Here is a 56,560-nt window from a genome sequence, read left to right on the forward strand (position 1 = left end):
GATATGGAACTTTAATAAGTTGTACTTATGCACAATCTACTTGCAAACTTGAATTTTAAGTAATATGCATTAATAAACAATACTTTACACATAAAAAATGGTTTTTAAAAGTTTTTGTCAAATGTTTTATAATATAGTATAGATAAAATAGATTTAGATAAAAGTTTTAAAAAAGATTTAGATAAGCATAATGTATTGTTTAATAATGCATAATTTATTACATTTTAAGTTTACCATAATTATCGTGTTCATAAATTGTTTTTAAATTTTATAAAACTTATTGATAATCAACCGATAAACATATCCAAGATAATCATCAAGCATTCAAATATTTAATCATTATCCTTATATGTAAAAAATAAATAATAACATAATATCGTTAAAACTTAAATAAATTAGGTATATATTTTTAATTTTAAGATATTTATGGGCTGTTTGATAGTTGTTGAATGGTTTGGTACAGAATGGTTAAGTGGTTAKAATGATTAAAAGACTCTAATGATACAGTGCAAAATAAAATATAATTGTTTACAATGAAATTAAAGTGTTGACTGATTAAAAGAGATATATGATACAAAATCAATTAGGGGGTTTTAAAACCGTTAAGCGACAGACTTTTATTTTGTCAAACAAKATTCACCTCTTAATGGAACTATTAAGAGGTAAAAAACAATCCCTTAGTCGATGAAAAATAATTTTCTATTTATTAAATACTGAGTTTTAGAGATTTATCCAAATTTAAAGATTTCTTTCATTTTTCTTCCTCTTCTCAATTTTAACATATCTATACTACATTATAAAACACTTGACAAAAATTCTTAGAAACAATTTCATGCTTTAAGTACTGTTTATTGATGCATATTGCTTAAAATTCAATATATAAGTAAATYGTGCGTATGTACAACTTATTAAAGCTTTTATGTTTGAATTCGTGTAACTAACTGCAGATAAGCATAATCAAATACTAGATCGGTATCTCATTTAAATAAAAAAATATAGAATATATTTAGGATAATTATTGAATTCTAACAAAATACTAATTATCATCTTTATAAAAAAAAATTATTAAACCAAAAATAAATGACTTCGTTATTAATTCTAAATTAAATCATAATAAAAAATTGAATTAAATAGATCTATACTATATTATAAAATATTTGACAAAAACTCTTAAAAATCATTTTTATGCATGAAATACTGTTTATTGATGCATATTATTTAAAATTCAAGATTACAAGTAATTTTGCATAAGTACAACTTATTAAAGCTTCATCTTTAAATTTGTGTAACTAACTGCTGATAAACATAATCAAATATAGGATAAACATCTATTTTAAATATAGAAAATCTAAAATATAATTAAGATAATCATTGAGTTTTAATAGAATGTTTAATTATTATATTTATATAAATTACTTTGTTATTAAACCTAAATTAAATTATAATAAAAATTTGAATTAAAAAAGTTACACAAACAAAAGAACTATTAAATAGTTAATTTGATATTGATATCGATTTTATTTTTTTCAAATTTATATTCATTCAAAAATAAAAACATTATCGTTTTCTCAAGACCATACAAAATAGTATTATATCGATAGAGACAAAGAATAAAAACTAAACATTAAAATGAAGATTTATCTCGCTGCATTGTGCGAGTAACCTTCTAGTTACAAAAAAAATACAAAAACTATTATATATTTAATTTGATACTAAAATTGAATTTTTTTTTCCAACAATTTATTATACCTTCAAATTTATATTTTACTGAAAAAATAAAAACATTATCGTTTTTTCAGTATCACATAAAATCGTATTATAACATCGACGGAGACAGAATAAAACAAAACATTAAAATCGAAATGTATCTCATTGTATTGCGCGAATACCATTATAATATTATATTGTAGACAGGGGCAGATCTAGCCCTTAAGGACCGGGGGGAAAAGTCTCAGTCAAAGACAAAAAACGTTTGTTGACTAGCTTAAATTTTCTGTTTTTATTCTCATCTTACATGGTTTTCCCCCAGTCTCATATGGTCATATGCTTGCCTCCCCAAGTCCCATCCAACGTGTCCCCACCCCATTAATTTCCTGGATCCGCCACTGATTGTAGATATTTGGATAAAACCATCTCTTAAATCATATTCACTAATTAGGCTATTTTAGAAATTTTAGATATTTAATAAAAATTTGCTCCATCAGTTATGCTAAGTTTCAGGGACGCTCCAATATTTGTAGAGACCATGTTACACCTGAATCTTTTGATTAAACTCCAAAATGAGATAATAAAGATATATATATATATATATATATATATATATATATATATATATATACAAAATATACAATTTTGAGAGACACTACAGTGCTCGCTAGTGTTATGTTCATTATGAGATAACCTAAACACTTACCCGGTAAGTGTTTAACAGTAAAATTAAACGCTATCGCTTACTTAGTGGGTAAGATTTTATCCTGCCAAAACAACGTCGTATGTAGCAATCACCCGGTAAGCGATAACTGTGGTAAGAGTTTTCGTCATCACTCAACAGGTATGACTCTCGGTTCTTGCATTCGCTTTTACCAGGTATAATTTTTGGTCATTGTCATATTCATCTAGTAAGGTAACGTGGCTTGGTAAATGCTTAGTCAAATAAGCGTTTGATAAATGACCCTTATTATTGGTTCCAAAATTTTGATGATCCTATTTAAAATCACGCATTTAATTTAAAAGTAGTAAAAAGAAAGATAAAAATGGAAAAAAAATTAATTTTTTTTATGCATGAAGTATTATTAATTGATCCATATTACTTAAAATTTAATATTACATGTAGATTGTTTGTAAGTAAAACTTATTAAAACTTTATTTTTGAATTCGTATAACTAACTGCATATAAACATAATCAAATATAGGATAAACATATTATTTTAAATATAAAAAACTAAAATATAAACAGGATAATCATTAAGTTTTAAATGAATATTTAATTATCATCTTTATAATAATTATATTATTAAACAAAAAATAAATTACTTTATTATCATATATAAATTAAATTATAATAAAAAATTAAATTAAAAAAATTACAGAAAAAATGAGAACTTTGAAGTAGTTAATTTAATATACATTTTTTTTCAAATTTATATTTCGTTCAAAAATAAAATTATTATCGTTTTCTAAAATCACGTAAAACTGTATTATATCGACAGAGAAAATGAATAAAATGAAATATTATCTATACTATAGTATAAAACATTTGACAAAAAATTTTAAAAACCAATTTTTATGCATAAAGTATTGTACATTGTTACATATTACTTAAAATTCAAATTTACAAGTAAATTATGCAAAAGTACAACTCATTAAAGCTTCATATTTGAGTTCGTGTAACTAACTGCGGATAGACATAACTAAATAAATGATAAACATCTTATTTTAAAATATAAAAAATCTAATATATAATTAGGATAATTATCGAATTCTAACAAAATAATTAATTATTATCTTTATCATAAAATTATATTATTAAACAAAATATAAATTATTTTGTTATTGAACCTAAATTAAATTATAATAAAAAAATTTGAATTAAAAAATTACACAAAAAATAAGAATTTTAAATAGTTAATTTGATTCTAATATCGATATTTTTTTGTCAAAATTTTATGATATCTTCAAATTTATATTTTATTCAAAAATAAAAATATTATCGTTTTTTTAAAATCACATAATACCATACTATAACATCGACTGAGATAAAAAATAAAATAAAATATTAAAATCAAGATATATCTTGCTATATTACACAAATACCCTTATAATAAAATCTAAATATATCCCATTACATTGTACGAGTAACCTTCTACTTTTTAATATAAATGTTAGTAGTATTGTATTAAATGAAGTATAGTAATTGTTATCGACATAACACAAGGACAAGAATGTAATTTACTATGATTATGGTCACCCGCGCGATTTCTTGGTACTGAGGGTTATCCTATACTAAATGACCGGTTCCAAGTTCCCAGACCCCAACACTTAAATACGTTTCGTTTTCTTCTCTTATCGATCAAACCCGATCAAACCCTTCTCTTAGGGTTTGAATCTGAATTGAGATACCGCAGGTAACGATTCATACTCTAAAAACCTTCATGTTCACGTTTATGGTTATGTGTTTATGTTTTATTCCACTTATTTTGATCATCTTTCACTAGGGTTTGCAATTTTTCTCCAAAAACACTCGTCAAAGAATCGGAAAGTGATTTTATGGGGTTTTAGTTATGAGTTTTCTTCACAGATTTACTTGAGAATGTGTTTATCGTCTACTACAGTGTCTTTATAAAATTGAGAAGAGCGATCAATGTCTTTCTATGTCGTTTTTTGCGTATGATCAAGTGTTTAGTTGAACTTTTATTTCTATGTCGGTGTTAAGGTGAAGTTTGTTGTTGTTAGGTAAGCCGAATTTATTGATTTGGTTAAATATTGATCATTATTTACCTTTTTAATGGATTGGTATTCATTAAGTCATCATTGTGTAACTTTTATCTTTCAGGTTTTAGTTGGTATTCAAAGATGGGATTCAATTCAGTTTATAGGGTGTTACAGGATATTTTTCAACAGGTATGTCTTTTTTAATTAGTAACTTTGTTATGGATTAATTATAATCTCTATTCTAATTGCACTGTATTTGGCAGCCCTTGTCTGTATTTTCTTCATGCTTTTAAGTAATTGTTGTGTTTTGTGTTAATTGGGATATGGGGATATCTTGTGAAATACTGAGGGTTCATTGTCTGCTTGGGGTCTTAGGCCACAAATTAACATTAATTTTAAAAGTTCTTAATTACCTTGTAGACACATAGTATAAATTTTGTCATATCACTTAGTTGTATTTCGTGACTGGACGGGTGAGAGTGAGGTAGGCGGGTGCAAGAAGAAGATTTTAGGGTTTCAATCTGACACCAAATAGTTTAGTAATTTACCAATCTTGTCCAATCTCCCTTATTTCGTTTCCACCTATTTTTGTGTGATATTCAAGTCATGTCTTGTTTTGGTTTAATGTCACATCAAACATGGGACAAGAAGTTTTTGTGCTGTCATGCTTTGTACCGTGTACAAAATACATTGAGGATGTGTTTAAACTTTTTGAGCAGCTTTATGAGATTGATAAATTGCTATATACTATTTGCCTGCAGGTTGATTCTCGCATACTGAGAGCTGTGGCTATTGAGCACCCTAAGGATGCCGATGTAGCTGTCGAAGTTGTTCTTGCTGAGGTCATCCCTCGTCTGTCTGAACAATCGCGTACCAACAAAGGCAAGAGTTCACTCAGTCTCTCTGAAGGTAACAGGCTTTCATGAACAGATCCACGTGTAGACATTTGCTCAGGTTTTTTGTCTTTGTAGCTCTAAGATTGGTGTAATTGATGTATTTGGTTTGTATTTCTGATTTGATAGTTGTAGATGGTGCCAGAACTGGTCAGTTTGAGGCTACTATGGATTCTGGAGATGTTCTTCCATGTCTTTCTGAGCAATATACTGAAGCTGGTCCTTCCAACATTGGTGGAAGTTTGCCCGTGGCAATTGAAGGTAGTATTTTCAAATTGACTTTTGTTTTTTGATTGGACTTGTTTATATGCCTGTGTTGTTTAACCTTTTCTTAAAACATTAACTCTCTGATTAATGTGTGAGTTATTCTAAATGAACCCCTTATTGCTACATAAACCCCCTACCATTTTCACACTCATACATATCAACATCAACCCTTTTTTACATTTGAAATTAATGCTTTGACCACAAATTGACCAAAAAGGCGGTTCATTTAGCAACACCTTTGTTGTATTTGGTTTGTATCATTTGTAAGTTTGACCTGACATATTGAATTTATTGATCTAGATGCTGATTTGTCTGGTCAACCTAATAGCCCTAAAGTTGTTGAGCCAGTAACCTCGGAACCACTTTGCACATCTTGTTTTTATGATGCAAATGGTGAAATTGACACCGTGTGTTATGGCATACCAATACCTTTGGAGAATCTTGTTAACAATAATATTAATCATGAATGTGTTACACCCGCTTCAATTTCTGAAAATGGTGTGTATGATAATCATGATTATGGGTGTGTGAAAACTGGAGATCAAAATGCTGCAAAAGTGAGCAACTCTATAGCAAGCAGTGTTGGAGTTTCTGGGTCTATTCAAGAGGAAGCTGCCATCAATGACAAATTCACGCATGAAAATGGTGTTTATGATGATCATGATCATGGGTTTGTGAAAACTGGAGATCAAAATGCTGCAAAAATGAGCAACTCTCTAGCAAGTGGTGCTGGAGTTTCTGGGTCTATTCAAGAGGAAGCTGCGATCAATGACAAAATTACACTTCTTGATGTGGATACTGAAATGATTGCTCCATCAAGCAGCCAATTACTAGGCACATGTGAAAAAGATTTAACTGTTACTCAGGAATTGAATTCCAGTAGTTCTTCAAAAACTACGTCTGAAAAAAATTCTTTGGCAATCACAATAGTTGATCCAGAGGATGAGCTCATCATGACCTCTGTGCTTACCAGATCAGACCAAACTTGTAGCACTGAACTTCTCCAAGATATTATTGAAGATGCTAGGAATGACAAGGTAACTTTGTATTCATCTATGTAATCATCTTGCCACCTTCCTGAGTTTTTTATTTTTTATTATTATGTTTTCATGGTTACTTACCAGCAATTGCACTAAAGGGCACATAACAGTTTTGATGGCAGACTTTGCATAAATTGAGAATTATGATTTTGCATGATGAAGTATATTTGTGCATGAAGTGAGAAATTCACACAATTATGTGTAGCTTCTTTTTTTTAGGTTTGTGTTCTAAGTTACAAGAGTTTTCAATAAGATTGGTACTTCTGCTGCAGTTTGCCATTGTTTTTGTGTTATAAACCAGTAAAATCAATATTCTTTCTTGTAATCAATGATCACTTTTGTATTTTTCATGGTAAAGATATATATTAGAGCTAATATTCTTTCTTGAAGCTAAAACCAGACCAAACAAACCCAATATACCTCAAATGGTAGAGCGATGTTTTCCATGAAAACCAATCTTATAATTTTCTTTTAGCATCTGTGAATAATAACCAATATGCTCACAAGTGAATTGTTTTTGGGCGTCATTGGTTTTTTTGGTTCTAGTGATGCTATAGCTTTGGTCTTTGAGACGTTTATTAGCTTGTTTTAAGACTGTTTGTGGTGCAGAAAACTCTTGCGTTGGCTATGGATTCAGTTGTCAACCTAATGAAAGAGGTTGAATTTAAAGAGAGAGCTGCAGAACAGGCAAAAGAGAGAGCTGCCTGTGGTTGCTCAGACATTCTTGCGAAGGTGGATGAACTTAAACAAGCACTTTGGCGTGCAAAAGAAGCAAACGACATGGTTGTTCATCTGTTTTCTGTAATTGATCTCATAAGAGCATCTCCACAGATTCTCTAAAATAGAGAAAATGAAGGTTTTGTTATCTATATTGCTCCACATATTCTCTATAATGTTCTCTAAAATAGAGAAAACATGAAAAAAGAAGTTTAGAGATCTCTCTAAAACTTGATTTTGGGGGAGAGATGATTATTCTATTCAATTCGACCAATGAGATTAAATTATTATTATTTTATAAAGTTTTTTAAAGTGTATTGGGATGTTAAATTAGAGAATATTATAATAATATCATTTATGTTAAAATCTCTAAAATAGAGAAGCTGTTGGAGTTGAATGTAATTCTTTTTAAAGATTTTAACTTTAGGTTCTTTGTTCTAGAAAAATTATAGAGAACCTGTTGGAGATGCTCTAGTTAGTTATTTGTATACTTATAAGTCTGTTTTTTTGCAGCATGCTGGAGAAGTATATGCAGAGAAGGCTATCTTGGCTACTGAGTTGAAGGAGCTTCAGCTTCGTTTGCTGAATTTGTCAGATGAGAGAAGCAGATCGCTTGAAATTCTTGAGGAGGTATTATTTTTCATTCATTTTCAATATCACTACTGCATAGAGCCTTATTGGCCCAATGGGCAATGTCTTCTAGCCCACCAATTGTTTTCAGCCACTTCACAAACTTTTGTGTCTGTATCAAATGGATTTTRATAAACTTTTGGCTGGTATCTCTCCGTCCCAAAATAACTGTCAGCATTTCTATATAAGTTTGTCTGAAAATAAATGTCTTAACTTTCAAACATAAATGCCTACTTTCCAATTCTACTCTTAATTATGAGATGGAATTCGTTACTTCCTCTATTGTTAATGTAAGATTGTTGTTGATTTGATTAAAAAGTGTAATAATCACAGATTTCTGAAACTGTGTGCCTTTTTCATTGTAAACATATATTTTGAGACTGAGGTAGTACTTGCTTTGGTGTTTGTTCATAGGGTTTTTACAGTTCTGGTTGTCCTATTTTCGTCCTAAGAACTTCATTCTTCTTCATGCACGTCTTTCCTTGATTTTAATATATGGGTATTCATTTTTGGAGAGTTTGGTGTTTGATTTTTGTTAATCAAGCTTTATGGTGGCTTTGCCACTTTTACGGTCTATAAGATGGTTGCCTTTATGGGCTCAAGAAATAACAGAAGAGTCCAGCCCATTTTACTTTCCTTTTTGCAAGAGCTGTAGAGGCCATTTTAATAGTTGTGCTATAGTTGTTTATTGGTTTGAGTTTGATTTCTCATGGAGTTATGTATTTTAGTTGCCTATGAATTTGTATTTAGTTTCCTTTTCTTCTTTCCATGTATTTCTTAGGACCTGTTTGTTAGCGGCTTAATGAGCTTAATGGAACTCACAACTTATTTTGGTCAGCTATACATGACTGTTTGGTAGTGTCTTAATAATATAGAAAGTGGCTTTTAAGGGGAAGCTTTATGCAAAAAGCCAAGTTTTCTTTCCTTCCAAACATGCCCTTCCCAATTATAAAGAACACTACTTCCACCTATGGAAAAACCCTCCCGAACAAAAACCTTCACAATCTATTTTGATAGATATTATTCATGCAAACCTTAATGGACAACCAACCAAACAGCCTCTTAGTCGATTTTCTTTTCATATGATGCTTAATTGAACGAGCATTTTATTGTTTAGATGCGTGTGGCTCTAGAGATTAGATTGACTACAGCTTTAAAAGAAATCGAGGCAGCAGAGGAAGAAAAGCTAGAAAAAGAACGATCTGCCAAAGAAGCACTTGCTTACCAAGAAAGCCAAATGGAAATGGTGGTCGAAGAATCCAAGAAACTCAAGATGGAAGCAGAGGAAAATTCCAAGGTACGTAAACATAAAACTGTTTGTTATTTGTTATGCAAAATACCATCATAAAGAGTGATCATAACATTTCCTTTTTTGGCTTTTTAGTTGCAAGAATTCCTCATGGATCGTGGCCGTGCTATCGATATTTTACAGTGAGTTCGGTTTTCTTATGAGCATTGCTACTAGATATATGATATGAGATGAATAATTGTTTCTTTAACACATTGTATGGGACATGATAGTACAAAAATTTGCTGTCCTACGTTTGGTGTGACGTTAGATCGAGACATGTCTTCAGTACGGAAAAAAAGCAGTTTTGTACCACTCTTGACCTGTCCTGTCCCGCTCTAAAGGCGTTGACACAAGAAGTTTTTGTAATGTCATGTTCTGTGTAAAGTACCAAACAAGACTCGGTTCGTTCTGTTTGTTTTTAAATTACAACTTTCGTTGTTGTGGGTGGTTAATAGTTTTGATTTTTGTCCCTGTGATTTAGAAATTGCGATTTTAGTCCCAATGGTTTGTAATTTATTGCTATTTTCGTCCCTGGACTAATTCCAAGTACAAGGAACCAAAACAGTAGAGAATTGTAAATCATAAGGAAGAAAATAGCAATGAATTACGAACCATATGGACGAAAACTGCAATCTTTAAACCACAGAGACAAAAATCTCAATTTTTGACAAACCACAGGGATGAAAATTTAACTTACTGTTGTTTTTATTTTGGGGAAAGCTTCCCCAAATAAAAACAAACAGAACAAAAGGGTCTTGTTTGGTATGTTGTACGGGACATGACGGTACAAAAACTTGCTGTCGCACGTTTGACGCAACATTAGACTGGGAGTGGACATATTCAGAGAATTTTTTTGTCCCACCAAATATGTGGACCGAAAATATAGGAGATGGACATGATTGGTAAATTACTAAAATACCTGTGTCAAATTAAAAATAATAACCTTATGCGATTCTTTCACCTGCCTACCTCACTCTTGATCGCCCTTTCTCGTACTGTTCTGTCCGATCTGCATCCCGAATGCACCCTACTGGAACAACCACCTATATACTTGGTAGAGACAAGGTCTGCCTATATTCTACCCCCCACCCTACTTCTGCGTGAGATCTACTGGTTTTGTGACTTCCCGCTTTACACATAATTTTGCAGAGGAGAGATATACGTCAAATGCCAGGATGTGAAACTGCTGAAAGAGAAGTTCGACAAGCGTATTACACTATCTTCTAGTCAGACATCATCAATTTTAGCTTCTTCAAGTTCATCTTTCAGAACTACCGGAACACCCTCTGAACCAGAACTCGAGACTTACGGAACCCCAAAGACGAATGCAGAATTGGGAGATTCTTACGGATTTCTCGACAAAAGTTCAACATCAAGGTCAGGTTTAGCTCGATCACCCAAATCTCCAACTGAAACCGTACATACCATTAACGATTGTTTTCCATCTGGAGAAGAAAAACACCATGATGATGATCGAAAAATGCTTCTTGATGATGGGTGGGAGTTATTCGACAATGGGGAGGACTTGGTATTTTAGGTATATCGGTTCTTGATCATGAGAGGGGTGGTTTTTTTTATCGTTTTTTATCGTTCGTTTTGGTCTTTAGATTATTTATCGAGGCTTTACTATCAAAACCGGCCGTTTTATGGTAGTATGCAGATAGCGGGTAGGATTCGTTTCGCGTTTAAATGATTGTTGCGCAATGTGACGTTATACGGTTCTTTAGGTGTCYTTTTTTTTCTATAGAAGTTACTATGAAATGTGAATTTTTGTCTATAAGTTGCTATGAAATTTGGTTTATTCTGTTACTTTTGATCATCTTTTTATGTTCTTTTTTGTTGATATATGGTTGTAATTTTTTCATTTTTTATCCTTATGGTTTATAATTTGTCCTTGTTTTGGTGGTTTACATCTTTTTACTGTTTTGGTCCATGTACTTTAAAAGATAAGAATTAATCCAAGCATGAAAATAATAATAAATTATAAACTAATCTACAATTCAAATTAGTAAGATTTACTAATATGCATTAAAGGCTACAATTGAGAATTTTTGGTTGAAATGGTCTGATTCTTACTTGAGGTGAAGCAACAAAATGCATAAAGAAGTCCAGACCCGACTTATATCTTAATTGAGCAGTTCAGCCCGGTCTGAAAAACGTTGGCCGTAGTGAGCTCGAATTTTATATTCATGGTGAAAATTTTGAAGTAGGCCCCACTTAAAAAACCACATTTGAAAAAGCTTATTTTTTTGATTTAGCACGAAAAAGCCCGAAAGGGTGGGTCTTAAAGACCACGATTGTGCCTTTTTTCCACCCCAAGTTTGACCCGACTTGGGATAAAAAAAAACCCGGATTTGGATTTTTTTTAGCTTAGTGAAGTAACATGAGTTCGAAGTGACTTGAGATATTAGTCCCGACCACGATTGAGCCCTTTTCCTGACCCGACCTGGGACAAAAAAACCCCAGATCTTTAGCTTACTGAAGCAAGGGAAGACTGGAATGGGTTCGAAGTGACTTAGAGATATTAGTCTCTTTGTAGTAACACTAACTTTATAGAGTGGAGTTCTTTGAGGTCCATGTGTTGATATAAAAGTATTAGTAAAAATGAAATTAAGCATAAATATTATAGTAAAATCTTATATGTTGCTGTATTTCGTAGGTACATACATCACTGATACCTGCAGTACACCTTCAAGCTAAATGCATCAAATTTACCATTCAACTTATATTCATTCCGTGATTAAAATGTCGTTACATTTAACCGAGGGACTGGGATATTCATAAAAAACAACTCTTATAACCACAAATTTATTGTTTACATTCGATCCATTTATGTTCGTTTACAACTCTAGATTCAATTTTGATCATTAAATTTGTTGTGTGGGCCTTGTGATATTTTGTTGGTGAAAGAAGTGATATACACAAAACACATCTTTAAAGCAACCCGTTTTAAGTGCGAAAAACTCGACATCTTATAACCACAAACCATACACGTCAAACCAACAACCATAAATTCTAGCAACCGAAAGGTGATTCCTACGCTTTTCGTCCCTAGAAAACCCCCTTTCGATCTCCATGATTTCCGCAAGGTTTTGCGTATTTTACATTAAGCGGATTTGATCGATACATCTACTTGAGCAACAAGAACATACAAAAAGCAACATATTTATACTCCTTTAGGACAAAACTGAACACCTCACTAAGCGTTCAACGCTTTTTGAATATCTCCCTGCAATGAGAAACGTAGGCATGTTAATTTTGTTGTTTGTGTAAATATACCATCGCAGAACCAATTGTGCTGCACCCCGGAGGGAAAGAACGTAATTTCTCCAAAATAAAGAAACAAAAGTTAAAATCTCTAAAAAAACTATATTCAACTCCAACAGTTTCTCTATTTTAGAGATTTCAACACTAATTATATTATGAAATATATTTAATATTTTTAGTGTCCCAATAAAATTTCAAATAAACTTCATGTAAAATGATCATACATTCAACCTAATCGGTGTAAGACAATACAAAACATTTCTCTCTTTCAACATTTAATTTTGACCGATTTTTATCAGAGAAATTGACCAAAATAACCCTGTCACTCAACAAAATTCATTTTCTAGCCATTTTTTTTATCAAAGTTTCCAAAATATCATTACTTCTGCAAGTGAGGAGCGACATTCCCCAAGAATTAAAAATTGGGTCAAACTTGAGGAAACAAACGAGCCACTTGCGGAGCCGAACAAACCAATTGCAGAATGACCTCTTTTTGATTTTTTAATTATTTTTAATAAGAAAACGTACATCCCGCAAGTTACGGCTTTATCAATTGCAGAATTGATGATATTTTGGAAACTTTGATGAAATACTGGCTAGAATGAATTGTGTTGAGTATAATGGCTATTTTGGTTAATTTCCCTTTTTATCATCTCTCATTTACTTTCTCTATTTTGGAGAACTTGTCGGAGAAAAAATTAGAATAAACACTCCAAAATTTCCATTTTCTCCATTTTGGAGAATGTGTTGAAGGATTATCTCTGTGAATCAAGTATCCAAGATATTTTGTTGCTTGCTTCGTGATTGAGAAGAAACAAGGAACATATAGAGAGGGTGCACGAATGACGGATTACCTCGATCGATAACGGTGAAGTAGTTGGCCCGTAACGGCCAATGACTCGACCTTCTTTATCCACAAGAAACTTGGTGAAGTTCCACTTGATGCTAGACCCAAGAAACCCCTTTTTCTTAGCTTTAAGAAACTTGTAGACAGGTGCTGCTTTCGGCCCGTTGACACGAATCTTTATGAAAGAAGCAGCTCATTAGATACAATTTGGCCCTTCAAAAAAACTCGTGGTTCAAACATATTGTGGCTAGAGATGCAAAAAGGCAAGGCCTTCCAAGCCCGTTTTTAATTAACCAAAAAAAAGGCTACTTTTTTGGGCCCGGACGGGCTTTGGGGTTGAAACAGGGCAAAATCGGACTTTTTCAGACTATACTCTATCCGGGCACAAAAAAAGTTGGCCCAATCGAGCTTTAAGGCTGTGCTTGGGCCTAGGCTCGGGATGACTAAGCCCGGGTTTGAGCTTTTTCTGGGCTTTGGCCTAGGCTCAGGTTTACCTGATTCAGGCTTGAGCTTTTTTGTGCATCTCTAATAGATAGGTGACGGCGACTCTTTAGGGGCACCCTCGAGTTGCTTTTTTGTGCGAGTTTAGCCAAAGAATGAGGTATTTTGGTTATCTTTAGTGTTACACTGAGTAGCTATATTGTTCTTCTGCGTACGCTTTTTAATGCCCTTACAAGTGTAATTTATTTTTTTCTTGTTGTTTACTACTTGATTTTCATCAACTCCTCTAAACTTCATTTCTTGTTTTAATTCATGGAAATATCCTCTACCAAATAGAGGAAAAGTCTGCTTACATTTTACCCTTCTTGAACCCTAATCTGTGCGAGATTTATTGGGTTCATTTGGTTTTAGACATGAGAATGGATAAATCAAGTATTTGGCATAAAAAGATATGAAAATTCAGTAAATATATATATGTTGGAATGATCACATAGATAACTTACCTTTTGAAAGATGGGATATTGAGCATTAAACCTTGAGCATGCAAATTCCTCCACTTTCTCACTTGATTCAGGTTCTTGCTTCAAGAATTGATTGCATGGAAATGCCAATATCTCAAGACCTGATTTTTATGTAAATCAGATTTCAGATTTTGTTGCTAAACCATAAACAGTAATATAAGGAGCTGTTTGACAGTTGACGAATGATTTGAAACAGAATGGTTAAGTGGTCAGAATGATTAAGAGGGCGGAATGAAAATGGTTGTTTGGTAACTGTTGTTGTTTTAATATGGTTGTTTGGTAAGATAACGATCCTAGCCTCTAGGATGTAGCACAGATGGTTCCGGAATTGTATATTTAGGAAAAATAATGACCTGTTATCCTTTCCCTGTTCCTCTAATTAAATTTTGACATGTGTAAAGGTATGAGGCCAATACGTGTGAAGGGGTAGTTATGTAAATGTAGAGGGGTTACATATATAAATTAAACGGTAGTGGGGGATAGAAAAAGATGACGTATTGACAAAGAAGGGGTAAGATGAGATTCTTCTTTTGTATATTTGTACAAACAGGCGATGGTTCGAGTCAGCCATAGTGTGGGAGCTACAACTCCTTTCAGGGTTGTGCTCCTTCTGGTCTCGTTGTATAGGGACCTGATCTGCGTCTCACATGATGCTCTTGGGGCGGGCTGATGTGGCCGACTCGGGTTTGCGGGTTACAAACGATTTTAATGACTAATTTTTGAGCCATCTTGATTCCTAACACATCATAAGCTTGTTTATCAACAATTGGGATTTATGATTAATATGCATTTAGAGTCTATAAACACTCCATAAACCACAAATTAGGGTCTTTCTGCTAGCAGTTTAATGAGACTCGCAGCTTATTCGGTCAACTATTCATGACTGTTTGGTAATAGCTTAATGATATAGATAGTGGCTTATTCAGTAAGCTTCTAGGGAAAGCTTTGTGCAGAAAGCCAATTTTTCTCTAAACCTATCTCTCCCAATTAAAAAGCACTCTCCTTCCATATATGAAAAAAAACATTCCCAAACAAAAACCTTCTCAATCTTATATAGACAGGTTAATCCATACCGACAACTTTATCCGTACAAGACTTGATGGAAAACCAACCAAACAACCACTTACACAAATATAATAGTTGTGAGTTCTGGGCCAATGAGCGATATGTAATCCTAGGACTAGAACTATGCTTTACTACTTCCATATAGTAATTAGATCTTTTAGATTTTAGGTCTTTTGGCTAGTCTTCATTTCCCTTTCTTCTATTTTCTCAACCACAATTATTGACAAAGAAGTGGAGTGATTTTGCCCAAATACAAGACAGAGTGAACTCAGCGCCCACTAGCCTCAAATGTCTTTGGAGGCGGGTTTAGTGAGAGGCCGGTTGGTCTGTGAGTAATCAACTTTTTACCCAAATACTAACCACAATTGTGAAGGATTGGTGGGTAAAAAAGTAAAACCATACCTTTGTTTCTGTACTTTTCATAAAGCTTAGTCAATTTCGCATAGTTTGAGCTTGTAAATCCACTGGTTCAGACAAAAAAAAAACAAACAGTTAGAAGGCAAACCAAAAAGTTGAAGAAATCTCGAAGGAAGTTAGAGATACAGGGATGTAATTCAACCATTTGGAAGCAACATTAACAACAAGAACAACTTTTCCCTTGTAGATGCTAAGATCCACATCCTTCCCTTTGCTATCCTGCACCGTTTTCTCGAATATTAAATACAAACAAAACCCCACATCCAATAACATAATTCCCATTTAAGTTCGTGTGTGTTTTGGGTACGAAGAATTGAAGAAAACCTTGACAGTAAATTCATGAATCGAATGTTCTGGAACAGATGAAGCACCACCCATTATAGTTTTTCAATCTACAATCTGGTGAAGTGGGTTGTTTGATTGAAATTAAGCTGTGGATTTAGGAAAGATATGAGTAGCGGAGCACCACCGTGACCGTGACCGTGACCGTCTCACCTACACCACCACCACCGCCGCCGTGAATTATGGGGGAAGGAAAAAAATAGAGATTAATTTAGACAGCATGGAATTGGGGGGAAGTTGTTGAAATTCCAGCAAATATCATCTGGACATTGATTGCAATCAATTGACTTTTCTCCTACTTTTTGGACTTGTTCGTTGTTTATGGCAATCAATTACTCCGTCAACAAAACTACATCGTTTTATGCTTAAACAAATACCATCCAATTTATATTTTAAAATTTAAAATATCTAGAAATCGTTGGTTTTAGACAAGCAGCTTATTGAAACGTTATTTAAAGTAATGTTTTGATAATTTATTATTATTATTTTTAATTATAACTCTTATTAATAAAAATAAAAATAAAATATTATTAATATTAACCATTAATATATGTTAATTATAATAAATTTGAAATTAATTCTAATTATACATTATCTTTTAATATTATTTTACAATATTTATTAACCATATTAATTATTTTTATATTATTAATTTTTAATTATTATTCAATATATTTAAATATAACAATTTTAACACTATTTATGTAATATACTATTAAAGTTATATTTATTTTGTTTTATAGATAATAAAAATGAGTTAGATAATTTAAATAAAATATTTGAATTAATTATTAAATATATTTTTTGAAAATTCATTAATTAATTATAATATGTGAGGTAGACTATTTTTATTTTTACTCATATTATATATAATGGTTATTTAAAATCATAATAATAGATTTTTTTTTTTAAATTTGTTTTAACAAATCCAAATATCATAATATGTATAATAATCAATTCGAAATTCTTTTAATCAATATTTTAATTTTTTTTTTATCATTTTGTTTGTATTAGTTAATATATTATATTATTAAATATTTGTTTCAATCATATTTTAAAATATTATAATTGATTAATTTTTCAAAATATGTCATTTTTTTTTATCATTTTACATTCATATCAGCTAGTTGTGCCAGACATGATTTGTTAATCAACTAGTTTATCAGCTACCAGCTAACTTATCAGTTAGTTTGTCGAACATAAACCAATTAATAATCATTTCGTGAACTTGAATTCACAAGTTTTTTTTTGTTGATATTATTAAAAAGATATATTTCATAGAAAAATTAGTTAAAATAACATTTTTTAAACTTTCAATCCATCTCTTAACCATTTTTCTCAACATCTCAACAATGTCACTACCTTTGCAAGTAGCAACTCCTCTTGCAGAGGGGTCAAAGTATAAAAAAGAAGAAGTTTCTGAACTAGGTCCACAAGTGCATGAACAAACTCTGTAAATTAGTCTGAGCACTTCCGCCACTTGCGGACCTTTATCTAATTTACAGATTTGACTACTGCACTACGGACCTGGTTCAAAGTTTTTTTTTTACATTTTGACCCCTCCGTAAATTTTGGAGGTGTCATCTAAGGACCTAGTAATATTTTTGAAATTTTGGAGAGAGATATGACTAAGAGATGAATCCAAAGCCTGAAAATGACTATTTCTATTAATTTTCCTATTTTATATCATCAGTTGCACCAATACAATTCCAWTTATCTTTTAAATGTATCATATCAGCTTTGAAGTTATCTTTTATACCAAAGAGTTTAAAAGGTAATATTTAGCTGTTGCTATAATGGGTAGATTTTTCAAAGTACAATGTTCCAATAGAAAATAGTTTGAAAGTACATGCTATGATAAGAAAAAACAAATATATAATACTATAATAATAAAATTTATGAAAGTAAGTCATTATTACATACATTTAACCTTTTTGTAAAACTGGTCTACTGGCCCATTAATATCTACTTTATAATTTAATAAAAAATTAAATAATTTATTATTTTTATAATAAAAAATATTGTTGTTATAAAACATTTCTTTTCATGTATAATTAATTAGTCAAAATATAGATATTAAAATAATTACTTGCATAAATTAGATTTATTTATTAATTAAAAAATATAATAATTAAATAAAATGATAAGAGCCCACATTTTGTAACCATACATATAAAGAGTTTGACTTTAAAAAGTGTGAACATTTATTTCAAATTATGATTTGTTAGTTGGAAAACAGAAGTTTGTTAAGTTATGTGTGAGATTGTGATTCCTAACCAATGTTTTAAATGATATAAAGAGAAGTTTGTATATTATATATGGAAAAATTGTATGTACAAATAACGTGCTTTAACTTGATTCTTATTTTGGGTAGCGTACTTTCAAAACATCCATTATAAWACCTAAGATGTAAAATTTTAAACATTTAACCCAGGTAACCGGTTATCATGCTGATGTGGCGAATAATGTGGTATCCAACTCAGTATTATTTGCTGACATGAATATCTTAGTCTAACCGGTTAATGCTTCAACCGGTTACTTGGATACTTAAGTGTTTAAAACTTTTTCATGCAATTTGTCTTATTATATATTATATAAAAAAGTTTATTATACTGATACACGATGGTTTTCATTTTAAAAGCTTATAAAATTGTGATAATCTTGAAAATCATTATGCTTTTTCACATGGTTTTTTTTTTATTTATCAAAGTTTGGATTTAATGTATTGATTAACATATATTTATTTCACAATATAAATATTTGTTTGTGAAACAAAATATGCAACTAAAAACTTTCCACATTGAGAAGCGAATACATACGGAATAAATACATGGTGAAAAACAAATATATATTAAATTCCAGACTTAAATGGAAAAAACCATGTAAAACAACACCTTACGATAATAGTTATCATAATACACGGGRTTCTCAAATGATTAACCCACTGTATATAAAATATATTAAACTTCATATTTATATATATAAGACAAGGGTTGGATTCACATGAGACCAGCCTGTTTTCGTGAGACTCGTGAGACAATTTTTTTTTACACTTGAAACTTCACAGCAAAATGCTATGAAGTTCAAAGAAAACCAATTTCATAGCAAAAACACTGTGAAGGTTACTTTCACAGTGCTTTACTGTGAAGTTTCAAGTGTAAAAAACGGTCTTATAAGTCTCACGAAAACATGCTGTTTTCACATGATCTAAGTCTATAAGACAAACTAAAATATAAATTTAGACACTTTTGAGGGAGTAATATTTTGCCTAAGAGGCTGTTTGGCAGTTGTTGAATGGTTTAGTGCAGGATGATTAAGTGGTCGGAATGATTAAAAAGCTCTCATGATATAATGCAAAATAAAATATAATTRTTTGGTAATTGTTTACAATGAAATTAGGGCGCTGAATGATTAAGGGAGACCACTGATACAAAATCATTTACATGGTTTTAGAACCATTAATTGGCAGATTTTTTTTTTGTCAAACAAGATTCACCTCTTAATGATTCAGATACCGCCTTTTAATAAAACTATTAAGAGGTAAACAAACAACCTCTAAGTTTAGCCATCACCAAAAAAAAAAAATGGCAAGTTAAGATTTACAACCATCTGAAGACGTACTTTTTGTTTGTATGTTTTACAAACACAATAAAAAAAAAAAAAAAAAGGTTTCATTGTTGTGAAACAAATACATATAAAACAACATATTGTGACACAAATATATGTTAATTAATACCCAAATCCTAACCTCAGATAAAAAAATTATCATATAAAATAACACATGATGCACAAATACTCTCGTAATTTTATGGGTACTCAGATGATTATCCCCTAAAATTAATAAATAAAAAAAACACTATTAGTGCACATATGAAGCTACCATCTCAGTTTAATGGCAAGATCTAAAAGAGCTTCAACTTGGCGAACCACCTTCTTCTTCTCCTGTTGTTTTAACCTATTTGCAACCGATTCTGGATCGAAAGCTTCGACCATCGATCCTTCGGTTTCTGCAGGTCGAACTTCTTTAAGCAACTCATCGACCTCTCTTATGAAATCGATCCTTAAAAGAAGATCATCTGCTTCCATTGCCGGTCTAACTAGCGGCCCATGGTGCTGAAATCACAGCAAAAAAAAATGGTTGATGCATTTATTTAAAAACCACACCAAACGAGCCCCGTATATCCCATCTGGAGGTGGGATGTATGCAGAGGTGACCTCTATCTCGAAGAGTAAAGCAGTTGTTTCCGATAAGACCCGAGCTTGTGAATGTGAACTGATGCCGATATTTCTATGTGAAATTTTGGATGTACCTTATCAAGATCGAACCCTGCGGGCACCAAGAGACTAAACGGATCTTCTCGTGGGAAGGTTTTGATCATGCATTTTTTACAAGCCTTGAGCCACCCTTCATCATCAAATCCGTCGTGCATGATTAAAAGCTCGTTGAGTAGTCTCATCGCCGGACTAGCTTGCTTCTTCAAGATCTCCGTCTGAAATAAAGGAGACCGTTGAATAGGATGCGTTTGGTATGCAGAACAGTAAAATACAGAACAGGACAAGACAAGACAAGACGATACAAGACAGGATCGTATAGGAGGCCAAGACAATAACCTGTTGTCCCACATTTGGTGCGACAATTAGACTAAGACCGGACAAGACATAGTGGGACAAAAATGCATTTTTTTCCCAATCCCATCAAAATAAGTGGGATGGTCAAGCTTGATAAATTACTAAATTACCCCTGTCAAATTAAAACCCTAAAACCTTCTACAATTCATTCTTTCACCCGTCTGCTTCACTCTCATTTGTCCAGTCCAGTCCTATCCGCATACCAAATGCAGTAACGAATAATTGCCACATCCGACATAAAATCTACACGAGTTAACAACATGAGGAACTTAATATACCTCGACTCGCCTGTATATAAGATCTAAACTTCGAATTGCATCTTTTTCTTCCTGCAAAATCGAGGAAAATGGTATAAATTAGAGCTCTAATTACTAATTCGATCGTAAGTCGTTTGCAAGAATGATCTTATTCACTTTTTAATTAACTAAATGACAATTTTACCCTTAATAATAGATGGAGAAATGATCTTATCCATCTCGTAATTAAGAGTAGAATTGGAAAGCATAATCTTGCTTCTGAAACTCAAGACTTATACTCGTACAAACTAAAATAGAAACGTGTACAGTTATTTTGGGACGGAGGGAGTAAAACGGAAGATATTGATACGGTAGCATACATCACGGCGAGCAAGGTCAAGACGAGTCCAAATGACCATGAGAACAAGTTCATTCAATTCACCTTTCTCGGCAGCTTCCTCGATTTTCTGTAAACAAGAAAACGTGAAAGCTTTATATCGAACTAATTTTTTACTCGAAATCGCAACTCGGGAATATGGAAAACACATAAAAAGAGGCATATGTCTTTTTTACAGGTTTAAATGGTACCATTTTCACGAAAACGCGAGAACACCTGAAACAGGCAACCCTCACATGGTGCTACAAAGACGATGGAGTCTTAGTCGCGGACCAAGTCGCTAGCACACCATTTCATCCCCGTTCAGTATCACATGTGATGGTTGTCTATTTCAAGTGTTCTTGTGTTTTTGTAAAATGATACCGTTCTCGTTTGAACCTGCACCTCGTTATGAACTCGAACGTGGTTAAAAAGTGATATCTTTTAGGATAGTTTTTAAGTCGACCGGTAATTTTAGGACAACGTTAGCTCCATACGTTGTGACTTGTGAGGATACGTGGAACCTAAGCAGATTACTCTCTAAAAGAGCCCTTAAGAGATAAAAGAGGTTCTCCAATGTATATTGGGGATAAATGGTCCAAATCTAGCTGATGTGGGACTCCAACACAATCAGAAGATCATGGATTTAATTAAAATCTCATTTAAAGTTCTATACCTAAATATCTCTAAAGCGGTCTCTCTGGATTAATCTGTCTGAATAGATTGGGTAGGTTTTTGTCTGGGAAGATTTTTTCATAGATGGAAGGCCCTAGTTTTTTAATTGGGATGGATAGGTTTGAAAAAAACTTGGCTTTCTGCATAAAACTCCCCCCTAGAAGCTTACTGAATAAGCCACTTTCTATATCATTAAGCCACTACCAAACAGTGATATTATATATATATATATGATCGAATAAGCTGTGAAACTTATTAAGCTCTTTAACCTGCTAACAAACAGGCCCTAAATATGGGATCGTTTTCGTTCTACTAACTTCAGATCAAATATATTTCTTACATGAACAAAAGAGGAAGCAACCAATTTACCTCTTCAATTTCTTCGGCAGATTTGATAAAACTGGACACCAATTTTTTTGCTTTAAAAACCTCTTCTTGAGGATAACCCTTCAACAGCATAGCAATTTCACGATACTCATCAACTTTTCTATCTTCTTCCTCGTCTTCTTCTTGTCGTAATCGCTCCAGCTCTTTTGTCTTTTCTCGTTGACGCGCTTGCCATTCCTGAAACAACACATCAAAAAGATCAAACCTCCCAAAAAGACCATTTGGAACAATGCTAGCAGCACCCCTGAACCCCGACTGAAATCTGGTGATTACTTTGTTTCTACTTGTTGATTTCACGATTCATTCGTGCTTCCGAATTCAGTTTCTGGTGTTGGGTAATTGATTTCATAATGTGATGGAAAACACTCGAACATGTTAGGGTTTTCTTTCGTATTTGGACTTCCTAATCCTTGGTCCTGACCATGTGTGGATCTCAAATCCACCAAATTTTCTGCCAAATGATGAACTGCAGAACAGAACCCATTAAAGATAAGCTGAAATCTTGATGAATTTGAAGAAATCAGCATACATAAAACCTTCTTGCTATAACCCCAGATGAGAGAAACAAGAAATACAGCTTTTAAAATACCAAAAAGAACCCCATAAAAAATGTGGCAAATTTCAAGAAATCAGCAGACATGAATTCTTCTAGCTTAACCTCAGATGATAGAAAATTAGAGACAAGAAATACACTTTCCTAAATACCAAAAACCCCCATCAAAATATGCTAAAATTGTGGCAAATTTCAAGAAATCAGCAGACATGAAGATAAGCTAAAAATACCAAAAAAAAACCCCATCAAGATAAGCTAAAAATGTAGCGAATTTCAAGAAATCAGCAGACATGAAACCTTCAAATGAGATGAGAGAGCAACAGCACTTCTAAATATACCAAAAAAACCCATCAAAATAAGCTAAAATTGTGGCGAATTTGAAGAAATCAGCATACATGAAACCTTCTCGCCATAACCCCAAATGAGAGAAACAATAATCCCTTTTCGGAACACCAAAAAACCCATAAAAATAAGCTAAAATTGTGGCGAATTTGAAGAAATCAGCAGACATGAAACCTTCTCAGATGAGAGAAACAAGCAATACACTTATAAAAACACCAAAAAACCCATAAAAATAAGCTAAAATTATGGCGAATTTGATCTTACATCATCATGATACTCGATAGGAAGCTCGGATAAGAGTTCATCTTCTGTCTTCTTGCTCCTACACACAACTGGAAGCAAACCTATATATATATATATATACATACATACATATATATACATATACATTCAAGCAAAGGACGATTATATTCAAAAAATCGTATTGAAAATCACTGAAAATATATAGAGAAGTGATGGATGGTTACATGGGTATTTGGGAATACAAAGATTTGATGAAGTTGAGAAGGTTGAGAGGGTGGTGATGGAAGGAAGAACCGGCAGCAGTCCAAACCCAAACACTTGTGCCTGCATTTTTTCAGGGGTACAACTACAAGCTATCAAATGCTTGATTGCGAATTTATAATTTATGTAGTTCCTCTCTTCCAATATTTAATTCTTTTAAATTATTTATTTAAGTTTGTTGTAAAATAATTATTTATTTTTATAGATAAATAGTTATAATTTAATTTTAAAACTGTTTATTTTACTAAAATTAAATTAATTATAAAATATAATGATTGTTTTTATAAAAGTTAATTACGTTAGAATAAGGGATTCAATCCAAAACAAAAATGAAACCACGGTGATGATATTTGTAATTAGTTTGTTTGGGGTACTAGTACCAAGATCGAGTTCTAGAAAACCGGACCCTTATTTTAACAGTCGGAACAATAACAATGAAAATGGCACATTCCTTAGTGAGATTATACGAGCAAATGCCGAAACCGAAACATGTTATAGATAAAAAGTAAACAAYGTTTTTCATCTTGTGGTTTGTTAAAAATTGTTATCTCCACAAGTAGGAGAACTGTACTAACTTACATGCCGGTTAATATATCAATTCTTGATGAAAATGGAGTTTTACGAATTCTTCTTGGAATCGGAAGATCATCTTCATCCACGTGCCTTTAAAGTTACGGTTTTCATCCCTATCATTTACAACTAATGTTGTTTTCATCCTATCGTTGACAATTCATGTTGTTTTCGTCTTATCTTTTACAATTCGTTATTTTCGTCCCTCGTAAATAATGAGAACCCACTAACGAATTTAGTCTCAAGAACGAAAAAACAATAAATTGTAAACCATAAAGACAAAAAACACATATTTTCAAAAGCACAAGGATAAAAATCGTATTTTTTTTAACAAATCATAAGGACTAAAAACGTAATTTACTCATAGATGCATCATAATAACCAATTGCTGTAATGAATTCCATTTTCCGCTTTTGAGGTTTATTTTTTAGGGTGCATCAGACTAACCTTTTGAGGTTGCTTGTCAAGATTTTGAAGAGACAAAATGAGTTATGTACAAAACGCCTAAATGGTAAATAGAATCACATCGAAGATTCTACGATAAATTCAGCAGCTGCACCCATTGCACCGACCCCGGAAATTCCGAGCAGCGCCATCGCTAATTCCTCCTCATCCCACTTTTGTAACCCTTTACTCACACTCCGCAACACATCCACATTGACCTCACGGGCCCACATCGGCATACACGAAACCATCAAGCTAATGAACCCACAAACGTAAGCCCTCCATGTTGCTTTCTTACAACCGAGTGTAATCTTGCCGTCGAGCGCCCGAGCCATGAACTCGAGGTGGGCCCCGAGGATGAGCGGACGCTTGGTGGATGCTGACAAAGCGGAGTCGACACCCCAAGCGAACGCGCCGGAAAGAATGGTGAAGTATGCGAGAGCGTAGCCTTTGAGCATCCCAATCATCCCACCTGAACTGCCTTTGGTTGGGTCCGACTGGTGGACCGATATGAACCATGAGGGTAATGTTTCCTTGATCAGGGTTTGGATTAGGTTTAACCCACCGGTGATCCAAACCAACGATGCACCCAGGGTGGCGGCTAGCTTGATCCGAGTCATGGCTACAGAAAGAGAAACCTCACCATATCTCATGATCATCCCGGTTCTCGGGTTTTTCAGTTTTTCGATCGGTACACTGGTAGATACGATATCTTTGACGGAATGCATCAATAACGAGACGATTTCTTCGGTCATGAACATGACGTCTCTGACGCTATGATGGACTCGCAAGTAGAGGAGTCCCGGAGCCACCGGCGCGATCCCGCCGGAACAGTGGGACCCAAAACCGTGACCGAGAAGATTACCGACTCCACCGATATTTGAAACGATGGGAGAAGAGTTTAGACCAAGAGTTGATTGGAAGCAGGCTCGGAGAAGTTGGACTATGGCATCGTTGTTGTGGTGGAACACGGTTCGGGATGCGGAGAAAACAAGATAGTCGGTCCATCGTTTGGCCTTTTGAGCCCATAGAGCGGCTATGATGGCCATGCATGGCCATGGACAACCTGTACCGAGGGTGCTTAACGCTGGGCCCGCGAGGTTCAGTACCGCTTCGGAGACTCGATCGACTTTGTAGGTTATCGTGAGACTTACTAGGGCCGCAAGAGGCAAAGGAAGAGTAGCTGGAGAGGTCCCGCCTGCAAGTTCTTTTTCACATCAGTTAACAGGCTAAAAAATAATCTTTGTTACACAATTAAAAAGGCATGCAGTTTTAGAAATATGTAATTATTACACTTTCTAATTAACTAAATGACAATTTCGTCCCATGGTTTGCAACTCGGTGGTGTTCTCGTCCCTGAGCGTTTGAGATGAACAAGGGCCGGGCCTTTCAGCCCGTTCAGTGAGCAAAAATGGCCCAGTATTACCAACCCACAAAGGGTTGTGAGGTCTGTCCGTCTGTGCATGGAAGGGGCCACTCCCCTTTATTTTAGTAGGTGCCAGTCTTCTTCATCTGGCCCGCATTGGCAGGCTTTGGGGTCGAAAAAGGTCCAGAACGGGCTCTTCAGGCTGGGCTTAACCAGGGTTTCCGGGCTTTTTCAGGTCGGGGTTTTCGAACCAAGCCTAGGCCCAGGATTGCCCCTAAAACTTCGTCCTGATCAGGCTTTCAGGCCTGGACTGGACCAGGACTCTTTCAGTTTGGGCCTGGGCTGGGCTTTGGAGTTGAAAAAGATCCCGGTCGGGATTTTTCAGGCTGGGCTTAACCAGGGTTTTCCGGGCTTTCAGGTCGGGCTTTTTGGACCGGGACTAGGCCCAGGCCTGCCCCTAAAATTTCGTCCTGATCAGGATTTCAGGCCTGGCCAGGCTCAATAGGCCAGGACTCTTTCATTTTGGGCTCGGTCCAGGCTCGAGCTTTTTTGTGCATCTCTATTGACTGTAAGTGGTTTACCGTTAAGCATGGGGAACGAAAACAACAATGAATTGTAAACAACATGGACATAAAAACACAATGAATCGTAAACCACAGGGACAAAATCGTAATTTCAAAAGCACAGGGACGGAAAAACGTAGTTTAAACTCGAACAAGAGATAAATATAAACACTAGACAAGTAATTTCCAACAAATCAAACCTGCAGAAAGACTGGGAACGTCGACTCCAGTTGCAGCCAATATTTTATTTATAGTTTTCTCGACCATGGACAAGTTCGTGGCCGGACTTGGCCAATCGGTTCCRTTCATCGAAGCAGGCTTCCAGAGACCTCTTGTCGTTTCAGCCGAAAGGTAGCTTACGATAGTTGCCATAGAAGCAGGAAGAAAGTCCGCAAGATCTTTGAGTCCTGCGGTAAATTCACGAAAAATTAAATTCAACATGATATCAGTATTAGAATATACTCCCACCGTCCACAAATAAATCTCCGTACACAGCTTTATAAAGTGTAATTATACCACTTTTTAATTAACTAAATGACAATTTTACCCTTAATAAAAGATGGAGTAATAAATTTCTCTATCTCATAATTATATGGGTATTTGGAAATTCGGAACTTAGGGACTATTTGGTTTGTTTTTCATTAAAACCTGTATGAATTGGGAAGGTTTTTGTTTGGGAGTGCCTTTTCATAGATCAAAGGAGCATGTTCTTTTTACTGGGAGGGTTCGTGAGGTAAAAACTTGGTTTTCTGCATAAAGCTCCCCCTAGAAGCTTACTGAATAAGCCATTTTCTATATCATTAAGCCGCTACCAGATAGTCATGTATAGCTGACCGAATAACCTGTAAGTCCATTAAGCTGCTAACAAAAAGTCCCTTACTTTGAAAAGTGGACACTTATTTTGAGACAAATTAAAATAGAAATATGGACATTTATTTTGGGACGGAAGAAGTAAAAACAGGGCAGGGAGAGGATCATCATCAATGGTGGGAGGGGGGAGACGGTAAGGGGTGACAGTGAACACTTGAATGATATAAAAAAGATATAGCATTGGCAATTGTAGACCGCTTTCTAGTAGGGTCTGTTAGAAGCTTAATGAGCTTAATGGGAATTATAGCTTATTCAGTCAGCTATACATGGTTGTTTAGTAGTGGCTTAATGATATAGAATGTGACCTATTCAGTAAGCTTCTAGAAGGGGGGGGAGCTTTATGCAGAAAGCCAAGTTATTTCCAAACTTGTCCCTCCTAATTAAAAAAACACGCTCCTTCCATCTATAAAAAAAACCCTCCTAAACAAAAATCTTCTCAATCCATACAGACAAATTAATTCACACAGACAACTTTAACGGAGAACCAACCAAACTGCCCCAAAGAATTAAACGTCGATGAATTAAGCATTGGAAAGTAACCAGTAGTGAGTTCACGGGGAGACAATCTTCCATGGGCACATGCTGTTAATGCAGCATCGAGCGCAAATGGAACAGCTTCAAGAATATCCCAAGCAGGAAGTTTAAGACGAAGAGTGTAGTCCTCAGATCCGGATGAATCGCTACTTCCAGATGTTGAAGGATTCAAGGATTGGCAACCAATATTCGTTCTTCTAAACATCATATTCAAAAGGGCATCACAGATCTCGTACACCGGTGTTCCATGTTTAAGATCAGAGAGAGTCGAAGCAATGCACGCTTGATGCTGTTGGTACCAAAGTTTCAGTTTCGGAAAAGAATCCAAGAAAACGGGACGTACGGATGACGGATCACAATGCCTTAGAAACCTCTTACGTTTCTTTTGGGATTTAAGCAAATTTCCGCATGATGTTAATTGGGAATTGMGTGCCAGCAAGAGGAATTCGGGTGTTAGTTGAGACCCGACAGGAGTTACGTCTTTCATCGCATGCTCATGAGGTGGTTGATCAAACCTCCATAATTTCAACAGAAGAGTAAAGGCATTTGAGAAGACAGCAAGAGGGCATAAATGTTCCCCGGTTGGAAGAGGCCAAGAAACCGTGGGTGAGCATGATCCGAAGGCCTCACATATGGGCATCAAGACACCAGCAAGCTGTGGAACCTGGAAATAATATATATATATATATATATATATATATATATACGTGTATATATATTAGCACCATACATACTGGTAGTTTTAGACTCACCATATTACAAGGAGAATCTACATCTCTCTTTTTTTAAATATATAGTAGAGTAAATTACGTTTTTCATCCCTGAGGTTTGTTAAAAATTGCGATTTTCATCCTTTATGGTTCAGATATTGCGATTTTCATCCCTATGGTTTGTAATTCATTGATATTTTAGTCCTTCTAATTAACAATTTATCGTTGTTTCGGTTCTTGTGATTTATAATTCTTTACTGTTTTGGTCCCTTGTACTTAAAGGTAGGAATTAGTCCAGGGACGAAAATAGCAATAACTGCAAACCATAAGAACGAAAATCTCAATTTCTAAATCACAGGGACAGAAATCGTAAATCACTATATACGTTATATATATAGGGCAAATACTCAAGCACACTCCAGATCTTTGGTGAGGTTTGAACAATGTCCACGGAGGCCAGGCTCTACCAGTAACCCGGATACTATCAGGGCAATGGTCCTTGGTGCATGTCTCCCATTTTTGATGTGATTCTTAGGGGGTGTTTGGTTGGTTTTCCATTAACCCTGTATGGTAAAGGTTTGTCTGTGTGGATTAATTTGTCTGTATAGATTGGAAAGGTTTTTGTTTGGGAGGGTTTTTTCATAGATAGAAGCGTGTTTTTTAATTGAGAGGGGCAGGTTTGGCAAAAACTTGGCTTTCTGCATAAAGCCCCCCCCTAGAAGCTTACTGAATAAGCCACTTTCTATATCATTAAGCCACTACCAAACAGTCATGTATAGCTGACCAAATAAGCTGTGAGGCCCATTAAGCTCATTAAGCCACTAACAAATAGGCCCTAAGACATTATCTTGACACATGCTTAACATGTTTTCTTGTAAATCTGTTGACCTTATCCAAATAATTTGCATAAAAATCATAAACAGAGAGCACAAACTGAAGTCTACTTACCAAGCCATGTAAAGAAAAAATCTGAACGCAATCGATAGATGTTATCCCAACAAGAAGGACATTTAGAAGGGGAGCAGAAGCTATCAAATGACTCTCACTCCCACTATAATCTCGGGGAACCGGAGGTGAAAGCAGCTTAATGATGAAAAATCCAGTATGTTCCTGCAAACACAGCCCACAAAGGGTTCAGATTTGCAGATGATGAGCATTTGAATACGGAAATTCATATTAAGAAGCAACATTTCACCTGAATATTCCAACCACGAGTTAATGACGCTCCACACAGAATAGTAGCAGCAAAGATCTTCTCAGCGTTTGAGCCATCGGTTGCAATTCCAAATATTTTTTCAATTTCAGCTAAGCTTCCATCAAATCCAAGAGCTTAAATTCAGTTGCCATAATCATACTGATAAATTTGAGAAAATAATAACGATGATAAAGCATCTGATACACCTGACTTCAAGTAAAGGGCCTGTTTGTTAGCAGCTTAATGAGTTTAATGAGACTCAACTTATTTGGTCAGCTATATATGACTGTTTGGTAGTGGCTTAATGATATAGAAAGTGGCTTGCTTATTCAACAAGCTTATAGAGGGAGCTTTATGCAGAAAGCCAAAAAGTTCCAAACCTCCCCCTCCCATCTAAAGAGTAAAGAGCACGTTCTATACATCTATGAAAAAATACCCTCCCAAACAAAAACCTTCAAAATCCGTACAGACGGCTTTATCCATACAGGACGCACAACTCAAGAACAGTCATGGGACAGGAACTTCAACACTATCACTTTTAATTATTTAGATGCCTAACCAAATAATATTCAGCCATACAGATTCTAACGCATTTGGATGGTAGTGATGTGTACTAATTATGGACCATTTAGAATAATTTCCAACCGTCTGCATATTGTAGGCCAATAATGGATCAATATGGTATCACAGGGTAGTACAGCTCTTCACTAATAACAAGGGATTACGTAACAGGCACACTGGATCTATGCACATAATTCAGTTGGCTAGTGTAATAACTCGTCCCACATTGATAGAAAATGGGATTTGCGAGTTCCTTATACGCCTCAAGTTGGGGGCTACAAATAGCTTCCATCATGGTTTTAAGTTGGATTTGAAGTTTAGGCCAGCCTGTAGCTTTGGGGTGTTACATATGGAATCAGGCCAATCCTTGAACCATCGGGATGATGGGGCAAACCTCATCGGGTATAATGAGTCCTCAAAGGGGGGTGTTTGTAACATTAACATCGTCGATTACAAAGAGGAAGATTCTGGGCAGGCCAAAGGAGGACGTCAGGAATTTCAGTTGTATGGATAAAGTTGTATGTATGGATTAACTTGGGAGGGTTTTTTCCTAGATGAAAGGAGTGTTTTTTTTAATTGGGAATGAGAGGTTTGGGAAAAACTTGGCTTTCTACATAAAGACCCCCCTAGAAGCTTACTGAACACTTTCGCGACTGCCAAATAGTCATGTATAGCTAATCGAATAAGTTGCGAGTTTCATTAAGCTGCTAACAAACAGGCCCTTAGTCTCCCATTGATGGTTCTCCTAAAAAAGCTAACCTAACCACCAGCTGTCTGATGAAAGTGAAAACTTATGGCAGGAAGAGGTTATCATCAAACCCCTAACAGAAATAGACCCACACAGTGAGGACTTTATAGTTCAGGATTGATCAGGGGTGGACCCACTCTATTGGATACGGTGGCACGGGACACCACTTTGTTCCTCCGTTGTAGTGTAAAAAATTATAGGGTCGTCAAAGGTGCCACAATATCAATTTGTTGTGTGCCACCGCATATATTTTAAAACTACAATGATGACACACAAGTTTTCCTTAGTAGAGCTGGTTTGCACACCTTTTCTCCCACCCAGACCCAAGTTCGAATCCCATTATGATCATTTTCTTGGTTTTTTTAGCTTTTAATTTCAATTTTATTATGTTTATGAAAAAAATTGCAACAAAAGACTTGAACACAAGACCTCACATATGAAAAACAATGAACTAACCAACTGGCCAATGATGATTTTATGAAAAAAAAATCTAGGTCCACCTCTGAGGCTGATGCCATGATTCGAACCCATGACTTTCGGTTCAAAAACTCCATCCATGGTTATTACTGTTACTTTCCCGCAAAGGAGTCAAGACTTGGAAATCACCATTACAAGCATACCTTGAAGCTGGAGTTGAAACCAAAGCATGCACCATTGGAGGACTTAAAGGGGACCCGTTCATCAACGATGACCAGCCAGGCATCTGGCTAGCAACGGTGTGAGGTATTTGGTTGGCGTGTCCCTTGACATAGCCGGGCCATAGATATGCCGATGTGTCTAATAGATGTCTTGCAACACAAGCCTCCACAATCAGATGTCTCAGGTCTCCGGCTGCAAACAATAAATAAAAAGTAGCTCAATGTCGACACGATGTTCAAACAATCAATAGAGTTGGGTTCACGTGAAACCAACCTATTTTCGTGAGACCCATGAGACCATCGTGACTGTTGTCATAGTCAACAAGGTCAAAATAACACTAAAACTTCACAGCAAAACATTGTGAATGTACGTAAAACACCTAAACTTCACAGCAAAAACACTGTGAAGTTTACCTTCATGGTGTTTTGCTGAGAAGGTTCAGTGTTATTTATGTGGTCCCCCAAGTCTCATGAAAACGATCGGGTCTCACATGATCCCAAAAAACTGAGACGCGGCAAAATATATTTTAGGAAAGAATAATTTGAGAAAAATTCTGAAAGACATTTAAAAAATCATGCAAATCTACCCAAAATGATGCCTAGTCATCTTATAGTAGAACTTTCCCGAAATCATTGGGTCTTATTCGCTGCTTCACATCCCTTCTCTTTGAATCTTAAGGCTTGTTTGTTAGCAGCCTAATGAGGTTAATTAGACTTGCAGCTTATTGGGTCGGCTATATTTAACTGTTTGGTAGTGTCTTAATGATATAGAAAGTATCTTATTTAGTAATTCTATCTATGAAAAGCCAAGTTTTTTTCAAACTTGTCCCTCCCAATTAAAAGCACGCTCTTTCTATCTATGAAAAAACTCTCCCAAACAAAAACTTTTTCAATCTATTCAAAACAGACTAATCCACGCAGACAACTTTATCTATACAAGACTTAATGGAAAAATAACCAAACCCCTTAGTGTATCCTCTTAATTGGATTAGTCTTTAGGATCAAGAACTTGTAACATTTGACTGATGATCTTTCATGCAAAATCCTATACATTATTTGTAAATAAAATTGGGTGAAGATATCATGCCCATTATCAACAAGCACCATTTTTTGGGGAAAGAAACATGTAATAAGATAACGACCTCAAAAATCTAAAAGAAAATGTATGCAAGACGAAAGAGATTTACGCACAACAATTGACGGGCATGTCATTCAAGCTTATATTGTCAAGGTAACCACTTCCAACTCCTAGACCCGAGAAAAACATAATCGCTTTGGCAGCTGCTTGATTTGCTAAAGAAGTTACAGATGGTGGTGGGATCAATAAGCCTTCATAATCACCCAATTGTTGTAGGCTGGAAACTAGGCTCTTACGACAGTTCCCAAGAACCCGTGTTTCGCTCCGGAAATGCATGTGACTCTGCTCGTGCTCATCTTCCTCAAAATGAGCACTCTCCTCTTCATCAATAATACTGACAATTGCAAGGGTTGTTGTACATAATAGCAGGCATAAACATGTATCGAGACGAGGTATTGGGCCCTCAACGGCATCTCCTTCCTAAGAAAATCAAAGCGTCGTTGATGTTTTTAGGGGTAAAATGTTGATTCCATTTATTTTCAAGACGAAGGATCGTGTGAGAATATTAGTTAAGGTGAGAAGTGTAAAATGGGATTTGGACCCTTGATCACTTTTAATCCCAAAACAACCATGAATTGTGCTTTAGAAGGGAATTGATCTAGTGTATCTCATTAGTGTTGATCTAGTGCTTCTCTTCAATTAGGATTGATCCAAGGGTGGAGATCTCTTCTTACTTTTCTCACCATAACTTTCATTCTCACTGGAACTCAATCCTTATTTTTAATCAGATAAACGATTCACCTATGTTAACATTAATATGGATAATTTGTATACATGTTTTTTACCCTTTCAACAAGCCGTAAAGCTGCAATCCATAAACCAAGAAATGCATCCTGCCAGGAAGCCTGACTGATTGCTTGATGGGCTTTCAGTAGACCTATAATAAGAACTGATCTGTTTAGAGGATAGATACAAATGATGTCTATGTGTTAAACTTGCACTATCACATAGGGGTGTTCATCTAAACCGCACAAATCGCCCACACCGCACCGCATCTCAAAGGGCGGTTTAGAACTTCATCGGTGCGGTTCGCAGTTTGCATTTTTACCAAACCGCACTATGCAGTGCGGTTTGTGGTTTTGACTTATCAAAGCACGGTTCAAAATGGACCACACTCATGTTCTCTATGTATATAAATTATAGTCCAATAATCCATTACGCTCTTTAGGCTTTAATCAACATTCACGACACGATTTCACCATTTTTTTCAATTTTGTGTTGATCTGCGACTTCTGCCTTCTGCCTTAAGTTACTTTCAAGTCTCAACAATTAGTTCGAAGTTAATCTTTTTACTTCTTAGACTATTTATAATATATGTAATATGTATTTGGAAGTCGGACATGTTGAAACTTTATATTTTTATGGACCACGGTCACGTTGTCGTTGATTTTATAATATTGTATTGTAGGCGTAATGTGTGTTAGTTACAAACTGCATAAAATGCGGTGCGGTTTTTTGTGGTTTGAGGTGTATGTGGCGCGGTTTGCGAAAATGCTCAACCCACATATGCAGTGAGGTTTGCGGTTTTGCCCCAAAGCGCACCACGAGCACCCCTACAGTATCATGATATCAAAGTTGATTGTACCAGCAAGAGTTTCAGCTGCACTTGTGGTAGCCACCACAGATCCCACCATGGTGTCTTCAAGGAACAGATCAATTGGAAGCCAAATAGCTGAGCGACTAGCACCATGACTTGGACCTGTAGACGATACAAGTGATCCAGAAGCCATTAATGCATGGAACTGTTGCAATGATATTGATTTGCATTCCTGTGACAGTAACACACAGCTATCTGATGTTAACTGCAAAAGAGCCTCAGGGGTAATATCTTTGGAATTTCTCAAAGATATTGAGTTTGCAGCCAGCAGTCTCAAATTATAAATGAAAGATCCCCAATGTATGGGCCTAGAAGGAGAAATTAGTAAAGCAGAATTAGATATGAAGCAATCAAATTTCAAATCGGAGATGATCAAAGTTGATCATGTACAGGAAAGAGAACAAATCTGACAGATATGAACATGATAAGATATATATAGAGAGAGAGGGAGGTTGAGGTTCAGGGGAGAACCCCCAAAAAAAATGAAAAACTGAGAAACATCTGCTAACCATTCATCCGGACGATATGCACATGTGCATACAAGTAACTGAAGCTTTTTTTTGGTTTTTATGCGCATGTGCATACCGGACAAATTGCTTACATACTTGTATGCACATGTGCGTACCATCCAAATGAGAATGTTTACCAGRGTGTTCTTCAGTTTTTCCCTTTTTGCGGTTTCCCCTTAAACCTGACCCTACGTATATATAAGGACGTTCAGGGGAAACCCCAGAAAATGAAAAATCGAGGAACACCCTGGTAAACCGTTCATTTGGGTATTTAAAGTTGTTATTCGGGTTTTATGCACGTGTGCATGTTATGCACATGTGCATACCAGACAAATTGCTTACAAATTATTTGTATATGCATACCATCCAGATGAACAGTTACCAGGATGTTCCTTAGTTTTTCATTTTTTTTGTGGTTTTCCCCTGAACCTGATCCTATATATATAAAAACATCTTCGGGCACTCACATATTTCGATATGCCAAGCACAGGATCCTGGAAGTTACTTTGTGTCGGTAAAGTTCTCCAATGATCTCAATGGCCAATGTGGTATTTGTTTTGTACAATCTGTCATGGCGATCAATTTGCTTTTTTCCAATATTATGGTCATCAATTTCCATCTCTTGTGATTTAATTGGCCACATAGACTTCTTCTCAGGTACAAGTTCCAACAAGCCTTCATCATCTAGTGATGCATCAAGCAACTGCCACACTATTGCGAAAATAAATTCAACTAGTAGAAGCCCAGGTTCACCAGAAAAAATGCCAAATTTCTCAGAGAGGTGAAGAACATCATCTATAGATTCCATGATTCTGCAATTGCATTGTTAAGATATGTCAAGTTTTGCTATTGTCCAAATAAACCCAACTGATGCCAAATGTAATTCTCAAACTATACAAGCTCAAATAATACAAAATGTTAGCTACCGTGTGTGTCAAACATATGTAATTTTTATATGAGACGCAATAGGTCCGCAACATAGTGAGATTCCCTTAGATCATAGGTTTGTAACCAAGGGCGGAGCCAAGAATTTTGTCAAGGGTGGTCCTCTCTCTCTCTCTCTCTCTCTMTMTATATATATATATATAKAGAGAGAGAGAGAGAGAGGACAAATCAAACACAAATCATGCAAAGTTACAAACCATACAAACAAATCTCAACCGCCCATTTAGTTTGAAAAATATCCGATTTCATAAATACACGATTGTTTCCTAATATAAAGCGTTGATCACAATTAATGAAATCTAATCATCTTCTATAAATATTCAAATGATAATAAATGAACCTTCATCATTTCCATATATATTTTTAATTGATTGGTTTGCATGGTCTTTATTTAACTTGTCATATATATATATAGGAGGATTCATATACAAACCATAACAAACACTTATATTAAGAAACAATCGAGATATAAATTTGGCTAATAATCATGATTCATTTGTTATACTCGAGATATTTATGGAAGATGATAAGGTTCATTGATTATGATCATGACATTACAGTAAAGCCTGAAAGGGCATAAGAATCTTACTTGCGGTACTTTGGATCATGAACTTCGGAAGCTAATGAAAAAATGTGTCTTTTGAGAAGCTCTAGATAGAGCCTGTAGGCAGTAGGTTGGCTTCTTCGATTCGGGATTACACTACAACAATTTAACAATTTAAAATTAACTGAATGAACATCGACCAAAGATATAATTTAAAAAAAAAACTGTACACCAAAATCCTACTCAACAACATCAACTCTGAACAACTAAACATTTTTTTCGTAAGTTTTCTATCTCTTATTTATGCATCAATTTCATTTAGTATAGCTTCACTGGTTTTTGCCAATGTTCTACAGCGACTTGTAGCTTACAATACGCGATTTCAGAACATTCAGTGCGATTCTCATGTTCTGGTGGACTGTTCGGTACATTTGATCTGATTCTCCTAGATACTATACCATATGATGCATCACTCCTAATTTCCTTAGGCAGGTTTGGAGATATGTGCATATATATAGAGGTGGTTTCGTTCACAAACCCAACCATTAATACAAACCATACAAACAAATGTCAACTGATTATATAGTCTACTAAATATATTGTTTACTAATATAAAGCATTGATCATAATAAATGAACTCTGATAATTTTCCATAAATATCAAAATCATAAAAATAAACTTTCATCATTTCTATAAATATCTCAATTAATTGGCTTATATAGTTAGTATTAATGGTTGAGTTTGTGAAAGATGTAATTATCTCATTTACTTAATGATCACATTCATTTATTATCTCATTTACTTTGTTTAAACTTCCTTAATTTATCTCATTCAATTTCAGGTTTCACGCATGAATTTTGGTTAAAAAAATTGGAACAACCAATATATTACATTATAAACTTTAAACAAAAAAATCATTGTTTCAACTATGAATTTTGTTAAAAGAAATTGGAACAACCAATACTATATTATTAACTTTAAAGAAAAATCATTGTTTCACATGTGAACTTCTTGGTTTCACCTGATGAACTTCGGGAGAAAAAAAAAATAGGAACGATCAAAGTTCATAGATGACACGACTGTATGAACTTTTAAACAGACACCATATAAAACATGATTATCTCACAAAAAAAAAATGAAAAACAAAAACAAACACCATGTCAAACGAAGTTCCCGTTGGGCAATTCAAGATGAAAAGACAGAGCGCGACTGTTGATTATCTTCCAAAAATAAAACAATTTATTTCAAAATTGCCGTACTATTAACTTTAATAAATGATTGTACCTATACATACATACATACATACATATATACAGTGAAAGTAATCATCGTCGACCTAATCAGATTGCGTAAATTGAAATGAAACCTGTTGGACAAAAGAGCGAGAACGAGCATTGGCGGAGCGATTCTAAGAGCGATCGCTTTTTCTAGAAACTTCCAGGCAGTTGGAACATTATTAGACCAACAAATATGATAAACGAGAAACTCAGCAACCTCCGTCGACGGCATCGAGATTCCGGCCGACGATAATCTAGATGAGAGCTGAACCGCCCAAATCAACGGATCAGTTCCTTTAATTTGAGCAGACTTCGTCATTTCCACCACGCCATCCCATAATCCGATGGTCGGCGGTGGCGGCTGCGTGGCAATCGACGGTAAGGTCACCGTCATAGTGTAGTCTGTAACAGAGCTAGGGTTTTCTACCAACCAAAACCTCCATGAAAGAATTTTTGTTGGCGATTTTCACACAGTGAGAAGAGAAAAGAGTGAGAGAGAGCAACGTCTCCTTTTTTGTTATTGGGGGGCAAACGAAGACTATTGAAATTTAGGAGCACCTGGAGTCAGCACAAATGGGCGGGCAACCGGGCAGATTTTTATTGACCGAACAAATGTACAGTTTTGGTCCTTGTGGTTTTATGATTTTACATAATTCGTCCCTGAACTTCTTTAATTACAAAAAAGAACTTGTAGTATCAGTTTTGCTATGGAGATGGTTGTCGTTCCCTAACATTGTTAAGAACTTCTGTTAAATAAAGGACATTTTAGTCATTTCATAATTTCTAAGAATCTTTGATTGTTGAAAACTTGAAATTAGCTTCGGTCTTGGTTTCTTCGTTGTTTTTAGTGTCTCGTTTTTAGCTTTTGTGTTTGGTTTTTGCCTCCCCGTTGAGTGTTGGCCTATTCTGCTTTTTTCCCTCGTTCTGTTTCGTGTTTAGTTTGCGTTTTTGGTGGTTTTGTTCCGCCTCTTTGCAGATTTTTTTCATGTTTTTTCTGTACTCTTGTGTGTTTTGCTTTTAATAAAATTTCCTACTGGTCATACAAAAAAATGATGGTAAATGGAAAACATAAAATACAGGGATCATTTCAGTCAAAAGATCTGCTAGAGGCGGCGTACACAAATACGTTGAAGTCGAAATGAGGATGATGTACAATGGTAGAGACAAAACCGTCCTTCTTCATTTTATTTCGGTCCCGATCCAAATTCCTCAAATCTCTCTTTTAAGGAGCGTCGACTGATGGATTTTTGACTTAAATTTGGTTTGCGACAATTGTGAACGAATCTATATTTGGTTTTCTACATGGTGAATCAATAAAATTAATACCACAAGGTTATACATGGTTTTCTACATGGTGTTAAGGGAGAGGGACCAAATCCATGATAAAATCGATACCACGATATTATTTTTTATAATAAATGAAGTTTAGGGATGAATTCCAATAAAGATATAAAACCACAAGGACCAAAAGTGTAATTTACTCTATTGTTTACTTTTTGTACCTTTTAGTGGTTTTTGGATTATTAAATAATTTATTTACCATACTATGTGTATATTAGATTATTGATGTAGTTTAGGTATGAAAAGTACAAATATATAATACAATAAGTTGTTTTTTATCAATTAAAATAATTTTTATACAAAAATATTATTAATATAGCAATAAATACAGTAATAACCACAAGGGTTGCCTGATTAGCTTGAGTTTAGCTTCAAATGTCAAAAGTATCAGGAGGTTTCAAGTTCAAATCCAAGGAGAAATAAAAATCCTCTTGTGGTCATGGAGGTTCAAATGCAGTGACTTCGGGCTATCTGCAAAGCAGGTGGGCGTTCTGTGATTAATCGGCTCGCATAGCGGGTTGGATATCCAGGTTAATCAGGAAAAAAAAATACAGTAGATAGTTTACTATTGTAACACCTCAAATTCCAAAGCAGAACAAATTGATCCAATAACTTTAATTACAACTTAAAATCATGATCGCCCACTTGAGGACTTATCATGCCTGATGAGGTTCGTCCCACCATCCTGATAACACAAATATGAGTTATTATACCATTTGTAACACCGCAAAAACCTCAAAGTAACAGGCTGACTCAATAACTCTGATTCCTACTTAAAATCAGTGTAGAGGTTATTGATAGCTCACAAATTTCATTTTCTATCTATATCAGACGAGTTATTACAAATATAACGTGTGTAAAACTAATTATTTGACACTTAAATAATCAAATAATTACAACTAGAATAATCTTGTCTAACACAACATAAAATAAGTTATTTATTAGATAAGAACATCACATGTTATGATTATTAAAGTCGTGTGGCGGGTTTTTTAATAAACGTATCCGTCTAACGACTTTGTTTATTAAAAAAAGGAATTTGGTGTACGGGGGCTTGTTTTGGTTCTAGTCCATCTCTCTAACGATTCTAATCATTTGACTATTAAGTATCTATCTATGTCCATAAGAATAGTTTGGTCATTTTACAATTTTAAAATGTGAAGTGACAAGAACGTGAGAGTCGATGACATGCATTTTTTATTGGGCAAATTGTATGAAAAAATAACGTATTTTAACTTGATTTATATTTTGGGTAACRAACTTTTAAAACTTTCATTTTGGTACATAAAATGTAAAGTTTTAAATATTTAAGTATTCAGAGGTAACCGGTTGAAAACTAATTTTAGATAAAAAAAAAAGATTAATTTTAGATTTAAAAGAACGTTGAGCCGCAATCACATTCTCGTATGACGATGAAAACAACGAGTTGGAAGGTGTGTTTTCTCGTATGAATATAAATTGTTTGTTGATTCTAGAAGTTATGCATCGTTGGAGCTCAAGTGTACCAGACATTCAAGTACTTACAAAAACTGGTCCACACTACGATCACCAAATTCAAATATGTTAGGACGAGGGATCATATCGTTCAAACGTATAAAAGACGGGTCTAATTCATTAATGTGATAAAATCATCTCTAATACATTCTCGAAAATAAAGATTTTGGGGATTTTTACTTCAACAGACATCCAAAAACCTTATCTAAAACGAAGAGAATATGAAAGAGAGTATAAAATTATCTGAATTTGAAGATTTATCTGAAAATGATTACTTATGAGAGAGAAATGTTTTTTATTCATTCTACTGATGAAATTACTTGAAATTAGATGTTTATGAGAAAGAAATAATATTTTATTAGTTATATAAAATATTTTGATAATATAATTAACTATGTAATAATTAAATAAAGAATTTATTAAGAATAAAGTTAAAATTTTCTAAATATTTTAATTTTAATTTATTTAATTTAAAAAATATGTTAAAAATACACTAATAGTAATAGAAAGTGACATCTATTTTTTTTGCTCTCAAGAGCTTCTAGAAGAAATCTTATCGCATTTATTGCTAGCCCAATTGCCAATTGCATTTATTGCTAGCCTAATTGCCGAGTGATTTTAGTGAAAAATGATTAAATAATAATAATGGTTAAGAGATTTTCATGATATAATGAAAAATAAAATATAATTATTTGATAATTGTTTATAATAAAATTAAGGTACTAAATATTTTAAAAAATCTAAGATACAAAATCATTCATATGATTTTATCTATACTATCTTATTAAGCAAATTTAATAAAAGTCTTAAAGTCTTAAAATACTAAATGACCAAAATACCTTTTATACTCATTTTTTCATTTTTTTCACCCCCTCCTCTCCTCACATACACTCACCCCCTCACAACCGATTTTTTTTAAATTATAATTTTAAATTTACACTTTATACCCATATAATTAATTAATTAATTTACTTTACGTTATTTACTTTTAAATGTTTCATTTTAAACCTTTATCAAATTAACATACATAATCGTATATCAATTAGAACATGTTTAAAAAATACATTTTTATTTTAACAAGTTACACCATTATAATCGTCTCGTTAATACCTTCGAAATGAGTTCAATATTGAATAGTTTTTTTACTTAATTATATTATTATATATTATATATACTGTGAAAAATTATTTTTAATATTTACGATTTATACTTTTATAGTTATTTATTTATATATATACTATATATTTTGGGGTTAGTCTGTCCAAATTGCACTGTATAATATGTTTTAAATTAATATGTTATTGGGTTTTTTTGAAATATATATATACATGTACTAATTCAAGCTTAATCTGAGTTTCTGGACAAGAAAGAGGGTAAACAGTTGAAAATTCATTTTAAACCCATATTTTTTTGTCTTTTCATGGCTTATGATCTGTCAAATTTGTAGTTTTCTTTATTGGTTTTGAGTGTTTATCTTAAAACTCAAGTTTATTGGTTTTTTGCTCTTGGTGTAAATCGAATACATATGTGGAGTTGTTTAAATATGTTGAATTTTAAACTGTCATACGATTTTTTTCATCGATAGTCTGTAATTGGAACCATAACTCTTATTTATTCAAATTGTATTAATATATAAAGACCAAGTTTAACCTATATCATCGTTAAATCTTATCTTATAAAACCAGTRGAACTTCAAAATCGTTAAAATTCATGGCTCCTGCCGCCGCATTACGCGAGTACACAACTAGTAACCATTAAAAAACAAACTTTTATTTTATCAAACAAGATTCACCTATTAATAATTCAGAAGTTGTCTCTTAATAAAACTATTAAGAGGGAAACAACAAACCCTAAAATTAGGGGGTGTTTGGGATTGCTTATTTTATCTGCTTATTGACTTATTTCAGTCTGGCACCGGTGATAAGCTAATATCTAGTGTTTGGATAAGAAAAAAGAAAACTGCTTATACCGGTGCCAAACCGGTAATAAGCAGTTTTTGATAAGTTAATCCGTCCTGACTTATGAAAAACTGCTTATTACCAGTTTACCATTTTAACCCTATTACCCTTTATATCTATCTTTTTTCCTCCAAATAACATCGATCTCAATCTTCTCCCTTCTCCATATAACAACATCAATCTTCTTTCTGTCATTTTTGGTCATTTTACAGATATAAGCAAAATTTGTCAAACACTAAAAAACAACTTATCAGCTTATTGCAGTTTGGTACCGCTGTAAGCTAATCCAAACACTTTTTACAAAACTCCAGTTTGATACCACATAAGTTAATAAACACTTTTACAAAAAAGCATAAATTGTTTTAAATAAGCAATCCCAAACACCCCCTTAATTCCTGCGATCACCATCAATTCAAACAGACTTCATAAATCCTCATCATTTCATTAAATTTATAACATATTTGAAATATTTTTAAAAATTGCAATTTTAGTCCCTATGATTTCAATTTTATTGCTATTTTTGTCCCTAGATGGATTCCTACCTTTAAGTACCACGGACCACTACAGTAAATAATTCTACACCACGAGGACCATAAAAACAATAACTTGTAAATCAATTAACAAAAATAACAACGAATTACGAACTATACGAACGAAAACCACAATTTATAAACCAATGAGACGAAAACCGCACATTTTGACAAGCCACAGGGACGGAAAACATAATTTACTCGACAGTGTTTGGAGAAAATCTCAAATTTGTAGAGAATTGCATTCTCTCTTCTACTTTCTCATTTTGGAGAAAGCTTTTGAAAACTCCAAAAATGTTCAAGGGGCCGTTCACCAAACAGTTACATAGTAAGCACTTACCAAGTCACATTACTTTATCGGACGAACATGACAAGTATTGAGAATCTTACTCGGTAAGTGTGGGTGACGACTCTTACCCGGTTAGCGCTTACAGAGTAAACTGTTACATACGATGGCGTTTGATGGACCAAAACCTTACTCGGTAAAGTAAGCATAGTGTTGAATCTTACTGATACGCGTTTACCGGGTAAGTGTTTGGGTAAACGGCCCGCAAGCATGCAACAATTATTTGTGAAACAGGGGAGAAGAAGATGATCTTTTAAAAGGGTAATCATAAAAATGAAGAATTCAAGTAACAAAATCCAAGAGTATGCAACAATTATCTAAAAGTGAAAATTTGCATATTTCTAACCACCCCGAGCTTCACGTCGAGTGGCATCGTGGAGCAGTTCGATGTCGACTCCCTCTGGCGGCAACTGCACATATCTCACCACCGATCCTCGGATGAAGCAGTTCCTCACTGAAAGCTGCCACATCATTAAAAAAACTAATTAAATTTTCGTATCGTTCTTAACGTATAAGAATGATTGTAAACCAAACGAATTCAGTATATCGCAGTTGATAAGAACAACCACCGTCATACACATAATCACTACCAATGATTCTATGCCAACTATTAGAAACCAACTTGGTATGCAGGATTGTTTTTGAAGGATTTGGATTTCATGGAGGGATTTGGATTGAAATGGATTTGAAATCATCGTTTGTGTTTGGTTTACAGAATTTGGAATGAAATTTGATTCCATTATTTATAAAATAATTAAATAACATTTTCATTAATCAATTATTATACAACAAATGTTTTTAACATTTTTTTAAATCTTGTTTCATACAATCCTACGAAATCTCAAGCACCCGCTAAGGATTTCAAAATCCTATATTTGCAAACCGTACATGAGATTTTCACCTCATACGGCTCCTCGTTCAATTCTTTCGAAGTTATTCATGCAAATATGGAGCAAGAAAACTCTATGAAAAGATGGTGGTTCAATTCGATGTTTGATTTCAAATCCGGACAATCCAACAAACCAAAATGGCATTGGAATAGATTTGAAATCCAAATCCCCCCATATCCATTCCATTCCTATAAACAAAACAGGACCTCAGACATTAAAAAATTAATCATCAAAATTTAAAAATTCCTAAAAAAATTACATTCAACTCCAACGGCTTCTCCATTTTAGATATAACAACATTGATTATATTATTAAAATATTCCATATATTTAATAAAATATTATTTCTCTTTCCTTGAACATTTAATTTCGATGTTTATTATTGGTGGAAGATTATAAAAAATATTTCTCTCTCATGGTAATCATTTTTCGAAGTTCATTCACATTTGAAGATTTTCACTTCCTCTCCTACTTTCTCCAATTTGGAGAATCTATTAAAGCAAAAAAACTTGCCCAAAATTTTAACGGTAAATCTGTTCATTGTGGCAACGTTATCGAACCTTTTTTAAGGTTTAACAAGAAACCGACACGTAAATCATCAGAAAAAGTTATTTATGACAAAAAGAAAAAGCACAGTTTTTAACAAGAGAACATGGGAAAGAATATAGCATCAAACATCATTGGCCAACCCCTTAAATAAGGATCAATTAGTCAGATTTGATGCTAAAATACAACACCTACTTAATAAGAGGTTATGGTGTGTACCAAACTTGGTGGTTAAGAATTGTATTTAGTTAGCAAATTTAGCAATTACTTGCATTAGTATATAATATAAGGTATTAGAGTTTACATAGGACTCTTGTTGGATAGATTCCTAACCTGCATCAAGTAGTTATCTCTATTTGTTGGTTGCTCGCTCATGGGTTGGTTGATCGGGTTGAAAACATTTGAACAATCCAATCCAATGCTTGCGGTTTGAAAAATCTTAACCCAACCCTAACCATATAGGTTGGACGGGTTGATACTTTGGTACATTAAAATATTCTTCTAACCTTGAATATGTTATCTCTCTACTCATAATTTCTTTTTCATCATCAATCATTTGATAGAACTTATCCATCCTTCTTACGTATATCACATTCAGTTAATTTTCTCAATTTACATATAGAATTTCAATAATCATATTAAATCCAAGAAATAAAAGAATATCGGGTTCATTAGGTTGGGTTGGGTTGGGTTCAAATAATAGTAACAGAATACCTACAACTTGAAAATTTTACAACTCGATTAGACATCGGGTTGCTTCGGGTTGAGTTATTTCATGTTGGGTTGATCGGTTCGGTCGGGTTTTTGAGCACCACTAATTCTAAGCATCCACAATGGAGAAACCTACAAGAACCTCACTTCATATTTCTTTTTCTACCATATTGTCGTTACCTCAACAGAATAAGAACTCCAATAAAACTCCACAATGGAGGTTCTTATATGAACCTCATGTTCCATTTCTTTTATTAATAGAATATAACTTTATTTATATATGATTATATAAATTTATATATACAAGTAATATAAATTTATTAAATTTATTGATTTTCAATTTTTCATATAAATTTTCATTTGTGAATTTATATATTTTTTAGAAATAGAAAAGATATTTTATGATTATTAATACAATTTATGAATTAATTGTAATTTATATACTGAAAATATTTGAAAAATAATCTAAACATAGTAATACAACGAGATAATTACATACTTTGTTTATTTTGTAGATAATTAAATAAAAATATATTTGTTTACTTCAAATAGAATTTATAAAACAAATTACAAAAATGTGTATAAAAATTTACAATAAAATGAAAAAGAAACAAAAATAAATATAATATAATTTATAGTTACTAATTTATACTTATTTTGGATACACGTAGAGTCATGAATCCAACGTATTATGATTTGTTTGGATACCATTACGCTTTTGCTCCATGTAGGAAACTCAGTATGTGCAACCCAACCCCTTGTTGTTTAAGCCTGGAATTCTAATTCTTGATTATTCCGGAGTTTGGTGGTGATTTTGGAGAAACTTTGAAGCTTCAATTTCCACCTCATTTGAATTTGATCTTTCAAGTATGTTATGCTTTACTTAATTTGTATTCATAATCCATACGATACGGGCTTTCGTCTCACGTTGTGTTTTTTTCCTTTCCCGGCAAGTATTTAGCTTGGGGGGGGGGGGGAATAAGGGGTTTTCATGGAGAGAGAACCATTTCAAAGTTGTAGATAATTTTGAAGTTTAATGTGGATTTGAAGTACTATGAAGGTTTTGCTTTTATCTTTTGAGGCATTACTTTTTTTATGGAACTAAGGGGCCGTTTACTAAACACTTACTTGGTAAGTGTTTACGGATAAATTTTCTCATCGGATGAACATGAGAAAGGCCAAGAATCTTACCGGATAAGAGCGATTGGAGTGATGGAGAGTCTTATCCGGTAAGTGAGGATGACGACTCTTACCCATGTAAGCACTTACCCAGTAAATTGTTGCATTCGATATGTTTTAATGTACTAAAATCTTAAGCACCAAAATAAATCATAGTGTTGACTTCTATCGGTAAGCGCTTACCGGGTAAGCAATTGGGTAAACGGCCCCTAAGTCATTTTTGGATTTAATGGAAGATTTATTAGAGTTATATTTTTGTGGTTGGAGATCCCGATTCTGCTGCTAAATTGGGGTGTTACATCAATTCTCCTCGTTAAGCCACCTCAAGCTAATTAATACCAAAAACACCGAGAAACGATCCAACCCTCTCTTTTTGCCTCCCTCAAATCCATCAGTCTCCCGTCTTTCAAACAGCTTATAGGGCTTAATGGGAAAAAAGAAGTAAAGAACCACTTATATTGGATAAAGATACTACCCCCTTTTTTGTAAAAGAGCTACAGTTTAGAATTTGAGTTTCAAATACAGTTTCTTCTAAACACAAGCATATAAGGAATCTTGCAGAATTTAGTTCCATTAGAAGTAGTTGGTATAAAGTTCATCGAGTGAAACTTAATCAAATATTCTAAAATCCATATCAATTTTGCATTAGGAAAGCATCATGCTCGATATACGATCTACTTAGAAGCAAGCAAAGTGAAGAACAAAACCCTAATTATAGCCAAATCATGAAGAGTTCAATTCGGCATAACCAATTCAGCAATTTTCCAGGAAATGAAAACGATATCCAATTCGGCATAACGTAATCATATGTGAATCTCTGAATATTGAGATCAAATTCAATTTCAAATAACCTAAAACCCCCAAAAGGTATAGAAAGCATAATTGAGAGCGTACCATGTGAGGAAACTTTTCTTGATCAACGACTCTGGTGTTCTCGAGCTTGATATTGAGATATTGATCGACTGAATGGAGAGTTCCTCTTATAGCCAAATCATTCTTCAGTTCCACGGTCACTTCTCTTCCCACCAAATCCTTGAAGTACGAGAAGAACAACTGCAATAACCAAAAGCGAAAGTAAATTCATCATAAATTTTATATTAGATCAAAAGGAAGTATATGGTTGAGAAGGATAATCACCATTTTTCTAGGGTTCTTTCGTTGTAATGTGAGGGGAGACGAGAGTGAAGAACAAAACTAGCCTCCTTTGCCAAAATAACCCTAACATGTCGACGGTTGACTTCTTGGTCAACCCAAATCAGCAGGTCATTAATGAATAAAATGTCTCAAAATTACACCAGATTTTATTTAATTTGGAAAGATGCTTCGAAATAAGTGTGTCCGAACTAATCCCGATAAATTGTGATGCTAAGAAATCAAATCTAATAAATTCAATGGTTACAATTGTTGTGTATGTCTGGAATCGAATCTTGTATAGATGAGATATTTTATCATATACTCCAAAATCTCAACCACTACGACACAATCCTAACGATTTTCTTTACTTTGTTTTAAATTTATTGGAATGCAACGTTGGAATTTGGGTCAAATGATTTTTATTTGTGATTAAGTCCCTACTAACACCGTAACACGTGCTAGAAAAAAGATATGCTTATATTCAGTGTTGTAAAAAGTTTGTTTGCGATGGTCGTCATGACTTAAAAGATTTGTGTTTAACGTCACGTTAAGCCTGTGACATATTATGGTCCAATTCGTAATTTTTGTAACACGATATTTGATATTTCTTACCTTTTTATTGTCTTATGTGCCGTTTACAAAATGTTTACCAAGTCACATTACCTTATCGGATAAATATGGTAAGAATCAAGAATCTTATCCGCTAAAAACGAGACAAAAATCAAGAGTCTTATCTGGTAAAAACGAGACAAGAATCAAAAGTCTTACCCGGTAAGTGAGGACGATGACTTTTACATGGTAAGCGCTGAGAGAGAGAGAGAGAGAGAGAGAGAGAGAGAGAGGGGGAGAGAGGAAAACTTAAAAAACATAAAAAACTAAGGAACACTTTGGTAATCATCCATCTAAACAGTATGCACATGTGTATACAAGTAATTGAAGACGTTTATTAGCTTTTATGCACGTGAGGCTGTTATGCAGGTGTGCATATCGGACAAATTGCTTACAAAGTACTTGTATGCATATATGCTTAACGTCTAGATGAACAATTACCAGAGTGTTCTTTAGTTTTTCCTTTTTCCATTGTTTTTATCTGAACCTAAACTTATATATAATATAATATATGATGTACAAATTTACCGCCATAAGCACGACTCATAAAACTTAAGACTCAACCTTACCTTCACTCCACGCCTCACTCAATTTACAACTCCATATTCAAATCAACTTAAAACGGAAGGCAGTTTGGTTCAGATAGAGGAATGAAAATGAAAATAACAAGGATTGAATGTCCGTTCCCCCGGTTAGATCTAAAATGAAAATTTAGACTTATAAAGGGATGAACAGATTACATTATTTAAAAGCAAACAATTTCATTTATTTTCAATCACATTAATTACTGGTTAATACCTCACCAAACAAATTGGTAAWTTTGACGTCGGTCTGCTCCGATACCAGTTTGATAGGATCAGACCGACCAAACTTTAGCAACAAATCTAACACTTTAACAAGAAAAATAGATGAAAGGGAACAATATATGTGTAAAACTCGGCAGCTCGAAAACACAAAGTCGAAAACTTTTGACAACGGACCCGAAAGATCGGCTGCAAAAATGTCGATATAACACATTTGTCTACAATTACAATCTGGGTTTCACCCGTCTACCATGAACATCGCTTCCATCGAGTATGATTGCATTCGGGTGGGTGCAAATGGGGAGAGAATGCTCATTGATTCGAGCCACRTGCTCCAAAAGCTCGGTTAATACATGCGGACAACTTTCTTTCAAGTAGTCGAACCCATCGGTCTGCATCACAGCTAATTGAAGAACAACAGCAGATTATTTTTAGGCCCCAATTAAAAAAAACACCCATAAGATCATCATAAATATTTCATGAAAATTACATGTGTCGATCATCCAAGTACAAAACAGAAAGATATCGAGCCTTTTAACCAAAATCCGTTCAATGTTCTTGGACATAAAACACAAGCTTACGCTTGGTACGCTGGCAGGACTAGGTTGKGTGGACGAGAGTGACGTAAAACATAAGGGTGCACTCACAGCTTATTTGGTAAGCATACAAACAGTAGTGGCTTAATGATACAAAAAGTTGCTTATTTAGTAAGCTTATAGGGGGGGGGGAGCTTTATGCAGAAAGGCAAGATTTTTCCAAACCCGTCTCTCGCAATTAAAAACAAGCTCCTTCCATCTATGAAAAAACCCTTTCAAACAAAGACTTTCCTGATCCATATAGACAGCCTTATCCATACGGATTACAAAACTTAATGGAAAACCAACCAAACAGCCCTTAAAGACATATTTGACGTCCTACAAGGTCAATTCTGTAATAGCGAATCATAAAAATGACAGAAAATATCAATAAATGATACTTCAGTCATCAAATTATAACCGAAAAAAGAGAGGGATTTTACCTCTSAGATTTTCAGGCAAAGCAACAAATTTCAGGCACACGGATTTTAACTGCCGACAATGGTGCTGTTCAGCCAAAGCTAATGTTGTTGCGACGGTATTAATGGCAACATCCTCACAAAGATTAGACTCACAAAGCATCAAAAGCCGCTCTAAACCATACCGATCAGCCGCTGCAAGCAGATGTTGGAACATCAAAGTTGATGCCCATTTTGTATTCAATCCCGTAAGTTCTTCCATATCGGGGAGATTATCCCAATATATGAAATGAAGCAACGCCTGAAAACGAAAAATAAATTAATAATATATAGAAAATGAAGTAAACCAAGTTGCATACGGAGGCATGAAGTCCGAACGAAAATTAAGAGCATCTCCAACAGATTCTCTAAAATGGAGATTTTGAACTAAACTCGAGCTGCAACAGATTCCCCAAAACCATCTCCTAAATGGAGAAAGTAGGAAAAAGAAGTTTTTTAGATTACCCMAAAAATGATTACCATGTGATAGAAATATTTTTTAATATATTTCTACAAACAGGGACTTTGAAAATAATTATTTAGAGWGAGAAATAATATTTTAATAGATGAATGAAATATTTTAATATTATAATCAATGTTGGATTCACCTCTACCCCAAAGGGTAAAGTAATTGTTTCCTTAAAGATCCTCGTGGTGCATTTGGTTGGTACGCCGTACATGGCAGAACAACATAGAACAAAGATTATTGTTCCACGTTTGGCAAGACTTTTATGTGAAATAGACATGAATAAAAGTCATGAATAAAAGTGGAGCAGGCATGTTCCACTCCCCCACCCCAATATAACCTCACAATAAGATGAAACATGCCTATATTTTTACCAATATAACCTCACAATAAAACATTATTCTCCTCTAAAGCATAAAAGACGCCTCCCTCTTTACATTTTATTTATTTATGCTCTTTAAGTTTTCATTTTACTGTCCTCGAGATATTAGTTTTATATGGTTTCTATATTTTGATAAATTTATGGACTTTATTTAATACTAATGAATAAGAAAAATATAGAAAAGGTATAAAATAAAATAAAAATTGAAAACTACATAAAACTTTTTATTTTGGTATCATTTCAATCATCTTGGTGAAAACTTTCTAATAATATATTTTGTTAAAAAAATATTTATTTTTTTACAATTTATAAATTACATAAATTAATCAAAATATATAAACACTTATTATGGGTAAATTGGTCATTTTATCTGTTCCGTCCTGTCCAGTTATGTCTTACCAAATGCTAAACAGTTGTTTTGTCCTGTCCTTATACCAAATGCACCCTCAGCGGACAAGAAGGATAAGTGACAAACGGAACACGAAAAGATAGTTGCACCGAACACTTTCAAAGTTAACTTCCAAAAGAGAGGATATATTTGAAAYGAACCTTAAAAGCAGGGGATTCTATGTCTTCAACTTTGATACACCGGATATTTTGGTCTCTCATTGGCCCAAAAAGTTGCGCCYTGAAAACCGGTGAGCGGGCGGCAAGAACCAATCTGTGGGCAGCAAAGGTTTCTCCATTCACTTCAAAAGAAACGTCGGTTCCCTTTCCACATTCCAAGAGCTGCCCAAAGTGCTGCCCAATATCCGAAGGCGGCACAAAGATAGAGTAGGACTTAGGGCCCTCCGTATGGGACTTGACAACACCAACACAACAATGGACTTGAAGGCAATCATCTTTCAAGTAGTCTGATGTTTCTAAAGATGATCTTTTGAAAAACCGTTTGTAGCCCCTGAAGCATGCCACAACCAAAAATCCACGGTCAGAAAGAACCAACTAAATAAAAGCCTCTAAGCCAAACCACACCAAACCAAACAAACCTCTACCCCTATAAGGTAGAGCGCTTGTTTCTTCTTTCCACGGTCACAAAGAAGAACCACTTGAATGAAATCCTCYAAACCAAACCCAGTATATCCCGCTTGAGAGCAGGATCTGTAAGGGGTGAGATGTATGCAGACCTGACCTCTACCCCGGAGGGTAGGGCGGCTGTTTCTTCTTTCCACAATCAAAAAGAAGAACCACTAGAAAAAAATCCTCTAAACCAAACCCAATATMTCCCACTTGAAAGCAAGGTCTGGGAGGGGTGAGATGTCCCCAGAAGGTAGTGCGGTTGTTTCTTCTTTCCACGGTCCAAAAGAAGAACCACTTGAATAAAATCCTCTAAACCAAACCCAGTATATCCCGCTTGAAAGCATGGCCTATGAAGGGTTGAGATGTATCCAGACCTGACCTCTACCCCGAGAGGATAGGGTTGTTGTTTCCGAGAAGACACCCAACTTGTGCAAAAGTGAACAAAAAATCAATCTATTAGCCTAGCTGTAGGTTAAAGATTATACTCATATAAGGCAACATAGCATCACAACCATRGCTTAATTTAGCATAGGAATTGCTCAATCATTAACCTTAAGAAAACTGGATGTGATACCACCAAATGCATCAAAGAGGTCACTCGCAAATAAAGGTCAGACCTTGGGGATCCTCCCATAGGTGTTCAAGTTTCCTCAGGACCACCACTGATTTTCCCAATTGTTATCTTCATGTCCCATGGGATTAGTCGAAGTGTGTGCAAACTGGCTCGGACACCCACAGGAGTATAGCATATTGATTATCATTCATGGGTGATAACAATAAAYTAGAAAAACAAATTGATTACGCAACTAAAGAACTAAACTATTCGTCACCAAAACAACAATAATCAATGAACTCTGGCATGTAGCTCAGTTGGCAAAGGCRTGGGGGGATGCGGCGACTTTGCCCCAATACATAGCCTCGGGCAGTGAGACAGAAAATACCCCCTCAAATTGGTGTCTTCGAAACAGGTTCTGTGGGGCCAGTGGGGGTTGGGTTTGCAGGTAGGGCTGCATATGGGTTGGATTGGCGGCATTTGAACAACCCAACCCAATGTTCCCGGTTTTAAAAATCTCAACCCAACCCAACCCAACCCAAAAGGCCAAAACCATGAGGTTGGGTTGAGTTGGTCGGGTTGAGTTGGTCGGGTTGAAACTTGGGTATATCGTTTTACAATCTAGCTAAGCATGTTAAACGAAGTAAACTCAAAATCAGAACATACAAAAAAGACCAACAAACGCCTCGAGGCTCGTTTCAGTTCTTTAAAACCTTGATCCATAGTATAGAAAGGCATCGGGTTTATCGGGTTGAGTTGGGTTCAAATTACCCTAACCCAATTCCAACCCAATAGATGCAGTTTGGTCTAATTTTGTATCAGCTATGTGTCTGGTCACAYCGGGTTGAGTTTTTTTGGGTTTCTAAATGTTGGGTTGGCCGAGTTGGTTTTTTTAGCACCTCTAGTTGCAGGTAAGCAACTTTTTGCCCAAATGATCAATGAAGCACAAAGAACCAGCTTAAAAACAAAATTCACACAGATGAACAAGTTCAATCCTAAGTCCTAACAATTGGAAAAAACATAATTCATATAAACGATCATAATTGCATCTATCTAATCAAATCAACCCAAATAGTGAACATAAAGATGTTTATCTTACCACATACTACCTCTGTATTTAAGAGTATAAGGCCCACTTTCCAAAGCTCTTCCAAAATGGCTATGAACYTTATGTCTCTCTTTCCCACTTTGATCGATAAGAGTCAGCTCAAAAAGGGCACGAACATCCGATCCATCGCTAGCCAACGCGATGAATAACGAAACATAATTCGCATTATCCTCAAGGCTCTTCCCATCAGGGTAAAAATAGATCGCCCATGAATAACCACCAACCATAAAAGTATCTGATGCTACATATTTCCCAATTCCAATACCCTTCGATAGCGAATAACCGGAAATCCTAAAATCATGCTCGCCGTTAACGGTCTCRGTGATCGATGTCGACGTCGTCACCGCCGGTGGAGATGACGACGACGACGATGAAGATGGCCTCGATGTTTCTATACACGCCCTACCCATCCCCAATCACCCGCCAATTGTTGACAAAACGATTCGAATTTCAGGAATTTCCGAGAAAGGGTTTAAGAAAACCAGTGAATTTATGAAAATCAGACCGACGAATACAACRAAAATGTTAAATTATTCATCTGATCTAGTTGTGTGGAGATTAATTAAGGTTAATTTAGGGTTTGGAGGGGAAAATCAAACGTTTTTGGATGAAATCTAGGGTTTGGTTATTGATTTGGAGAACATATTCAACGACCCTTTTTGAGATGAAGAAAAAGGAAAATGACGAGATAGAGAAAGGGGATGGTTGAATGRTGATGGGTCTGAATCATCTGACCGAAAGTTATGAGGTTTAAATAGACGTCAGGTTTCTTCAAGAGAACAACAAATGACAAGGTTTAGGTTCAAAAAGAATTTTTTATCTCAGTTTATTTGTTTACCTTTTGATAGTTTCATTAAGAGGTAATCTTTAAATCGTTAAAAAATAAATCTTATTTGGAAAAAAAAATCTGCCTCTTAATGGTTTTAAAACCCTCTGAGTGGTTTTGTATCCTAGATCTCTCTTAACCATTAAGAGCCCTAATTTCATTGTACATAATTACCAAACAGTTATATTTCATTTTATATTATATTATGAGAGTCTCTTAATCATTCTGACCACTTAATCATTCTGTATCAAACCATTCAACAATTGCCAAACAGCCCATCACTCTTATTATATGAATTGCGCTTCTCATACCAATTGAATTGATACATTTCATCAGGGTTGATTTTCAATTATAATTTTCCCGAATTCCATCGTTTTCAAGGTTTTTTTTTTGTTGGTTTCGAGAAAACTTTTTYCCTGTTTTTTGTTGATTTTTACGTACTTTTTTTTTTATTAACTTGGATATCCAACCTGCTGTGCGAGCCGACTAATCCCAATACCACTACCCCTTGTGGTTTACGTACTTCTTTGTGTTATTTGTATTGTGTTATTAGGTATGAACCACATGTAAAACTCTTTGGTCTGGGTATACAGATTATTCCTTCTTATTATTAAGCATCTGAATCATGAATTGTCTTCTTATTACTCATCAATCAGATCGATTCGTTTTCTAAAAGAACTGTTCAACGAAAAAACAATCCCCTCGCCCAGTACCAGTTCATCCTCAGACCTGCCTCCGTCTTCTTCTATCAACTGAATCGATTCCTATATCTTGTTTCATGAGATTAAGAAAAAGAACTCTCTTTATAAATTCTTTTAATTTTTCTGTATACTAAATTACGAATCTTTTTCTCTGTTAGAAAAAAAGAGTTTTCCGATTTCTTACTTCACTTCAATGCTCAATACAATATTCAATAAAAATAAACAGGACACTGGAAATGAGAGTATTTTTCTTGCATCCATTCTTCATACGATTGTCGGAACAAAAATCTTGGATGCAACGAAATGGAAATTTTTGGTACATCAAGCTGCGATCTAATAGCTTTAAAATATCATGACGTATTTATCTAGGGAACAGTCGCTTCAAAGATGTATCTTCGTTAAAATTAGAATAAAAAATTTGTTTCACTTGATACAATCTGATTTGTTAATCTGAAATTAATTATAGACTTCGAATTCATAGACATCTATTCTTTTTCCAAAGCCCGAAATCTTAGAAATTTATTATTATCCAACTAATTTGTTGATATTGATATGAATMTATACAATTTCTCTATTTTATTGGATGTGTATTAAATATGAGATTAATTTATCAAACCTTTTATAAAAGAACAAATTGCATGAAAAAGTAAYGTAYTTTAAYTTGATTCCTATTTTGRGTAACGTACTTTCAGAACTTTCATTTCGGTACCTAARATGTAAAGTTTTAAACATTTAAGTATCCGGATAAGCAGTTGAAGCATTAAGCGGTTACCATACTGATGTGGTATCCAACTCAATATTATCACATCACTTGCCACATCGGCATGGTAACCGGTTAATGCTTCAACCGGTTA

The 56,560-nt window shown here is 34.4% G+C and overlaps 6 protein-coding genes across 6 annotated transcripts; 1 reads left to right on the forward strand and 5 right to left on the reverse strand.

Moving 5' to 3' along the window:
* The first annotated feature begins 4,031 nt into the window (after positions 1-4,031).
* On the forward strand, positions 4,032-11,066 carry LOC112513629. The gene is made up of 11 exons (XM_025119956.1): positions 4,032-4,124; positions 4,553-4,620; positions 5,193-5,340; positions 5,454-5,585; positions 5,892-6,628; positions 7,241-7,414; positions 7,862-7,978; positions 9,096-9,275; positions 9,363-9,409; positions 10,419-10,808; positions 10,850-11,066. The coding sequence occupies exons 2-10, from the start codon at positions 4,573-4,575 to the stop codon at positions 10,804-10,806; spliced, it is 1,971 nt and encodes a 656-aa protein (XP_024975724.1). The 5' UTR covers positions 4,032-4,124; positions 4,553-4,572; the 3' UTR covers positions 10,807-10,808; positions 10,850-11,066.
* Positions 11,067-12,187: 1,121 nt separating this feature from the next.
* On the reverse strand, positions 12,188-16,449 carry LOC112513630 (probable glutathione peroxidase 5). Its single transcript, XM_025119957.1, has 6 exons — positions 16,152-16,449; positions 15,970-16,046; positions 15,813-15,874; positions 14,328-14,446; positions 13,391-13,558; positions 12,188-12,498 (listed from the first exon to the last, which is right to left on the reverse strand). The coding sequence occupies exons 1-6, from the start codon at positions 16,203-16,205 to the stop codon at positions 12,469-12,471; spliced, it is 510 nt and encodes a 169-aa protein (XP_024975725.1). The 5' UTR covers positions 16,206-16,449; the 3' UTR covers positions 12,188-12,468.
* Positions 16,450-19,958: 3,509 nt separating this feature from the next.
* On the reverse strand, positions 19,959-23,962 carry LOC112512620 (protein PALE CRESS, chloroplastic). The gene is made up of 7 exons (XM_025118673.1): positions 23,835-23,962; positions 23,632-23,711; positions 22,455-22,649; positions 21,415-21,501; positions 21,077-21,127; positions 20,480-20,659; positions 19,959-20,282 (listed from the first exon to the last, which is right to left on the reverse strand). The coding sequence occupies exons 1-7, from the start codon at positions 23,938-23,940 to the stop codon at positions 20,046-20,048; spliced, it is 936 nt and encodes a 311-aa protein (XP_024974441.1). The 5' UTR covers positions 23,941-23,962; the 3' UTR covers positions 19,959-20,045.
* An 830-nt stretch (positions 23,963-24,792) lies between these two features.
* Positions 24,793-38,577, reverse strand: LOC112512031 (mediator of RNA polymerase II transcription subunit 33A-like). Its single transcript, XM_025117817.1, has 12 exons — positions 38,170-38,577; positions 36,849-36,959; positions 35,782-36,126; positions 34,794-35,113; positions 33,994-34,085; positions 33,262-33,628; positions 32,053-32,263; positions 30,124-30,238; positions 29,877-30,038; positions 28,225-28,882; positions 27,015-27,221; positions 24,793-26,083 (listed from the first exon to the last, which is right to left on the reverse strand). Exons 1-12 carry the CDS (start codon positions 38,472-38,474, stop codon positions 24,963-24,965), a joined length of 4,014 nt encoding a protein of 1,337 aa, XP_024973585.1. The 5' UTR covers positions 38,475-38,577; the 3' UTR covers positions 24,793-24,962.
* A 5,418-nt stretch (positions 38,578-43,995) lies between these two features.
* Positions 43,996-48,290, reverse strand: LOC112512342 (sm-like protein LSM2). The gene is made up of 3 exons (XM_025118238.1): positions 48,212-48,290; positions 47,969-48,127; positions 43,996-44,210 (listed from the first exon to the last, which is right to left on the reverse strand). The coding sequence occupies exons 1-3, from the start codon at positions 48,212-48,214 to the stop codon at positions 44,091-44,093; spliced, it is 282 nt and encodes a 93-aa protein (XP_024974006.1). The 5' UTR covers positions 48,215-48,290; the 3' UTR covers positions 43,996-44,090.
* Positions 48,291-49,556: 1,266 nt separating this feature from the next.
* LOC112512341 (BTB/POZ and MATH domain-containing protein 2-like) lies at positions 49,557-54,883 on the reverse strand. Its single transcript, XM_025118237.1, has 4 exons — positions 54,171-54,883; positions 52,051-52,399; positions 50,639-50,915; positions 49,557-50,023 (listed from the first exon to the last, which is right to left on the reverse strand). Exons 1-4 carry the CDS (start codon positions 54,587-54,589, stop codon positions 49,845-49,847), a joined length of 1,224 nt encoding a protein of 407 aa, XP_024974005.1. The 5' UTR covers positions 54,590-54,883; the 3' UTR covers positions 49,557-49,844.
* Positions 54,884-56,560: the final 1,677 nt, after the last annotated feature.

This window comes from Cynara cardunculus (genome assembly GCF_001531365.2).
Source record: "Cynara cardunculus var. scolymus isolate 2C chromosome LG 5, CcrdV1, whole genome shotgun sequence".
Classification (NCBI taxonomy): domain Eukaryota; kingdom Viridiplantae; phylum Streptophyta; class Magnoliopsida; order Asterales; family Asteraceae; genus Cynara; species Cynara cardunculus.

Excerpts from the sequence above, each read along its gene's own strand:
- LOC112512342 (XM_025118238.1), bottom strand. Across the intron at positions 44,211-47,968 it reads AAGAAAAGTTTCCTCACATG|CTTTCAGTGAGGAACTGCTT; the intron begins GTACGCTCTCAA and ends ATGATGTGGCAG.
- LOC112513629 (XM_025119956.1), top strand. The coding sequence starts at position 4,573 with ATGGGATTCAATTCAGTTTATAGGGTGTTACAGGATATTTTTCAACAG. Across the intron at positions 9,276-9,362 it reads AAGCAGAGGAAAATTCCAAG|TTGCAAGAATTCCTCATGGA; the intron begins GTACGTAAACAT and ends TTGGCTTTTTAG. Across the intron at positions 9,410-10,418 it reads CGTGCTATCGATATTTTACA|AGGAGAGATATACGTCAAAT; the intron begins GTGAGTTCGGTT and ends ATAATTTTGCAG.
- LOC112512620 (XM_025118673.1), bottom strand. The coding sequence starts at position 23,940 with ATGCAGGCACAAGTGTTTGGGTTTGGACTGCTGCCGGTTCTTCCTTCC. Across the intron at positions 22,650-23,631 it reads CTATCGAGTATCATGATGAT|GAATGGCAAGCGCGTCAACG; the intron begins GTAAGATCAAAT and ends GTGTTGTTTCAG. Across the intron at positions 20,283-20,479 it reads CAGGGTTCGATCTTGATAAG|CACCATGGGCCGCTAGTTAG; the intron begins GTACATCCAAAA and ends CTGTGATTTCAG.
- LOC112513630 (XM_025119957.1), bottom strand. The coding sequence starts at position 16,205 with ATGGGTGGTGCTTCATCTGTTCCAGAACATTCGATTCATGAATTTACT. Across the intron at positions 13,559-14,327 it reads AATATCCCATCTTTCAAAAG|ATTCGTGTCAACGGGCCGAA; the intron begins GTAAGTTATCTA and ends TCTTTCATAAAG. Across the intron at positions 12,499-13,390 it reads CTTCACCGTTATCGATCGAG|GGAGATATTCAAAAAGCGTT; the intron begins GTAATCCGTCAT and ends TTCTCATTGCAG.